At 31.6% G+C, this 72,089-nt stretch overlaps 4 protein-coding genes across 4 annotated transcripts; 1 reads left to right on the forward strand and 3 right to left on the reverse strand.

The window, feature by feature from the left end:
* Positions 1 to 1,665: 1,665 nt before the first annotated feature.
* On the forward strand, positions 1,666 to 24,005 carry LOC144835482 (unconventional myosin-XIX-like). The gene is made up of 20 exons (XM_078690566.1): positions 1,666 to 1,681; positions 1,778 to 1,917; positions 2,399 to 2,512; positions 2,883 to 2,941; positions 3,067 to 3,140; positions 3,378 to 3,447; positions 3,615 to 3,717; positions 11,698 to 11,895; positions 12,291 to 12,381; positions 13,315 to 13,501; positions 13,992 to 14,181; positions 14,509 to 14,619; positions 15,185 to 15,361; positions 16,541 to 16,633; positions 16,930 to 16,986; positions 17,530 to 17,708; positions 21,206 to 21,395; positions 22,128 to 22,254; positions 22,464 to 22,606; positions 22,963 to 24,005. The coding sequence occupies exons 1-20, from the start codon at positions 1,666 to 1,668 to the stop codon at positions 23,635 to 23,637; spliced, it is 2,994 nt and encodes a 997-aa protein (XP_078546692.1). The 3' UTR covers positions 23,638 to 24,005.
* On the reverse strand, positions 5,194 to 8,305 carry LOC144835142 (zinc finger MYM-type protein 1-like). The gene is made up of 2 exons (XM_078690196.1): positions 5,613 to 8,305; positions 5,194 to 5,470 (listed from the first exon to the last, which is right to left on the reverse strand). Exon 1 carries the CDS (start codon positions 7,970 to 7,972, stop codon positions 6,794 to 6,796), a length of 1,179 nt encoding a protein of 392 aa, XP_078546322.1. The 5' UTR covers positions 7,973 to 8,305; the 3' UTR covers positions 5,194 to 5,470; positions 5,613 to 6,793.
* Positions 24,006 to 25,398: 1,393 nt separating the features above from the next.
* LOC144835082 (uncharacterized) lies at positions 25,399 to 34,286 on the reverse strand. The gene is made up of 11 exons (XM_078690113.1): positions 34,154 to 34,286; positions 33,476 to 33,724; positions 32,754 to 32,939; positions 30,903 to 31,058; positions 29,907 to 30,188; positions 29,615 to 29,704; positions 29,215 to 29,434; positions 28,730 to 28,765; positions 27,957 to 28,256; positions 27,045 to 27,362; positions 25,399 to 26,789 (listed from the first exon to the last, which is right to left on the reverse strand). Exons 1-11 carry the CDS (start codon positions 34,211 to 34,213, stop codon positions 26,506 to 26,508), a joined length of 2,181 nt encoding a protein of 726 aa, XP_078546239.1. The 5' UTR covers positions 34,214 to 34,286; the 3' UTR covers positions 25,399 to 26,505.
* A 1,351-nt stretch (positions 34,287 to 35,637) lies between these two features.
* On the reverse strand, positions 35,638 to 58,764 carry LOC144835483 (uncharacterized). The gene is made up of 12 exons (XM_078690567.1): positions 58,759 to 58,764; positions 55,312 to 55,410; positions 42,401 to 42,499; positions 41,370 to 41,486; positions 40,015 to 40,108; positions 39,536 to 39,571; positions 38,884 to 39,111; positions 38,233 to 38,398; positions 37,692 to 37,795; positions 36,901 to 37,020; positions 36,399 to 36,512; positions 35,638 to 35,910 (listed from the first exon to the last, which is right to left on the reverse strand). The coding sequence occupies exons 1-12, from the start codon at positions 58,762 to 58,764 to the stop codon at positions 35,711 to 35,713; spliced, it is 1,383 nt and encodes a 460-aa protein (XP_078546693.1). The 3' UTR covers positions 35,638 to 35,710.
* Positions 58,765 to 72,089: the final 13,325 nt, after the last annotated feature.

Here is a 72,089-nt window from a genome sequence, read left to right on the forward strand (position 1 = left end):
ACATGTGTATTTTAAACATTTGTTTTAAATGTTTGTCTACATTTCTGTCACTGTAATTTCAGGGGTTAATGGTGTGGATACATGATGAAAACGAGGCTTGGGTTCCAGCGTGTGTTAATTCATGTTTTAGTGATGGCAAGATTATAGTCACTAAATCTAATGGCCAGGTAAAAGGTTTGGGGTCCAGCATGTGTTAATTCATGACTGGCAAGATTATAGTCACTAAATCTAATGGCCAGGTAAGAGGTTTGGGTTCCAGCATGTGTTAATTCATGACTGGCAAGATTATAGTCACTAAATATAATGGCCAGGTAAGAGGTTTGGGTTCCAGCATGTGTTAATTCATGACTGGCAAGATTATAGTCACTAAATCTAATGGCCAGGTAAGAGGTATGGATTCCAGCATGTGTTAATTCATGACTGGCAAGATTATAGTCACTAAATCTAATGGCCAGGTAAGAGGTTTGGGTTCCAGCATGTGTTAATTCATGTTTTAGTGATGGCAAGATTATAGTCACTAAATCTAATGGCCAGGTAAGAGGTTTGGGTTCCAGCATGTGTTAATTCATGTTTTAGTGATGGCAAGATTATAGACACTAAATCTAATGGCTAGGTAAGAGGTTTGGGTTCCAGCATGTGTTAATTCATGTTTTAGTGATGGCAAGATTATAGTCACTAAATCTAATGGCTAGGTAAGAGGTTTGGGGTCCAGCATGTGTTAATTCATGACTGGCAAGATTATAGTCACTAAATCTAATGGCCAGGTAAGAGGTTTGGGTTCCAGCGTGTGTTAATTCATGTTTTAGTGATGGCAAGATTATAGTCACTAAATCTAATGGCCAGGTAAGAGGTTTGGGTTCCAGCATGTGTTAATTCATGTTTTAGTGATGGCAAGATTATAGTCACTAAATCTAATGGCTAGGTAAGAGGTTTGGGTTCCAGCGTGTGTTAATTCATGTTTTAGTGATGGCAAGATTATAGACACAAAATATAATTGTGAGGTAAGGAGGGGAAGGAAGCATACCATCTATGTCAACAACCCAACCTTGCTACTAAGTATTCTATATAATATATTTTAAATATTGCTTGTAACTTCATTGTCTAGGAGGTTGTGATACGTGGTCATGCTGGCTATCCAGTGCTGTGTACTCAAACAGATTGGATCAATACAGATGATCTTGTTTTGCTTAATCCTCTCTCAGAACCTGCTGGTAAGTGAATTAATAGTAGACACATGTTTCAATGGTTGTTAATAATATACAGGTCTTCCTCCGATTAAAGACCCCTTTAATTAAAAGCTCAATCTAATTTAAAGCCGGATGATCGCCTATCTTTTACCATTAGCTGCTGCCTTCCTCTAATTAGAGATCAGAGACCACAATTTGGATGAATCCAACTGAACAATTTCCTTCAAATTTCCCTGCAATTAAAGACCACTTTAAAATAAAATGTTATAATTACAGTATTAATACATTTTTAGAGTAGAACAGCGGACAATTTGAAGAAAATTGGACAAAATACTGGCAACACACGTTTGTTACTTAACCTAATGTTTTCTGTTCATAGTGCTGAACTGTTTACGTGAGCGGTAGTTAGCTGGTAGATACTACACTCAGGCTGGTAGATACCACAGTCAGACTGGCAACACACTTGTTACTTAATCTAATGTTTTCTGTTCATAGTGCTGAACTGTTTATGTGAGCGGTACTTAGCTGGTAGATACCACACTCTGACTGGCAACACACTTGTTACTTAACCTAATGTTTTCTGTTCATAGTGCTGAACTGTTTAAGTGAGCGGTACTTAGCTGGTAGATACCACACTCAGACTGGCAACACACTTGTTACTTTGAATCCTTTCAAAGAAACTGGACATTTTGATGTTCATATGATTCATCGTTACCATAGTAATCAAAAGGTAAACAACGATTTGCTAGTATACTATTGATTTTTAGGAAAATTGATCTGTTGGTGACATCACTATTAAAATCTTGACTTCACTTTATCTTCAATATTGGGCAAAAATGTCCTCAGTTGCACTTAGAAGTGAGAACTTAGAGATATATGCTGAGCTCCTCTGAAAAGATAATTGTTTTGCTGAATATGCCATTTTATGTCACATAATACTGTAGTTATTTACTTTGACCAAAAATTGGATTGGAAAAAAAAAACATTTTTATTATTATAATTTTTTAACAGTCAAATTTTCTGTCGGGAAATGGGCTTTTGGTTAAATTTAACCATTAATTTAGTAAAACTAGTGTTATATTTGTTTTTTTTCTTTCTTTGAAACAAATAACTTTATTAAAACTGCAAAATGGCTTGATTTTATTAATCCTCATTTTCATTTTTTTTTTTTTGGAACATATATCTTTATTTTATATTATATATTTTATCAGGCACACCCACCACATGTATTTAGAGTTGCAGAAACAGCTTTGAGTAATCTTACTAGAAGACTAGACAAGATTAATCAGTCAATAATTGTCAGCGGTGAAAGTGGTTCTGGAAAGGTAATTCAACTCAATTTCAGTTTTACGTTTGTTTTCACCAATGTAATCAGAGTCAATTTTCTACCTTTAAAACCATTTCTTGTTTATTTTGAAATAATAGGGAGGCCCAAACTTGAATAAAAATAGAGAGGCTAAAGCATAGACAAGTAATAGAGAGTTCTATAATTTGTTTTTACTGTTTCAAAGTACACTGTTACAAAATCAGCATTTATTGAATGTCACTAAATGCTTGCCAGACGTGCAAAGAGGGAATGTTGGCAACCCATTTTTCACAAAGGCAGTTTAGTCAATATTTTTTTTGAGCATACAAAAACGTTTGTTGTTCTCTGTTATTTGTTGTGATTACAAATTACTTATTGTTTTATTACAGACATGGAATGCAAGATGTTTACTAAAATATCTGACAACAGTGGCAGTATGTAACCCTAGGTATGAAAAATAAACACATTTAATTTAATATCAATAGAAAACATTGACTCATGTGTGTAAAATTACAATTTTTATTTCTTTTTTGTTACTTATTTGTGATAACTTGTTGTCTTTTTTGTTCATAGTGGTTTTACACCATCACCAGCAGATTGCATTGAACGTAGAATATTAGACTCAAATCCTATTCTTGAAGCATTTGGTAATTATTATGTTTATCTTTAATCAAGTACAGTAAGGTACACATGTCATTCTCAAAGTGTAAAAACATCTATGTACTGTTATGGTCCTAAGATCGCTAGAAATTGGACCTTTATTTTTGTTAATATACAAAATCAGCATTTTTATATCATATCAATATATCAAATTTTCTTTAATCATCATCACCACCCAGTATCCTACAACTCTCTGTTAGACAACTATTATTTCATTTTCTTAGGCAATGCTAGCACGTCCAGGAATCACAATAGTAGCCGCTTTGGAAAGTACATTCAGCTACAATTCAGTCGGTAAGTTTAAACTTTCCTTATTTTTATTTGTTAACGTTCAACCAACATACTGTATACAGGCCATGAATTTTGAGTTTCTACATATGCCATTTTGTGTGTCATAGCAGGGAAGAATGAAATTACACACAAGAGGAATTCTTATTTTAACTTTCCAATTTTGTTTTCAGTGGAAATCATGTTGTTGGTGCTTCTATTCAGACATATCTTCTTGAGAAAACTAGAGTTGTTTATCAATTTGATGGTTCCAGGAATTTTCACATCTTTTACCAAGTTAGTATTAGTTATGTTTCATTTTTGTGTACCTTTAAACCGGATAACCAACTGTTTAACTTAACTGCTGGAAACTGTGATACATTTGCATATTTTCTGCAGGTTAGAGAAAACCCTGCAATTTATTTCTGTTACCATGTTTCTAAAGTGAGTAGGCTAATAGCAAACATGTCAGGAATTATACTCTTTGGTTGTAATCAGGTTGTTAAAATTCTACTGATATTCACAGGGGCCTGTTCTATTATACCCTTTGGTTGTAATCAGGTTGTTAAAATTCTACTGATATTCACAGGGGCCTGTTCTATTATACCCTTTGGTTGTAATCAGGTTGTAGTCAGAGTAGTGTACGTGAGTCCTGGGGAGAACAAAGGAAATCTATTGTATGAGAACAATAGAATGTGTGAAAGGGCAGGCCCGTATTCAGCATTTATAATGGGGGGGTGCGAGCGAAGCGAGCAACAATGGCTGGGGGCCAGGGGGCCGCCAAGGGCCCCCGGTCAGGGTCCAGGGGCCGAAGGCGCCGGCAAAATTTGCGTTATTTGACGTTCTCAAGACTGATTTAAAGCTCAGGTACAGGCATGAATTTTAAATATAATATCTGGTTAATTGTACTTAAATCAAATATTTGTAACAGAAATCAAGACGAAAAAACATGAATTTCCCTTAATATGGTCAAATACAAAATTTGGCAATATTCTGCCATAAAAACCAGGAATACTTTTTTTCAGTAGTTAGGTAGTTAACCTAATGTAATAACATGTCTGGTGACTCCCTAGAAGGTGAAAAAAGATGGTGGATATACGGTGGATAATTTTTGCTATAACATGAAAATAAAAATCTGAAGTTGAATAAAAATACCAGAAATGTAAAATTAAAGTTATATTACTTATATTTAGTCATCTGATAAAATTTTTTACCACACCGTTTATTTTTCATAGCTTTTTAAAATGCCGCTCTATTTACAAAATGTGTGTACAAAAGAATAGAGATTTTACTGTGTAATTTGAACTATCCCCCCACTGATAAGAAAGTGCTTTTTTTCAACAAGCTCGTGTAACACAAATAAAATCCCAAAAATTATGAAACATAGGGGAAACTATAGATCGATAATTATTGGAATGTATGATCAATAGAAATTTTTTGCCCGCACCTGGCCTTTAAGACTCTTTGTTGTGGCTTGGGCTAGTTGAACGATGGACACCAGAACTTAACGCTTTCATGATGTTTAAAGGCCAACTCAGACAGCGTCGTACGACGCTGTCTGAGTTGGCCTTAACAAACAGTGAAACACTCTGACCGACTGCAGAAAATTAATTTCAACAAGAAAATGGGCCTTACCGTGATTTTTAGAATAAAAGACAACAAAATGACAAATTCTTAATTAAATTGTGTTTATTTTAAATGATTCATTACTGTTTAAGTAGAATGACGATCATGTAATAGAGTATGAAGCTCTAGCCTCCTTGGATATTTTTTTGCAAATAAATCCACGACCTGATCCAAGTCGACGTCTTTTGAGTAGTGTATATGCATGAGTGCTAGCGATGATAACCTCTCTTGTGTCATGCTTGCTCGTGTGTATGTATGCAGTCTTTTTAAAGCACTCGCACTTCTCTCACACTCACAGCTCGTAGATGGAATTGTGCAACAAATCTTTAACAATGCATATATGTTTGGGAAAATAAGGCGGTCACATTCCCTAATTGCCTGGGCAGCTGATTGGGGTCGTTTGTCTTCAGTCTTCGTGCTATATCTGTAATTTAAATTTAATTTCGTTGGTATCACTACATGATCGGGATGATGATCGAAAATAATACATAACGATGATGATGTCTCATCATCATCATCATCATGACGACGTTGACGACAAATCAGTGTAGTTGTCTGGAACTTACCTGACTTTCCAGCGGAATAACTCCTGGTGTATCGTTTCGGGTGACGGAAGGTCGTCTCGATACACCTCTATGATGTCATCAATGCTTGTTGGAGGGTCATTTTGGCAAATGACGGATGGCACCAAACCAATGAGCCTTGACGATAAGACGGCTAAATCTGTACATAGAAAACATACCACTTCATTAACCTTTGTTCAGTGTGTACCAATATCATAGAAGGAATAGGGACAAGACATTACATGGGTGTTGACGATACTAACCAGAGAATTGTTCATCAAGCTCTGTGATTATGTGGTCAATGAATGGAACAGCCAGATTCCTCCTGTAGTACTCCTCTGGCGATATAGCAGGAGCATTGTTTCGATGGATTTGACGTCCAACCGTTCTTGGCATAGATGGATCCACATTAATCGCTTTAGCCATCCGTACAGCATGCTCGAATATGTGCCCAAACTCTTTATCAATGGTAGATGCAATACATCTGTAGGTGGTTTTGACTTCTGCTATCTTAGTAAGTAAAATAATAAGGTGTTTGCAAAATAAGTACATTACCGGTAAATTAGAGAACGTGTAATTGTGCATTATTGCATAGCAAAAATAATCTTTCAAATAGAATGTATCGAAAAGTAAAAATACCTGATTGTATGCACAGATGATATCAACTGATCTGCCCTGTAGCTTTATAGTGATACCAGCTAAATGTGAAAGGAATTGGTATACAACAACGAATGTTATGATAAAATCAAACGATGTAATGCCTGCTAGTAGTGATGACGCATCGCCTCTCGACTTCGGATCCCACTTGGCATCTCTAAACGTATCTCCACACAACTCACCATTTGCTCCTTGGCTAATATTTTCTAATGCGGTAATGATGAAGAGGTGAGCTTGGTAAAAATGGGTGTAGGCGTCATGGCGTGCTGCCCATCTGGTTCTACAGAGATCAATCAATGGTTTACGTTTTGCCGACTCTGGTAGCTCTTTCAGAATGATAGATTTCAGCAGGCCTGTATGAGTAATAATTATAATTACCAGTGTGTGGTTATAAGAGTGTTTGGTGTGGAAAAAGATACTGTAAAACAATTTTCTTCATTCAGGCTACTGTACTGAAGTTACGAATATATTTTAAAATAGATAGCAACTTGTTTACTTAGGCCTATATTAAATCATTTCTTATAATTCTACTTAATCTCACCTTCACGTTTTGGACTTGCGAGAAAAAAGAGACTACACTTCTTTAATTTGTCCAAGGTATTCCTTATGCTTGGAAGCGCACAACAATGTGCAATAACAAGGTTCAAGCAATGTCCACTGCAGTGGACATAGACAGCTTTCGGAGAACGATCTCGTATTCTTCGCTGAACCCCTACATTCTTACTTGACATATTGGATGCTCCATCGTAACCTTGACCTCTGATATTGGTTATGTCAAGTCCAAAATCTTCAATGGTCGTCACAATCAAATTGGCTATACATTCGCCAGTGATTCTAGGAAGGTGCAAGAAAGCCAAAAACTCTTCTCTAACGTTGTTATGCTGATCCACAAAACGAGCACATAAAGCCAGTTGTTCGTTATTATGGCTTGTTACTTCATCTGCCATTATACTAAAGCAGCCTGCATCCTTGATTTCTTTAACAATGTCGGCAAGAATAATGTCGTGACCAATTATTTGAATGATTTGAGTCTGTATAATCGGTGAGGTGTATTTTGCGTTTCTGTTGTTAAGTCCAATATTATTCATATGTCTATATAGTGTGGTATCGTGCTTGGCAACCATCTGCAGTGCGGCAAAAAAATTGCCAGTGTTCCCATGAGTGGCAATATCTTCCTTGTAAAACTCCTCCACGTCTCCTCGCAGAGCAATACATTGGCGACCACAGAAGAGGATTGCTTCGGAAACAGATTTAATAATATGTCTGTTTCGAGTGATGTTCGCCTTCTTTTCTTCGTTGAAACGGATGTCGATGTTATTTCCATCTGGCTTTTCGATCGAACATTTAAAAGTATCTGCAGCGATCATAGAGTCGCGATGATAATTTGTATGTTGATGAGCCATGGCCTTCTCGTCGATCTTGTAAAAATTAATAAATGGCTTGTTTACAAAAATACCTTTATTTTTGTGTGCATCAGGTGGCATCATTAATACGCATGTAATACAATAGGCGGCGTCGAGTGTTGGCGTGTATACCATCCAATTATATTTTTCTAAATACCTGGCCTGAAATGACCTTTTGCATTGATGTAAAAATCGCGCAGGAAACTTAAAATTACGGGGTGGAATAAAATGATTCGTCAATAGCCGGTACTTTTGTTCGTCGGTTAAAGATTGTGTAGCCGCTATGACATCATCAGTTGTCATGGTGGCATTTATTAACTTGCCGATATCATTCAAAAGTCCTTCTGTTTCTATAATAGAAAATAAGGTACAATTAGTGAAAATAATGTCTGAACATAATGCTTACATTGCAGCCATACATGTGCCTACTTTTACAGTACTTCATTCATGTAATATTCATTCATATTATGTTTAATATGGCCTAGGCCTATATCTATTCGGCTAAAAATCAATTAAATTAATTAAAGATTAATTTTATACCGGTACCACCGTCTGGGGTTCCATCTAAATCTGGCTGTTCTGGAACAGGCTCTGGGGCCTGGCCTAGATCTTCAGCCTCTTGGTCTTGTTCTTTTTTTTCTTTTGATTTTTTTATCCAGCCATCCAACTTTTGGCATGATTTACCAGCAGCTTTCCGTTTTCTAGCTTCCTGCTCCTTCCTTCCCATGTTTGTGCGCCGGTATTCGATAGTGTCTGTATTTCCAGACACGTCCGTTACCACCGCCGCCGGCTGTCTGTATTTTTCCAGCAAACACTTTACCGCGTACCGCGTACACGAAGCGCGCTAAGCTATTGCTTGTCGTCACATGATCGAGTGCGCATGTTTCACATCGAGTTTGTAGTCAGTTTAGATTCCGTAATTTAATTACCTAACCGGTATTTTTTTCATTTTATATTAACATATTTTTGTTTGTATACCATTGATAATGTAAATTTTGTATATATATAATGATATTGTCTTTAGTTAAACAAGACAAGAAAAAATACCAACCGAGGAAATAGTGGACCTTTTGGGACTTGGGGGGGTGCGTCTGCACCCAACGCACCCCCCCTGGATACGGGCCTGAAGGGTAACAATAGAGGGGTGATTGTTAACAAAGATGGGACGCTAAGAGCACAATAGAATGTGTGAAAGGTTAACAATAGAGGGGTGATTGTTAACAAAGAAGGGACGCTAAGAGAACAATAGAATGTGTGAAAGGGTAACAATAGAGGGGTGATTGTTAACAAAGAAGGAACCTGTTCTATTATACCCTTTGGTTGTAATCAGGTTGTCCAAATTCTACTGATATCCACAGGGGCCTGTTCTATTATACCCTTTGGTTGTAATCAGGTTGTCCAAATTCTACTGATATTCACAGGGGCCTGTTCTATTATACCCTTTGGTTGTAATCAGGTTGTTAAAATTCTACTGATATTCACAAGGGGCCTGTTCTATTATACCCTTTGGTTGTAATCAGGTTGTTAAAATTCTACTGATATTCACAGGGGCCTGTTCTATTATACCCTTTGGTTGTAATCAGGTTGTTAAAATTCTACTGATATTCACAGGGGCCTGTTCTATTATACCCTTTGGTTGTAATCAGATTGTTAAAATTCTACTGATATTCACAGGGGCCTGTTCTATTATACCCTTTGGTTGTAATCAGGTTGTTAAAATTCTACTGATATTCACAGAGGCCTGTTCTATTATACCCTTTGGTTGTAATCAGGTTGTTAAAATTCTACTGATATTCACAGGGGCCTGTTCTATTATACCCTTTGGTTGTAATCAGGTTGTTAAAATTCTACTGATATTCACAGGGGCCTGTTCTATTATACCCTTTGGTTGTAATCAGGTTGTTAAAATTCTACTGATATTCACAGGGGCCTGTTCTATTATACCCTTTGGTTGTAATCAGGTTGTTAAAATTCTACTGATATTCACAGAGGCCTGTTCTATTATACCCTTTGGTTGTAATCAGGTTGTTAAAATTCTACTGATATTCACAGAGGCCTGTTCTATTATACCCTTTGGTTGTAATCAGGTTGTTAACATTCTACTGATATTCACAGGGGCCTGTTCTATTATACCCTTTGGTTGTAATCAGGTTGTTAAAATTCTACTGATATTCACAGGGGCCTGTTCTATTATACCCTTTGGTTGTAATCAGGTTGTTAACATTCTACTGATATTCACAGGGGCCTGTTCTATTATACCTTTTGGTTGTAATCAGGTTGTTAACATTCTACTGATATTCACAGGGGCCTGTTCTATTATACCCTTTGGTTGTAATCAGGTTTTCCAAATTCTACTGATATTCACAGGGGCCTGTTCTATTATACCCTTTAGTTGTAATCAGGTTGTCCAAATTCTACTGATATTTACAGGGGCCTGTTCTATTATACCCTTTGGTTGTAATCAGGTTGTTAAAATTCTACTGATATTCACAGGGGCCTGTTCTATTATACCCTTTGGTTGTAATCAGGTTGTTAAAATTCTACTGATATTCACAGGGGCCTGTTCTATTACACCCTTTGGTTGTAATCAGGTTGTTAACATTCTACTGATATTCACAGAGGCCTGTTCTATTATACCCTTTGGTTGTAATCAGGTTGTTAACATTCTACTGATATTCACAGGGGCCTGTTCTATTATACCCTTTGGTTGTAATCAGGTTGTTAACATTCTACTGATATTCACAGGGGCCTGTTCTATTATACCCTTTGGTTGTAATCAGGTTGTTAAAATTCTACTGATATTCACAGGGGCCTGTTCTATTATACCCTTTGGTTGTAATCAGGTTGTTAACATTCTACTGATATTCACAGGGGCCTGTTCTATTATACCATGGAGCTATAAAATTTTATAGCTCCATGATTATACCCTTTGGTTGTAATCAGGTTGTTAAAATTCTACTGATATTCACAGAGGCCTGTTCTATTATACCTTTTGGTTGTAATCAGGTTGTTAACATTCTACTGATATTCACAGGGGCCTGTTCTATTATACCCTTTGGTTGTAATCAGGTTGTTAACATTCTACTGATATTCACATGGGCCTGTTCTATTATACCCTTTGGTTGTAATCAGGTTGTTAAAATTCTACTGATATTCACAGGGGCCTGTTCTATTATACCCTTTGGTTGTAATCAGGTTGTCCAAATTCTACTGATATTCACAGGGGCCTGTTCTATTATACCCTTTGGTTGTAATCAGATTGTTAAAATTCTACTGATATTCACAGGGGCCTGTTCTATTATACCCTTTAGTCCAGTTCCCTATGTATTTTCGTGTGCAAATCATGGGGAAAGTGTAAACATTGCGTTTTATGAATATTTGAAGCATGCTGGTTATAAAAACTCATGTTGTGAAATTTCTAAAATTCATCTTTGACCTCTGACCGCAATTTGAATACTTTGACCCATTGAAAACAAAATGGTCATATCTTTGCAACGCTTAGATTAAATAAAATAATTTTAGTGTCAAATTATTTAGAAGATGCATATTAATATACCCTTTGGTTGTAATCAGGTTGTTAACATTCTACTGATATTCACAGGGGCTTGTTTTTTTGTTTGTTCTGCGCATGTGTGCTTTGTCCTGGTATTTAACTGACTGTACACCTGTTTGAAAGTATCGAAGCGTGACGTTTTTTTTCTCACAAACTTGAGGTTGCGCTAATGATAGCGCCCCTAACTGTACAATGACAATACTTCTCCCTTGATTTCACAAGGTTGGCGTGTGAATATGAAAACATGTAATAAGTCTGGAGATCAATGTAGGCAGATGTGAAAAGGATCTTTCTGGTACTTATATTAAACATCTTGAAACAAAATTGTCACTTTGTAATATTGTGTAATATAGGGCAAGAAAGCACTCACTCTACTAATTTTATCAAAGCATGAAATATATTATTAGTTTATATTATTCTGATTATTAGTCTATTTAATAATATCATTAACATTTCTTCTTTCAAATTATCATAGATGCTGTTTGGCGCAAATGAAAGGGAAATGAGAAACTGGTTACTACCAAATGTATTGAGTTCAGACAACTTAAACTATGTGCCACTAAACCATTCAGAAGGTGCATGTAATCAAAAGGATAAACAAGATTTTTTAGTAACAAAGCAAGCAATGTCTAATGTTGGACTTAGCAGGTCACAGCAACAAGAATTATTTAAAGTAAGAAACTTTTACTTAATTAGAACTGGTTACTTAATAAACATTGTTTTACCAGGGAAGAGTGAAATTCTCTGGTAAAACATGGTTAAACTTAGTGGTGATATTTTAGTAGAACCTGAACCAAAGCAATGTGTTTAGATGCCTTGGTTGAACTAATCCAGCACATGTGGACAGTAAACATCAGTGAACTTTTACCTAGTTTTTACAATCATGATAGTATATTGATTCAAAACAACTTTTACAAATTTATGGTTTGCCTTTAATGAAAACCAAATGGTAGTATATAAATAAGTGTTTTAATAGACTGTGGTGTTTTTTATACATAAATCTAATAGTAATGTTATAATTCTATTTTTTGAATTATTGAATTGAATTTGAAATGTGTTTATTTGTAGGTTCTAAGTGGTATACTTCATCTTGGAAATGTAGAGTTTATTAGTGATGATGATGTTACTGGACCATGTGAAATTGATTGTGAAAAACAAGGTAAATGATATAAAGGTTATGCTGTTTAATTATTTTCTGTATTATACCAATAAAAAGATTGCATAAAGTATTTATAGTTTAGCTTAAAGTAGTTGCGACCTTTAAGTTTGCATACAGTATTTATAGTTTAGCTTAAAGTAGTTGCGACCTTTAAGTTTGCATACAGTATTTATAGTTTAGCTTAAAGTAGTTGCGACCTTTAAGATTGCATACAGTATTTATAGTTTAGCTTAAAGTAGTTGCGACCTTTAAGATTGCATAAAGTATTTATAGTTTAGCTTAAAGTAGTTGCGACCTTTAAGATTGCATACAGTATTTATAGTTTAGCTTAAAGTAGTTGCGACCTTTAAGATTGCATACAGTATTTATAGTTTAGCTTTAAGTAGTTGCAACCTTTAAGTTTGCATACAGTATTTATAGTTTAGCTTAAAGTAGTTGCGACCTTTAAGATTGCATACAGTATTTATAGTTTAGCTTTAAGTAGTTCCAACCTTTAAGTTTGCATACAGTATTTATAGTTTAGCTTAAAGTAGTTCCGACCTTTAAGTTTTAACAGATTATATTTATAATACTGTTTTTTTTTATTTTATTAGAATTTTAAATCTAAAGTAAATTGGCATTTATTTATGATTCAAAATATTCTATCAACAGTTTATATATTTTTTTAGTATTTTTTAATTTGTTTTTATTTCTACCATAATATAATATATGAAAAATAACTAAAAACAGACCTAAGGAATAGCTTAATTACGATAGGTTGCCCAAAAAATATATACAAAAAATATCGTTAATAATTATGTCATTTTAAAATCTTAAATAATCTTATTAATATTCTTCTCCATCTTCAAAAAATGTTGATAAAATATTTCAGCCAAAGAAAGATTTTATAATTTACTAATTATTCAATATATCATATTGATGTTGCTTCATCAGGAGTTGACACCTCTGTTAATGCTGCTGCACAGTTACTTGGTCTTGATGTTGATGCCTTAACTAGATGTCTAGCATTCCGACAAATCACTGCATCTCACAAGCGTAGAAAGAGTGTCTTTATGAAACCTTGCTTAAAAGATGAATGTCACACAAGGAGAGATTGTCTTGCAAAGTTACTCTATGCCAGGTATTTTACAAACATTATAAGTATAATATTTGTTTTGTAGTGAAAGGAACCTACTTACTCTTTTAAAATGATCTTGTTGTACAGTATTTGCCTTTTTACTGACATGTTATACATTCAAAACAAACCCACAGAAGATGTTCATATCCAATAACTTTTATTTGCCTTCCCATATGCATGCTGGGCTGCACCGAGGTGGATTGCCCACAGCAAATCGTACATACACCTTTAAACATTCACAAAAATAAAATGAACATACATACATTACATGCAAACTCTAATACATAGTCAATTTAATTTCATTTTTATTCTGCCTAATCTCTCTTTCTGTCATGGCCTGACTTCTTTCTTTCTGCCTAATTTCTTTCTTTGTCATGTAGTTCGTATGTAACAGGAGAAAATGTTTACATGCAAACGTTTTCAACCCCACTTTGGTTTTACCAAAAAAAAACTAGTTTGAAGACTGTGACTAAATTATGGTTTAACGTTTCAGAGTTTTTGATTGGCTCGTTGGATTCATCAATGGCTGTACCATGGCCAGGAGTTGGCAGTCTTACATTGGTCTACTGGATGTCTACGGATTTGAAAGTTTTTCATTTAACAGTTTGGAGCAATTATGCATAAATTATGCAAATGAGAAACTTCAGCAACATTTTGTGCACAACTTCCTCAAAGCAGAACAGGTATTCCAACAAACTTATTTCTATATATAGAGTATGCTAATATACAGTTGGTGCAACAGTGTTTTATTAGAGTGATAATATCAAGTTCTTTTATTAAAAAAAAAAAAAATGAAGAAAAATAATATGGAACTTCTTTTAGTTTATATCAAACGAATCTCGTAAAAAAATATCAAAATACTAGTATAATTATAATACAATATAAAATAATTAAGATAACAATAATAATTAAAGTTTATGAGAATTATCATTCACTTTTTTTATCTAACAGTGATAATTTATAAACATAATTATACTGCTGATTAAACAGCCATGTTTGTATTATTCTAGGATGACTGTCAATCTGAAGGAATTCCATGGAAATTTGAAGACTTTACTGACAATAAAACATGTCTTGATATTATTGAAGGCAACATCAGTATATTTGCACTTATGAATCAAGTAAGTGTTGCTATTCCACAGCAAAATAAAAAAAATAATTTGTCATAGTTTTTCGCCAATTATGGTTGGAAAAGACCTGTATTCTGTAGTTTGTCTTTTTATTGAAAGATAAGCTGCTGTAAAAAAAGATGTATTGAGAATTCGCCTTTCTCAATCGTAGTACAGTACGTCGTATAATAATAACTCCTTCCTATTTTGAATTTGACATTTTGAGAAACAGTGGTTTTTACCAGACAGGCATAGTTTGTCTTACAAACCATAGTTTGTCTTTCAATAAAAATAAACTGTAGTTTGTAAGAAGATAAACAATGGACTTTTGAGCCTAGTTTACACTAGAAAACCTGGTGCTGATGTACTTTTGCACCTCAAGCTTAACCCCAATTTAAAAATATTCACCTGCTGCACACATTATGCCCAGTGATTTCAAGTTAAGTACAGTAGCACCACAACCAGTTTCAAACTATAAGTTGTTGTGCTTAGTGGAGACTGTCCATCTAAGGATCACAATCATGTTATTATGTCATTTACTTTCTATGAACTAATTGCAAGTTTATCTTGTTTATAGCAATGCAAGTTAAACAGACATTCAGATCCAAGTTCATTTTGTGAGTTTCTTCATGACACTATCAGCAGTTCAAACTTATCTCGTGCACACATGTCAGTGATATCACCAGCTTTTGTTGTGCATCACTATGCAGAGAAAGTTACGTACCAAGTGGATGGTCTAATTGAAAAGAATAAGGTAATATACTTAAAACTGAAAGCCAGTTTTACAGTATATTCACAAAAAAGAGGATAGAAGGTTATAAATAGTTTCTCAAAGCATTACAATTATGGGATAGTGCATCTGCTTCGTTTAAACTCATTTCTCATAATTTTATAACTAAAAATAAAAGCTACAGGAAAATGTATCAATGGCTGTTTGTAGCTACAGGGAAAATCTTTTGCTTTTGCTAAACTATCTTAGCTCATTTTTTCAAAACTTGTAGTGAAATCAAGGAGGAAGTACCAGAGAATTTAACTATCAACTTTAGAATACAACATAGTGTATAGGAACAACTTAAAGGTTAGCCTGTCATTAATCAAAACAATGGTCAGCAGTCAAATAGTTTATATTTGTTTTATACAATGATATTATATATAGCCGAAGGCAGATGTCAAACTACAATTTTATCGCAGTTCAAAAGGTGACTCTCCATGGAGAGGGAACCAACAGGATAGCGGCTGCAATCGACCAATCAGATATGCCCTACGCAGTACGCACTGCTATACGCCTGTGTTGAGCCTATCTGCGTGACAACGATACGCAATGTAGCGTGTTAAGCATATAAACGCAAACGGATTCTATATGATCCTCGTATACAAAAAATGCTAGATTACCAAGAAATTATTCATTCCATTGCGATTAAAAATATATTTAATTTTATAAATCTTCACTGTGCTTTGACTAGAATATGTGTTGTAATTTATGTGGTCTTAATGTATTATATTAGATTATTATTTTTTATACTAAATGTTTTTGACCACATTTACGGCCGCCATCTTGTTGGTTCCCCCTCCTGTTGGAATCACTTTTCAGTCTGGAGTACGTGCTCTAGACTTTGGCTTATTACATCTTTCTGGTTTTATATCAAAATAAGAATTGGTTCACAATTCTATTTGGAAAAGGACAAGAGTGTTTCAACCTATTTAACCACACATCCTCTCCATTATTACAATTAAGTTTAATTTAACAACTTGCCTTCCTGCCCTATTATCAGGGATATTTTTTAATAATAATAATTTTTAATATTTACTTCGAATGGAAACCTTATATTGCTATTACAATACATTATATTTGCTCATTAGATTTGATGTGCAGTGTACACAGGTGAATGTTCATTTACTAATTAATCTATTGTGTATCATTTGATGTTTTTAGGATGGTATTCCAGCAGAACTTGTAGATTTGCTTAGAATTAGCAGCAAGAAGTTTGTGCAACAACTAGTTGATGCTGATGTTACCAGTTTACATGTGATTGATCTTGTTATTAGTTTTTAAACACCATAGTAACACTATACTAACATCAAACTAACACTGTAGTAACACCATACTAACACTGTAGTAACACCATACTAACACTATACTAACACCATTTTCTCTATTGTTCACGTCCATTGCTTTTTAAGTTCTGTCTTCATCAATGTTACATCATGAAACTTTTAAACAAAGAATAAATGTGTGATATTTATAATGCCCTTGCATCTTGTCAGTTATGTTAATAGTTCTGTTTAACCTAAAATAGGTTAATTTTATGATTTTTTTTGCAGAATCCAAGTAAAACAAAAGGCAAAAAGACTACTTTTACAGTGGTATCAAAATTTAAGGTACAGAATCATGAAAATTGAAACTCATACAAAACTTAATTTAGACTCTTGATGAATTTAGTATGGAACATCAATTAAAAAAATACCTTCAAGACCAAGCTCTTGCTTTAGGAGTTAGATAGGTTTTTTGCTTTGTTGTTGTTTTTGCTTTCTTGACCATTTTTTTTCTTGAAAGAGGAGAAACAGGGAAACAAGGACTTTTATGGGTTTTCCTCAGCATCCCTGTTTTTGTATATTGTTGATGTTTTGATATTTTGTTTCCTGTATATTATATTAATTATAATTTATCTGTAAATTGTTTTTATGATGCTGAAATAAATCAAATAAACATCTGCAAGATCACTCAAATTATTGCTTCCCAATTTTTTTTTTACTTCTGTTGAAAATGTAACTTATAATATATGCAAGATATTTTATTTTTTAATTATCAGACATATTTCCTCAATCCATTTTGTATTTACTATACTTATTTTGGTTGATACCATTTAGTTTTTACATGTAATCTTCGGGGTAACAATCTAACAATTGTATCTTATATCTTAGAATTCATTGGACAGTCTTATGGCTACTTTATATGAAACAACACCTCACTACATCCGCTGTATCAAACCAAGTCTTGAGTGTCAACCAGACAGCTTTGATAACGTTCATGTTATAAATCAACTACGTGCTTGCGGTGTTCTTGAAACAATTCAGATTAGTGCAACAGGCTTCCCTACCAGGTCAGCTTACAGCTATTGTTTTGTGTCTTTTTATACTAACAATGCACCCATTTATGACTTGTTGATACCCTTGTTAGTTAAGTTAACTTGAAACAATTGAGATCAGTGCAACAGGCTTCCCTACAAGGTCAGCTTACAGCTATTGTTTTGTGTTCTTTTTATACTAACAATGCACCCATCTGGTTGATACCCTTGTTAGTTAAGTTCACTTGAAACAATTGAGATCAGTGCAACAGGCTTCCCTACAAGGTCAGCTTACAGCTATTGTTTTGTGTTCTTTTTATACTAACAATGCACCCATCTATGACTGGTTGATACCGTTGTTAGTTAAGTTAACTTAAAACAATTCAGATCAGTGCAACAGGCTTCCCTACCAGGTCAGCTTACAGCTATTGTTTTGTGTTCTTTTTATACTAACAATGTACCCATCTATGACTGGTTGATACCCTTGTTAGTTAAGTTCACTTGAAACAATTGAGATTAGTGCAACAGGCTTCCCTACAAGGTCAGCTTACAACTATTGTTTTGTGTTCTTTTTATACTAACAATGCGCCCATCTATGACTGGTTAATACCCTTGTTAGTTAAGTTAACTTGAAACAATTGAGATCAGTGCAACAGGCTTCCCTACCAGGTCAGCTTACAGCTATTGTTTTGTGTCTTTTTATACTAACAATGCACCCATTTATGACTTGTTGATACCCTTGTTAGTTAAGTTAACTTGAAACAATTGAGATCAGTGCAACAGGCTTCCCTACAAGGTCAGCTTACAGCTATTGTTTTGTGTTCTTTTTATACTAACAATGCACCCATCTGGTTGATACCCTTGTTAGTTAAGTTCACTTGAAACAATTGAGATCAGTGCAACAGGCTTCCCTACAAGGTCAGCTTACAGCTATTGTTTTGTGTTCTTTTTATACTAACAATGCACCCATCTATGACTGGTTGATACCGTTGTTAGTTAAGTTAACTTAAAACAATTCAGATCAGTGCAACAGGCTTCCCTACCAGGTCAGCTTACAGCTATTGTTTTGTGTTCTTTTTATACTAACAATGTACCCATCTATGACTGGTTGATACCCTTGTTAGTTAAGTTCACTTGAAACAATTGAGATTAGTGCAACAGGCTTCCCTACAAGGTCAGCTTACAACTATTGTTTTGTGTTCTTTTTATACTAACAATGCGCCCATCTATGACTGGTTAATACCCTTGTTAGTTAAGTTAACTTGAAACAATTGAGATCAGTGCAACAGGCTTCCCTACCAGGTCAGCTTACAGCTATTGTTTTGTGTTCTTTTTATACTAACAATGCACCCATCTATGACTGGTTGATACCCTGGTTAGTTAAGTTCACTTGAAACAATTCAGATCAGTGCAACAGGCTTCCCTACCAGGTCAGCTTACAGCTATTGTTTTGTGTTCTTTTTATACTAACAATTCACCCACCATCTATGACTGGTTGATACCCTTGTTAGTTAAGTTCACTTGAAACAATTCAGATCAGTGCAACAGGCTTCCCTACCAGGTCAGCTTACAGCTATTGTTTTGTGTTCTTTTTATACTAACAATGTACCCATCTATGACTGGTTGATACCCTGGTTAGTTAAGTTCACTTGAAACAATTCAGATCAGTGCAACAGGCTTCCCTACCAGGTCAGCTTACAGCTATTGTTTTGTGTTCTTTTTATACTAACAATGTACCCATCTATGACTGGTTGATACCCTTAGTTAAGTTCACTTGAAACAATTCAGATCAGTGCAACAGGCTTCTTCCCTACCAGGTCAGCTTACAACTATTGTTTTGTGTTCTTTTTATACTAACAATGTACCCATCTATGACTGGTTTATATCCTTGTTAGTTAAGTTCACTTGAAACAATTCAGATCAGTGCAACAGGCTTCTTCCCTACCAGGTCAGCTTACAACTATTGTTTTGTGTTCTTTTTATACTAACAATGTACCCATCTATGACTGGTTTATATCCTTGTTAGTTAAGTTCACTTGAAACAATTCAGATTAGTGCAACAGGCTTCCCTACCAGGTCAGCTTACAGCTATTGTTTTGTGTTCTTTTTATACTAACAATGTACCCATCTATGACTGGTTTATACCCTTGTTAGTTAAGTTCACTTGAAACAATTCAGATTAGTGCAACAGGCTTCCCTACCAGGTCAGCTTAAAGCTATTGTTTTGTGTTCCTTTTATACTAACAATGTACCCATCTATGACTGGTTTATACCCTTGTTAGTTAAGTTCACTTGAAATAATTCAGATCAGTGCAACAGGCTTCTTTCCGTACCAGGTCAGCTTACAGCTATTGTTTTGTGTTCTTTTTATACTAACAATGTACCCATCTATGACTGGTTTATACCCTAGTTAGTTAAGTTCTCTTGAAACAATTCAGATCAGTGCAACAGGCTTCCCTACCAGGTCAGCTTACAGCTATTGTTTTGTGTTCCTTTTATACTAACAATGTACCCATCTATGACTGGTTTATACCCTTGTTAGTTAAGTTCACTTGAAACAATTGAGATCAGTGCAACAGGCTTCCCTACCAGGTCAGCTTATAGCTATTGTTTTGTGTTCCTTTTATACTAACAATGTACCCATCTATGACTGGTTGATACCCTGGTTAGTTAAGTTCACTTGAAGCAATTGAGATCAGTGCAACAGGCTTCCCTACCAGGTCAGCTTACAGCTATTGTTTTGTGTTCGTTTTATACTAGCAATGCACCCATCTATGACTGGTTGATACCCTGGTTAGTTAAGTTAACTTGAAACAATTGAGATTAGTGCAACAGGCTTCCCTACAAGGTCAGCTTACAGCTATTGTTTTGTGTTCTTTTTATACTAACAATGTACCCATCTATGACTGGTTGATACCCTTGTTAGTTAAGTTCACTTGAAACAATTCAGATTAGTGCAACAGGCTTCCCTACCAGGTCAGCTTACAGCTATAATTGTTTTGTGTTCCTTTTATACTAACAATGCACCCATCTATGACTGGTTGATACCCTTGTTAGTTAAGTTCACTTGAAACAACTCAGATTAGTCCAACGGGCTTCTTCCCTACCAGGTTAGCTTACAGCTATTTGTTTTCGATATTGAATAATTAAGAAAAAACTAAAATGGTTGTATTGTATTGTTTTATAGGTTGCACTAAACATGTTACAACCTTCTTATTTGTTGTAATTTGTATTACCCAGTGGTCTAATGGTTAGGATATCTGCATATCAAGCAGAAGGTTCCGGGTTTGAATCTTGGTGGGGGCGACTTTTTCTCATTCTCACAGATTTCCTCATCTTCATCGTTTCAAATTAATTATTTAAGTTTCAGTATATCACCGGGCGATATAGAATTTATTCTGTGCCTGTGATGTTTATAATATATACTGTATATACCTCTGTACATACTGCATATGTTGAACACCTACTAACACACTTGCCAGTGTGTTGTTTGTTATACTTGATTCTGAACGATAATGACAATTTTCTTATAGAATGTTGTACAGTGATTTTCTTAAGAGGTATGAATTATTAATAAGGTCAAACTCAGAAGATGTAAAAGATTTGGATACAAAAAGTAAATGTGCTGTTATTACGAATCTGGTTTTAGCTGAAGCAGACAAAGAAAATAAAATGAAAAGCTTTTTGTTTGGAAAAACAAAGATATTCCTAAGAGAGGGACAGGTACTTAAAGTAGTTTAATAATAATTTAATTATTTTATATTTGCAGTAGAATAAATTAAATTTTAATTAGTTTAAGTGAATATTTTATGGCAAAGGAATCATTAGCAATTATTTGACTTTATACGGTCATTTTTCGCCAAGGTAAGGTGAACTAGGCAGTCTTATTACTTAGGCTTGCCGACCCAGCCAAGTCTACTTACACTTTGCTACATATTTTAATATAACAGATGTAATATTTAGTTCCTCGAGAAAAATATCATTCCCTCGGGGATGTCAATTTTTATATTTCACCTCTAAGCAGGCACTATCTGTATAATATAAACCTTTGCAGTAGAGCTGAATGAGTGTCGTAAAATAAACCTTTATTTTTAAAAGTAGTGCTACAGGAATATTTTTGTAGAATAAGATAGGAAATTCACCAAAATTAACTAGATAATTATTTAAAATTGAGGCATTTTTCTTTTTAAAAAAAGTATATACTGTAAATATAAAAAAGAAAATAACAATCAATTTGACACAATTTAAAAAATACCATTTTATTAAAAATTATTACCAGTTAAATGTGTGTAAGTCATTGAAAATCAGTAAAATTCCTATCTTATAACATTATGAAAAAGTTGTAGCACCAAATTATAATACTTTTAGCTTTTAGTTTTTAGCTTGTCAGTGTAAAAAAGTAAGTAAGAATCTGCATCATTGTATATTTATTATATTCCGTTATTTTTCATTTAGTTGGATAAACTTGAAGTTGCAAGATTGAAGGAATTCAATTTAAGTGCTGGTGTAATACAGATATGGTGGAGGAAGATCCTGGCAACCAAAAGTAAACAAGAGACAGCTGTGGTCATCATTCAAGCAGGTATTGATTGTAATAGTGTTTTGACAAATATCTTGCAGGCATCATGCTGTTACCAAACCAAGCCACTAATTGTCACTAATTAGAATTGATATGTTGTAGGTTTTAGAGGCTGGAAGGTGAGAGAAGATGTAAAGAGACGACATGAGGCAGCACGTGTCATACAGTATGCTATGATGCCGAGTCACTAATTAGTAATTGATATGTTGTAGGTTTTAGAGGCTGGAAGGTGAGAGAAGATGTAAAGAGACGACATGAGGCAGCACGTGTCATACAGTATGCTATGATTGGATATTCAATTCGTTTACACCAATGCAAGTTAGATGAACAATTAAATGAATTGAATTCAGACGAGGTAGGCTTTTAACTTAAAACTCCCAATTTTCAATCTTCGCTGCACCAACAAACTTTACAATGTGAAGTATGTTCCTTCATCACTAACACATCCTCATTTACATGTACTTACTTTAATGATGTTAAATTAACACATCATCATATGTACTGTGCTATAAAACTAATAATGTTGAATAGAGTATATTTCATTTACTGAGAGATTGCCTGTGCTTGGTTCCGCCTCATTAAATGGTCAATCAGTTAATTTTCATGAAATATTCTCCATATTCAAATCATAAACATTCAGTTTATGATTTTTAATTTAATTTTTTTTTTTCTTGATACAATTTAATACAATTTAACATTTATTTTTACCAGTTTGCTGATTCTGATGTGCAAGAATGCATTGATGAACAATCACAACAAAACAATAGCATATTAACAGAAGGTATACTGTCAGCAGTATCACTGGATAATGATCCTCATGACAGTAACCTGTCAGTGATTAGGTCAAGCAAATGTAGCAAAGAAGTTGAAGATCAAGACAAGAGAGATAAGTTTACCAGTAAAGAAGTTGAAAATCAAGACAAGAGAGATAAGTTTACCATTAAAGGAATTGAAGATCAAGACAAGAGAGATAAGTTTACCATTAAAGGAATTGAAGATCAAGACAAGAGAGATAAGTTTACCGATAAGAGCATCAATGAAATTGAAGAACCAGAAAATGTAAATAACAATTATAGAATACAATTTCATGAAAATGGTAACCTGAACTGTAATAGTGGTAGAAGTGAGGGAAATACAATAGTAAACATTGAACAAAAAGATGGGGATGAAATATCTCAAAAGAAGAGCTCAAATGAACAATGTGGTACACATAAACCAATAGCTAGTGAGCACCAGAATGGTAGACGTGTTAAAGAGGAGCCTGTAAATCAAGGAACTACTACCATCATTAACAAGTTTGTGCAAGTTGCAACAACTCCTGCAGTTGATATAGCTTTTGGTATTGTGTTACTTGGTTTGCTGTATCATGGTCCAGTTAGGCTATAATGCAGTTTATGTCCGGATTAAGTATGTTAATCCAGGAACTACCACCAGTATCAAGGTTGTGTCAAATGCCGCAAATTGTCTACTGTATATGTTGAAAGAAAAATGAATATTGACACAATTCAATTTTTTACATGCGTGTGCTGTCGTACCAATTTTATTCAAAATACAGTACAAACAATAATACAATTACAAAACTTAAGATCCATTACACTGTAAGAATTCAGGGTCTTTGTGGAGGTCTTTCAGCTGGTGTTCACGCATGAGTAAATATGAAATTATCCAAATATTAAATTTTATTATAAACAAATCATGTAAAACTAACGATTTAATTTCAGTAAATAAAAATTATCCTCAGGAATATGATTTAATTTGCGGATTTAAACTTTGTGTTACTTTTTTACTCTTAGTTTAAAAAAACTTTCCAACCCCATTGGAAATACAGTAAGTCAAGATTGTATGTTCGTTCTGGCCGTTCTGTATTCGTCATTCCTATTTGCATGAAAACGTTACTATAGTACTAGACATTGTTATTATTAAATGGCCGCATTTTGACCATTTTATTTCTTGACATATTAACCAATAGATATAATAAAGCCAAAAAAGATATTCTATCTTTCTGATTATAATACACTTAAAGGTAAGCTTATATGGAAACAACAAACTCACAAAATTGCTATACTGGTCGTGACATGATTTAAAGTTGCACTTAGTTCCTTTCAGTCCCAAAAGAATAGAACAAAACTGAAAGGAACTGAGCTTATGGCGACATTTTTTGTGTGCCTTTCAGGTCAGTTACTCGGATTCTTGTCATTTCATCAAGAGTGAAATGTTTGAAGACTACACATTGTCATGCCATGTCAACTAAAAATCATTTCTAATGTTCCTTTTCCTTTACAAATTTTCCTAGATTTAATTAGCCAAGTACTATGACAGCAGTATAGTGTAATTTTATTGTATGCCAATCAAGACAATATTAGTCCTATAGGGCTTGTTTACAAAAACATCAAATACAATTTAATGTTTCTGATGAGTTTTAATAAATAAAAGCGTTAAGTACATCTCAAGCTTTGGAAAACAGTTATTATAGCAATATAGTATTTCAAGGCTTTATCTATGCCAATCAAGAGAATGAAGTACATAATTTGCATAATCAAGTGGTGTATCAAAGTATGAACTATGTTCTTTTGGTAAATAGGTCAGATTTATATATAAATTATTTAAAAAAAAAATTATTTCCACAAACAAAATAAAAGTAATTTCGCCATAAGTTCTCAAATACAAAATATTTAATGTTTATAGATATAGTGATACTTAGAAAAAAAGGTCCCATACCTGGGCAACCATTATTGAAAAATGACACACCGGGGGTAAAAAATAATTGCTGTTATACAGTAAATTATCCCATCTCCGCACCTTTTGTTCTGTTTAGCAAGTCTGTCAACTATCAAAAAAAGATGATATGGCCATCAATCAACATTTGTAAGTCTAATTACTACAAATTTGTAAGGCTTCTGTCGAAAAAAGTTAAGTGCATAAAAATCAATAGCCCAATCATTTACTAAATTCAGAAATAATGTAATAATAATCATTTATGTTTGCAAGATTGAAACCAATTTACCTTAGCATTATATGAATTTACTTGTGACTCGCATTGAGATTTAAAAGAAAATAGACAAACAAATATACAATACAAAACAAAATATATATTGTATATCATTTATTAAAATAGAATATGAAATATATATTTATGCAGTAACCAACTCAACTAATTTGGCTTTAGTAAATGTATATATTCGATGTATTTAATTGTGATTAACGCATAAACCACAAAATTGTACATTAGTTACCAGATAAGTTTAAAATTTTTGTCAAGTCAATAAAAAAGATTGAAAAAAGCTATGCCATGAAACATTTAAATCTTTGACTTTTAATGGTTTTAAATTTATGTAGCGCAATTATGAATGTTAACAGTCAAGTATATTGCTAATTAATATACAGTGTGTTATTATTTACACATATGTCCCATGTAAAACTTTGGGTACACCACAAGCGCTAACACTAACCATAGCCACCATAGCCGCACACATTGCTAAGACTCATCTTGGACAATGTATCTCTATCATTGACATGACTGACTGTATATATATAAAAAAAAAAAAGCTACATGCTAATATTGAATGTGATTGATTGGAGGCATCTGTATGGCTAGTAAAAATATCTTATTTTGGTGATGAATGGGGAGAAAGGACTATTCTGTTTTAGGTTTTCAGAAGCGTGTTGATCAGTCACACACACTAGTATAGACAGCAGCTGATAATTGTTTTGTTATAATACAGTATGTGGTATGGATTTTTGAGTACACATCTTAAATCACATGCACATTGTGGGTGATATGACAAATAAATATACTACAATATGGCACTGTATGTGGCATCAGACAATTGAATACTGCAATTCGGTTTTGCGCATTTATTTTTGTTACAGAGATTGAGTAACCACACACTTGAGAAGAGTCTAGGCTGTTGACTGATCATGTTCAAGCAACCAGTAGTGTTACACTGTCTATTAGTTCTACTTCACGTCCAAAATTGGAGCACTGCCTTTTTGAAAGGCATTATTTTTTATTTAAGATTTAAGCAGATACAAAAATACCTATAAATATAAAAATTTGTCATTCACGTAATCTCATGTCAGGTACGTGACCTATATTAGAGTACTTGAATTCCTTTGGTCTATTAAGACATAGTTAAAGACTTCTAAAAACATTGTTTCAATAGATCTTCTTTATTGTCCTTTATTAACTATGTATCTCCTATTGTTCATATAAATTGTTGAACTGAGTTACCATATAACTACAGTTCATATGGTCTACTGTAGGTTTTCAATAGACACTACTGTTTCTAGTAATTCTACAATGTCCATTCTCTCAACTGCTCTTAAGGCTTTTATTACTTCCTTTCGTTGGTTCACATCTCTTCCTTGCTTACATCGCCATTGTACCAGTGATTCCATCGTTGCTTCTACAGTCAGTGCTGAAAACCTTCTCTCATTTTGTGATAGCTCAACATCAGCAATACCAAGACCCCTGCAAAAACTCTTCCATTCTGTCATCTTCTCAGAAATTATCAGGAAGTCCAAGTCTGTTAAGCATCCTGTAAAAATACATTTAATTAAAACAATTTTGATCGTGTATGTTATATACAATTATTAATAATGAAAACAACAATTTTAATACTTGAATTAAAAAAATCCTCCAATATGCCTATAGGCTTTAACATTTGAAAAACAAAATGTAATATTTAATCATGTTTGTCCATCTCTCAACAATCTTATAAAAAGTAAATTAAATAAAAATAATCAGGTATATAGTTACAATAACATATTAAGAATAATAAGCGTTTACCCACCTTGTCCTGATTGGTCTGTAAACATTGGAACTTCTGAACTGACATCATCTTTGTATTCATGTCTTGTACACAGGCTATCAGCCAAATCAACACGTCCTTGTTGTTTTAAAGCCTTGATCATTGTAGGTAGTTGATGTGCTGCTCTTTGTCTACCTCTCCACTTAACCAGGACTACCATTATGTCATCTTCATCATGTCTGTTTTTACCTGTGATATTACTGATAACATCCCATTTAATTCCAAGGCGCACTGCTAATCTTCTCCAATGTTGACCTAAATTGTCACAGATGAACAGTAGATCTTGATCATCAAAACGAGCTGTGAAATAATTCAATTAAAATTCAACTCACAATTCCATTCATTCTTTTATTTCGGAATCATTTGTCCATAGAAAATAAACATAATTTTGTATCAATTAACAAATTTAAATAAAAATATTAATACAAACAATATCAGAATAAATTAAATAAAACAACACACCTTTATAACACACCTAAGAAGATTCTTAATCTATTTGGAGAATTGTGAGTTATTTATTAAAATGTGCTATTGCTCTTTTAATGATGTCATTGAGAGTGCAATGTTGATATATGTGCACAAGAATGCAATTTAGTTTTGCACGTTTGTTTTTGTTACACGGTGAGTGAGCAACCACAAGTTACAAGAGGCTAGGTTGTAGTTGAATGACCACATTGGATCAACCATTTGAATGATTTAGGCCTTTCCTTTCATTAAAAGTAGGTGTGTTAAAAAGCAATGTTTTATATTTGTAAAATAGTAAAAATATTTTCTTAGGTGAAAGATGAAAATTTTATATATTTTCACCTCATAAATTATTTGTACATTGTACTTTTATTCATTCATTATTTTTATACTATTTAATGGCAGGAATCACAATATAATGCTATATACCTGAAGGTTTGATAACCTTGGGTATTTCATCGTCAATGTATTTCTGAAACAGCAGATCAGCAAGATCATTACGATCATGCTGCCTTAGTGCGGTGCATAATACTTGTTGCTGATTAAGGTCACTACCAATGCTGCTTCTCCAACGTTTCAGCATCTTTGCTGTAGCTTTATCTGTCTGCTTTTCATTATCAAAAATAGCATTCACTTTAGACCATGTAAGCCCCAAACGAACACAAAATCGTCTGCAGGAAAGATCCATCTCTGTAGACACATTTTCAATAGTTAGGTCATCCACACAGTCTATGATTAAAAAAAACATTTTTACATTTTCTTTTTATTATTTTTACATGGATCTCTCTCAAAAGTTCAAACAAACAATGTTTTTAAAACATAATAAGCAATAAGGCTACATATAATAATACAAAAATAAGTCAATCAAGGCTTCCAGAATGTACTAATTGCTGTACTAATGTGTAAACAATACTATATTGTCATATGTAGAAAGAAGTGTAATATTTTGAAACAATTATGCCATTTACATTGAGTGGTATCATATTCCTCATCAACTATAGGTACTAACAGTGTATGCTTATGAAAGTAATATTAATTCTATTTCAATAACAGATGTAAAAGTATAAAAATCCTATAAGATTTGCAAATAGATTTTTGATATTGTATCCAATGCCTATGTAGTAGTTGCTTACTAGTAGAAGTGTATTTAATATATATATTATGATACGAAATACGTCTGTATCTGTGAAAGTCATATTTACCAATGTTATTCACATATTTGTCTTCAATGGACTCCTCTGTAAAAAAAGGTTAAATAATAACAGAATATTTAGGCTTTCACTATGAATTGAAAATCATAAAAAATGCGTACTGTAAATCTTTTAATTTTATCTAGCTTCTAATGTGTACAGACACAAATGGATACATACATTTTCAACAAGGGTCTCAAGGCATAGTAACAAATAGAGAAATGAACTTTGCCCAAAAATACATCTATCAGTTGAAACCAGCTATTATTTAGGGCATAATACTATAAGTTATTTGATATAAAGGAACAAATATTGGTAAGTATGTGTTCATTTTTTGTGTTAAATTTCTACAAATCCGTTAAAGTGATTTTGTAGTTTTCCCCTAGAGAAAAATAACATTGCATTATTGCAAGATTGTATATATTATTCATTTTTCGTCAACATCCTACCTAGGCTTCATGCGATCTTAAACAATAAAAACACAAATAATAATTTACCATTTGATAGGACATTGTCTCCAAACAGATTACAGTAACGTTTCACTTCCATTCCTCTGCTTCCACATGGCAACACATCTTTGTCAAATTTGCGTACAACATGCATATGAGTAGGTTCACCTTTTGAAGCACACACACAAGGGATGTACATCTTTACTTTAACACCATGTGCATTCTTCTCACTCAAAAAGTGTAATTCTTTTTGAAGGAAACTAAGCACCTGAAAAATAAATAAAGTTGTAACAGTAATGCAATAACAATTAAAAAGGAACAAATTAACAGGCATATATCAGTATTTCTAATGGCTAATTGTGTAAATAGAATTATGCTTGTGAAAGATGTAAAAGCAACAATAAGTTGGAGGTGTAAATAAAGTGTAGAATGTTTGATACTGGCTTACCTTCTTACAGATGCTAGATTGTGGATCATCATCTTCAGGAGAGCTGCTTCCTGATTCTGTGTTCATGATTGTCGTTCTGACAATTGTTGTCTGCAATTACAAAAAAACAAATCAATCCTTTAAACATTTTTACTCAAATCTAAAAGTCCATATTATTAACTTGAGATTTTCATCTTCATTGGATTCTGCCGTCATCCATTATTTGTCATTATTGTTTTTTACCTCATTGTCTTTTGGTCGAAATAATAGACTTTTGAGTAGAATTGAATAAAACTATTTATTATTATTTTACCTGGAATAAACGACGGTTGTTAATAGTAGCAACATTTAGAAGCACAAGATGATGGCCATCAACATTCAGTTCTACATGCTCATAAGACAATGCAGGCTCAACATCTTCCATTTGAAATTCCTCAATAAATTTAGTTGCAACACGTTGGAAGAGATCATCTGGAAGGTAGCCATCAAAGTCATGAAAGAGAGAAATAGCACGCTTCTCTTCATATTCAGCAGCCTTTGTATCATCACGTTGGGGCTTCAGGCGTGAAAGAACATAGAACATTCGTCCAACATTCTATAGAAACAAAAATGGAACATGAGTCCTAGATAGAATATATGAACAAATAATTAAAGACACCTTCCCTACAATTTGTGACGTTTTGTAAAAATAATACATATATATTACTTTAAAAACATTAAACCATGTCATTCCTTGTCTTAAATGTACGTTTTATGGTAAATTATGATAAAAAGTGAGAAACAATGCACTACCTAAGTAGCTCGCGGCGACCGCCCTCTCGTGGGCGGTCTTAGGCCTAGCCTAGCTAGGCTTAGTTTTGTAGGCCTAGCTGGTAAACATCGGTAACGTACGAACATTGTACGCTAGCTATATACCTAGCCTGAAGTTGTATAGTTGCTGCATTAATTGTCTTTCTATTTTTGCCAGACTCTGTTGATACAAATTGGGGAAAACCTGGTATTTTCGCTGAAAATTTAGATGTCTTCCATTTGTTTTGGCCTCACGATCGATCGAAAAGTGGGCGAATTACATGTGAAAAACAAAAATATCAATCCGTGCGCAATGCATTTTGGGATTTATAGCGGGTCGCTTTAATTATTAGAATCGAACTATTTTTCACATTTTGAACCGTTTAAAGACGAAAAAAGTTATCACAATAGGACCATATAGTATTATTTTTACATTAAATATAGTTTTTGATCTTAAATTAGATCTAAAAAACTTAGGGAAGGGGGCTTTAAACTAAAATGTTAAATAAAATAAAAATACCTCTTTACTCCTTTTTTCACACATTAACCCAAAGGTTTGCATGAGAGACACAAAGAAGATAATCATCTCATCTGACTCATCCTTCCAAATATGCTGCAACAGTCTTTCATCTAGTTTGCCCCCATTTAAATTTCTCCAAAGCTGTTTCAGAGATGGCTAAAAAACATAAAAGCACAAAAGTGTAATTTGTTAATGCAACAAAGTAATTATTATTCTTCTGGTCAGTAGAACCTCTCCTTTTGGAAAAACTTATTGAAGCTTACTTGTAAAATGAATGAGAGGCAGATTAACACCATGGCTAACCTCTATTAAGGGGACACTTTGTTGGGTCTTCCCTTAAACCTTATTGAAACTTACTTGTGAAATGAATGAGAGGCAGATTAACACCATAGCTAACCTCTATTAAGGGGACACTTTGTTGAGTCTTCTCTTAAACCTTATTAAAACTTACTTGTGAAATGAATGAGAGGCAGATTAACACCACGGCTAACCTCTATTAAGGAGACACTTTGTTGGGTCTTCCCTTAAACCTTATTAAAACTTACTTGTGAAATGAATGAGAGGCAGATTAACACCACAGCTAACCTCTATTAAGGAGACACTTTGTTGGGTCTTCCCTTAAACCTTATTGAAACTTACTTGTGAAATGAATGAGAGGCAGATTAACACCACGGCTAACCTCTATTAAGGAGACACTTTGTTGGGTCTTCCCTTAAACCTTATTAAAACTTACTTGTGAAATGAATGAGAGGCAGATTAACACCACGGCTAACCTCTATTAAGGAGACACTTTGTTGGGTCTTCCCTTAAACCTTATTAAAACTTACTTGTGAAATGAATGAGAGGCAGATTAACACCACGGCTAACCTCTATTAAGGAGACACTTTGTTGGGTCTTCCCTTAAACCTTATTAAAACTTACTTGTGAAATGAATGAGAGGCAGATTAACACCACGGCTAACCTCTATTAAGGAGACACTTTGTTGGGTCTTCCCTTAAACCTTATTAAAACTTACTTGTGAAATGAATGAGAGGCAGATTAACACCACGGCTAACCTCTATTAAGGAGACACTTTGTTGGGTCTTCCCTTAAACCTTATTAAAACTTACTTGTGAAATGAATGAGAGGCAGATTAACACTATGGCTAACCTCTATTAAGGGGACACTTTGTTGAGTCTTCCCTTAAACCTTATTGAAACTTACTTGTGAAATGAATGAGAGGCAGATTAACACCACAGCTAACCTCTATTAAGGGGACACTTTGTTGGGTCTTCCCTTAAACCTTATTAAAACTTACTTGTGAAATGAATGAGAGGCAGATTAACACCATGGCTAACCTCTATTAAGGGGACACTTTGTTGGGTCTTCTCTTAAACCTTATTAAAACTTACTTGTGAAATGAATGAGAGGCAGATTAACACCACAGCTAACCTCTTTTAAGGAGACACTTTGTTGGGTCTTCCCTTAAACCTTATTAAAACTTACTTGTGAAATGAATGAGAGGCAGATTAACACCATGGCTAACCTCTATTAAGGGGACACTTTGTTGGGTCTTCCCTTAAACCTTATTGAAACTTACTTGTGAAATGAATGAGAGGCAGATTAACACCATAGCTAACCTCTATTAAGGAGAGACTTTGTTGGGTCTTCTCTTAATGAGAGTGCTACAGTAATATGTTTACAAATACATATTTTAATATTAGAATATAATAGAATTAATAAGGTATAATTTCGTTCTCTGTGTGGCAGATTTTAGAGCTAAATCCATCACACTAAAAAAAAATTACCACAATGTTTACGTCTGATATTCACCAATGATTGACACCACTCAAAGAAGTGAAGTTTGCTAACCTGAATGCTGGGATCTATAACTGTGATGATTGTTTTAAACTTGTCAACTACTCCCATCAAATCTATAACAATTTTTTCTTTGAGGATCTTGTCATCTGGGTAGAACAGAATTTCGCCGATGTCGTGCAAGTACTCAAGAAACAGTTCTCTGTCAGTTATCTTACAACGAGCAAGTAAATCATTAATCTAAAACGTAAATAAATATCAAAATGAAAAATGTAATGAAAAAAAAAATGCTGATTAATTACAAACTGGTTTTCTGTTGATGTTATCATTTATTTCGTTGTTGAAAGGTTGTTTATATAGGACATAATACTTTATCATGCAAGGGTAGATTTGAATTCTGAAATTTTCCCAACCAACAGTAAACTCAAGGTTCACCACTTACTTCAATAATTATTAGAGGACAAAAAATGTTCCTTTTGTTTTGGTACTTGGTACTCTACTAAAATTGCACCGTTCCTGTTTGATAAACATTTGTTGAAGATTCACCATAAACAGTCAATTAACACAGACAGAAAAGCAGGGATTACTGTTACTATCAATAACAAACTTGTATCCCACACAATTTCAAATGTAATGAAACAAGCTTTTTTTTCACTTTAATTAACACCATTCAATGCAACACTCAGAAAAACAGGGTTTAATGCTTCAAATGTAATGGATGTTAAACATTAAAATACACATTCATCAATCGATTTGTTAAAGAAATTTATTCTAACCTCAGAAGTTGGTAGATATAGTTTGTCTTTTCGTAACTGTTGTATTTCCAGCAGTACTTGCAGCCATTTAATTGGAAAAGTAAGAATCATCATCTGGACTAATTTTTGTATTTGGAGAATGATTTTAGAAGCACCGCTCTTTTCAAATGGGACACTGTTTTCAATGGTAAAGAGCTCTCCTTGATACACCATGTCCTCGAATGGTTTTCCTTCCAGGGCTTTCCAAAGTATATTCTCTATTTCTTTTACCTAAAATGAATAACATCATATTGGAATTATACTTATGTCAGGGGAAGATTTAGAGTGTGCCTAGCCAACCCCAACCCCTTTTGTAAAGTGCAAAAAGTGTTTCATTTAAGTTATGTTATGCATTTACTTACCCATTGTACATTATATAATTATGCCAATATAAGAAAACAAATTCAAAATGTGTGCTAAATCATAGATATTTGTATACCCTTTTATTTGTTTTATTATATCCAAATGAAAAATAAAATTAAGTTAAGTTAATCAGTTAATCATAAGCCAGAACAGTACAGTAGTATGCGCATGACATGACGTATAAAACAATCATACATGATTGCCAATGTTAGAGATGAAACTATATATTGTTTCCAATGAATTAATGACAATATACAATTTTGTACTGTTTAAAAGGAAATGTGATGACATATGTACCCTTTGTTGTCTTTCTTGTTCAGTTTTACCAAGGCTCTCATAATGTGTACCAATCAGCATTATCTTGTTATTTTGTCCTTTTCTTACGTTTACAAAAACTGAACGAATCCAAAACAGAATGAAGTCAAGATTTGTCATTCGATGTTCATACATTTTTCCCTAAATAAAAAAAAATGAACAAAATTTACATTTTAAATTCTTATAGTTCTACTTTGAAACATTGTGGAAAATTATCTATTATTATTAGCTGCAGCACAAATTTATATAGAAAAACAACACTATCATGGAAGTGGAAATAACAACAATCATATATCAGACATCTGCTATTAACAACACTATCATGGAAGTGGAAATAACAACAATCATATATCAGGCATCTGCTATTAACAACACTATCATGGAAGTGGAAATAACAACAATCATATATCAGGCATCTGCTATTAACAACACTATCATGGAAGTGGAAATAACAACAATCATATATCAGGCATCTGCTATTAACAACACTATCATGGAAGTGGAAATAACAACAATCATATATCAGGCATCTGCTATTAACAACACTATCATGAAAGTGGAAATAACAACAATCATATATCAGGCATCTGCTATTAACAACACTATCATGGAAGTGGAAATAACAACAATCATATATCAGGCATCTGCTATTAACAACACTATCATGGAAGTGGAAATAACAACAATCATATATCAGGCATCTGCTATTTGCACAGTTTGTGTTAAGGTAAAGGATGACATGAAGGAAACATTTTATTTATGTACAATTACATAAACATTTGAAATTTGTAAAATCTACTTACAGTTGTTAGATCACGAACTTTAGCTGGGGCATTAAGACCTTCATTCATGTTGAATACCACACATACAACAGCATAAGATACCATGAATATCTAGTAAACATAATCATAATAGTCAATATTACAAACTGTTTATACACATGTGTCAGATACTGGCACAACTGATTATTTGATACTTTTATTTTTTGTTACAATCTTAATCATTGGTTTAATAAATAATGAATGTTTAATATCACATTCTTTCTTTTCATTATAATTATTACATCAATTAATACTATTTTACTTAAAGTCTCCCAAAACTGGACACCCTTTGGCTGGCAAAATATGTCTGGGTTTACAGAAATTCTGATATTCCAAATGTATTTTTAAAGGTAAAACAGAATTTGGAACTTTTGACCTCAATTCTGGTTTTGGTTTAAGGTAATCAGAGACTAGAGACTAAGTTGATTGTATTCAAATTAAATGAAGAATAAAATAATTTATAATATTGTAACAATATAAATAATTGTATTTTATATCTGATACTGACATATTGTAGTTGTACTACTGTATATTAGATCCACATTTTTGTAATACCTTGGAGGAAGATTATAGGTTCTTAACTTCAAATCAAGTGAGCAAGCTTTTTGATTTCAGTGCTGATATTGTAACAAGGCCAAAAGACAAAGTATACATTGAAACTAACAGAAGCTCAGAAGAAGGCATGTATATTGAATATTGACGGCAAAACTAATCTCTATTAATAAAAATTAAATACACCAATAAAATTTACCCGTTGTATCACATGGTAAATTGGTTGACCACCAAAGTCCCAGATATTCATAACAAACTTGTTGCTATCCACTTTAGAGTCACCACCTTCTCTTGCAGAGCGAAGTTTGCTTACAAATTTGTTCAAGAACCCTTTAGGAATTTCTGGTTTTTCTTCATACACTGGTTCTGTTGTGATAAAATATATAACACATACAACAACTTGCATTAGGTCTAAATTGTGATTACCAACTATAACTTTTTTATTTAAAGAAAAAGTATTTCCAATGCAATATTTTTCTTTCTTTCTTTCTTTCTTTCTTTTATTCAATTTTTCACACTTCAAAAATAATACAAGTTATGTGAAACATTAAGGTAATCAAACTAATTTAAACAAAATATCCTTTCCAATCAATAGTTTAGTGATGAGTTTATTTATAACCACATTGTACTGCAAGTTGAATAGATTACACAGAAGTGTCATATAATATACAAATATTAGTATTAACTGTCAAAGTAACTTGCAAGATAATATATGTTTATTAGCAGACACTGATGATTATGATTAAATTTCCGCTCCTTTAATCATTTCAATATTTAGCACTTTAGTCTTTATTTCTGATATCATTAATATGTATGAACAGCACAATCAAACACATTTCAAAATAAATATTTACCCTCTTTTTGTGGACTTGGCATTGGATTTGAACTTGTTGATGTTTCAGCAAATTTTGCTTCCTGTTTTGATGTTGATGCTCCTGTGGGGTTTTTCTCTTCCTCGTGTCTACTTTCTGAAAAATGTGAAAAGATTATGCTATCTTGTTATAAATAGCATAATGTATTAACATTTATCATTATGCTTTATAATCAAATTAACTTGGCAAGAACAAAGGTTAGTGTAATGAATCATTTGTTGCTGATTCCAACCTGATCCAATTTGCCATCATCATCATTATAATATGTGCATCTTTTGCATTCTCTATTTAAATTCAAATGTGACAGAAGTAATCACAGCAAAATGCTGTATAAACCTCTCTTTCCACTTCTATATTAAATTTATTTTAAAAATCTCCTTTGTACCAATTTTTATATTGACTGGTATTTTGTGCCTTTTATATTTATACTTTTAAATTTATTTTACAGCAGATTACTGAATTGAATTTAATTACAATCTTTTACCAGATTTTGTTTCCTGCTTTGATGCTCCTGCTCTTAGTGTGTATCCTTTTGTATGGCGTGGACTTTTCAACATTTGTTTAACTGTGACATCAGTGACAGCATCCTGATACATGTCTAAAGCTTTTAAATTAAAAAATGTTAATAAAATCATGTATATATTATTTTATTTCTTACACAGTTACATTGGTTTTTAAAAGCATAGAAACTTTGAAACCATTTTTATGATGTTGTTGCAATAATTTAAAAACTAATTTATCCTCAAATTGAATTTAAATAACTTGTATGTTTATATGGTAGTGGTTTTCTCCATGCATTTATGAAATATCAAAGTCATTTGTGTGCAAGAACTAGTCGCAAATTGTCACCCAAATATTAAACCTAGAGTGTCTATTAAATTGATTTACAATGACATGAGAACAACAATTATTTGGTAAAAAAATAAAAAACAAGTTGTGACATGACAGTGCATGAGTCAGGGTGAATTTTAAATTTGGAGTAGAGTTGTGGCTTGGTGGTTATGATGCTTGGCTACCAATTCAAGGGTCCTGGGTTCAAGTCCTGTCATAAGTCAAGATTTGTTCTACTGACTCCACTCCCAAAGACTTGTAATAAGACTTTGTTTATGTAGAGCATTTTGTGTATGTTTGTCTTGTGAACATTGCTACCTTTAAGAAGGATAGTGAATTAATTCGCTTATGGTTCTCCTTGGCAATTTGCCTAAATAATCAAAAAAAAATAAATAAATCATCTATTTTGGTTGCAGCATGTATCTGAATAAAGTGAATACTTACAAATATCCTGCGTTGTTTCTTTAAGCATTTCTTTGTTACTGGGATCTGGTGTACACACCGTTGTTTTAACCATTGCATCTGTTATTACATGCAATGGATTAAATCTATGACAAAATGATATTATATAATTCAGAAAAGAATGTTTGCATTGATAATCTAGAGAAACAAACAAATTTAATGGTATATTCCAATCACATTGTTTTTACATTACATATAATCTTATTTTAAACCCTCAACATACACAGAACACTAATCTAAAAAAAGGGCTAATTTAGATTATTTATGTTTAGATCATAAGGATCCCAATGAAAATAAGATATTTAAGCTATTTTGGCTAGCTATGTGTATGGGTGACTGGAATACAAGCTTTGCTGGTCACTCTCATCAATATTTGCTATGTATTTTGATATTTTTTTATGTTAAAATAAATTTAAATTATTCAGGAAAAATGTTTCAAATGTCTGATCCCTGATCCTACAGTAACAACTGTATGTAACAGTTTAAGTGGTTAAATGTAATAATTGATATAAAGTATGCTTACTCTTTTCTTAAAAGAGAATTGATAGTAGAAGTTTTTCCAACATTCTCAAGTCCTACAAAAATAGTTCTTCCTTGATTAAACTCTGTTTGTCCTTCTTCAAGTGCATTTTGAAATGCTTTCACCGCATCAGGTCCTCGTGCCAATATCTCCTCTGGAACATGCACATCTTAAAAACAAAATATAAGGTACAATAATTATTGTATAACTTCCTGATTGTTTGTATACTACTGGATAGCAATTAATACTCTTTATAAAATTGAACAGTTTAATATGCACTAAGAATGTCTTATGAATACCTCAATCATTACTTGAAATTAATTAAGGTCATAATAGCAGAGTACAAAGATTAAGGTATAATCTCTATAGAATAAAATACTTCAGCAATTCGTCACAAAAAACAGATGACTGATTTTCATCAAATGCAACAATTGGTTTGATAAATATGTGGTACTAATAAGGTATATGCCAACACTTAAGCTTATAAGCCGATGCTCACAAATGCGACCAAAATTTAGATTTAGACATTTCTGCATATTCAAAAGTTTTTTCATTTATTATTATAAACACACAGAATATTGTTACAAAGCCTTTAAGAACCTTATAAATGATTTCAGTAATTCTGAAGGCTATCTTACGGTTTTATTTACTTACTTTCAATTTTATCAGCCACATCTATTTCCTCAGCTTTCCTGAGAGCTGCAACAAGTTCTGAACGCATGGACTTCTTAGTAACCTTAGCCTGCCATGCATCCAACATGTCATAAGTATTTTGGGCTAGGTTATCTCCTTTAAATAAATCTATTTCTTCTTGTGTCATTCCAAGATTAGCTGCTATTAGTTCCCATTTATTGTAGGCGTTAGTGGCAATGTATAATAATTCTTTAGTTGTAATATCTAAATAAAATAAGATATATATATTATACTGTTTATAAAATATTCTAATAAATCCTAAAATATTAGTATTTTGTTTGTTTGATTCCACCTACCCTTCTCAATTTCTAGATCTAAATTACCCAAATGTAATTTTGTGAAATGTTGACTTTGTCTATAGTTGTTTTATAATTTGTAAATAAAATAATAGTTCAATCATGCTAAACTCCTTTTTATTTCTTAAATGTAAAATAATATTTAAATCATTTTTACAAGCAGTTTATTTTATAGATATTGTGAATACCAAACTTCTCCATAGCAAATAGAACAAAAAGATACCTAATGTTATAGACCAAGATTAATCTTTTTAATCCTTTTTTTATTGGAAACAATAGCCCTATTGTGGGGCATTGAAATTGAAGAATATTCATACCTGACGATGTCATTTCGATGTAAGGTAAAGGTCCACCTAAACAAGTAAAATAAATGTGTATATCAAGCTTTTCAGTGCAGTTTAGAATTACAGATTGGAAATTATATAAAGGACAAACATATTTTTCAATTACCTTTGGGACCAACATATAGATATTTATAACAGAATTAGTAACACACGAAATGGAAAACAGGATAAAATGCACAACTGAAACCATATTACACATTGGCATGCCATGAAGTACCGTACGCCTTGTGTTAGATAACAAACCTAACGCTGCGAGTCTGAACATACCCTGTACCAACTGTGTTGAGATGAGCCGCTATTTGAATCAATCTACTTTTTTTTTTATAAATCATATTTTTTAATTTGTTTGACTATATGACTGACTACAAATACTACAGGATAAAAAGTGATCATTAATTCTATTTTTAGAAGTTCATGCTTTTATTTGCAGCACAATGTGTTTTTTAACTTACCATTCAAAATTGCAAGTATTTCTGTTTTCTTCTGTTCACCATTGTATTTATCGCACACATTTTCATTATAGATATCAGATGCACACTCTCCATTCTGACAATCAAAGTGTTTGTGATTTAAAATAACAATATTAGCAATTCTAGTTATAAGCATAAGTTCTGATAAATCCCTCAGCTACTCTTTTAAAAAAAAAATTAAAATTCAGCTTAATTTCATAATTTGCAAGAACATACTAAACCAAAAGATAAGCCAAACTAAATAATACTAATATGTGAAATAACCCTGGCCATTAAAAAAAATCAAATTATGACAGACTAAATAAATATATTTCATAATAGGCAAATTCTAGATATTTCAAAGGTCAATAACTTTACTTTTGTCAATATCTTAAAAAAATATGCCACTGGACTAAATCTACTTCCACTCAGTGTGATTTTATGCATTAAAATCACTAAACCCATTTGCCACGATATTTTTCCCAGGGTGTCGGACACGTTAATTCAAAGCATGATGTGAAATCAGCTGAAATAAAATATTTATGGGGTTTTTTGGCCAAAATCATTATTTTCATAAGCCATATAATAACCACACATGCCATTAGATCTAAACTAATTAAATAAATGCTCTGAAAGAATTTGAACAAAATAAATCATTTTTGGACTAAATCATGTAGCTTACTAATAGTCCAAAAGTAACCTGCAACTGAAATAAATGTTAATGATGAGCAACTGAGAAGATAAATTTAATATCAAATGATATGTCAACAACTATAATTTAAAGAAATATAGAACAAATACTTATGTAGTTTCATTATTTATATTATATGTATTTAATTATATAACATATACTTCAGTATACAGTTAAATATGAGACTAAAAGTAAAAATAATGGAAGCATGCTGTTTAAACAATTCAATTTAGATTTACAATTTAACAATACAATGTGAATACTGTAATGGAAAAATAAAAAAGAAATGTTAATCACTATAAATATATACTATATTCATTTTAATATTTCTGTAATTAATCATTCCATCAAAAAAATATACAGGAACATGTGAGAAGGTGGATGGGCAATAGACTGCTCGAGGGTCAGACAAGAAGAAAATAGCCTGTAATATTTTCAATGATAGTTCTCCTGAGGACGATCAAAGCATATTGATCGAAACGTCGAGAAACTCAACAGTTTTTTTCAGAACTAATATACATGGTGTACCGCAAACTTGATATCAACAGATACTAATAAACCTTTTTGTTTCTATTTGTTATATTTTATATAACTTTAAAAAAAAAAAGAATAGAACTAAACTTTATTATTAAAATAATTGCATTACAGTACTTAATAACAAACTAACCTTATCTTTCTTGCAAATGTCCATACGTCCTTCCTTTATGAAGAACACAAAGGCATTTTTGTGCTCTTCATAAGTAAGGTTTTTTTGTGCAATTATATGCAGAGCGTTGTCTCCATTCTTGAAAAAAGTGATAAAAAAAACAATGTGCACAAGCTGTACTAATACTGTGAATATAATATTTTGATTGTACATACAACCCTTTAGTAAAAACTCTCCAATTTCATTTACGAAACATGGATGATTTATAAATAATATAATCAAAACCTACTGAATGTTTACCATTATACTTATCTATCATTTAATTGATTATATTGATTGATTATATTTACTGAATACAAAAAGAGCATATTTATTTAGCAAGATATCTGGAGAGAAAAAACCTTTTCATTTAAAGGACATAGTTCTTTAGTGAAATTTCAATATACTTTGCAAATTGCAGACGATAAAAATGGTATACTTGGATATCAGTTATAATACTTTATGATTGATTCAGCTTAGAATTTTATTCATTATAATGCTATACAAAAGCTTCTTGTCAGCTTTTTAAACTATTTTACATCAAATCTTTTTGAATCAAAATATAAAATATTTGGTTTTATCTCAATATCTCTATGGTTTTATATACTTTTTGCTTTAAGATTCTAGAAATAGGTTGGTGAATTTACAGTGGAATCAATAATACCTACAATAATAGTCTGGTACCAGCCAGGTACAGATATAAGAAGTTTGCATAGAGTGTGGTACACAAATAGAATGAACTAATTTGAGGATAACAAATATAGGCCTAAAGAACATTTAACATTCAGGCTTGAATGGTGGTAGCTGATCAACTTGGATTATAATATGGTAAAAAAAAATCTAGATTATTCTGTCCTAGTGATGGAGCGAAAGGGTGAGGGGGTAGGTGCAGCAAATAGTATAATCCTCACAGTATTGTGTAATACCTGCATACACTGTGATATTTACAATACGATGCAATAATACATGCATAATTATATGAAATTACTAGATAGACTGTGTATACAACTTACTGTGTTTTGCTGGTTCACATTAGAACCAGCATCAACTAATGTCATACAGCATGCAGTTTGACCATTGGCTGCAGCTAGCAAGAGTGGTGAATATCCGTCCTAAAAAAATAGATTATAATATGTCATACAACAAACCTCTTTAGCAATGCACAGTAGAAGCATGACCATTAATAATTGTGGTGCAATTTAAAGTATTTTAATATATATATTGTTAGATTATTTAATTTAATCATGATCATAATAAAAAGTTTACCCAGTGAAGATATGCATTATTGAATATTTTGAATGTTAAATGTTCTTTAGGCCTATATTTATAATTTTTTAAAAAATAAACATATTTTAATGTTTATTGTGCAAACATGATGTTTTTCACCGCTATTATATTGTAACTTTCTATATATTTTGGTATTAATATGTTATATGTAATATAAATAATCAAAACACATATGACCATTGTAAAACTTTTGATGAAGTTTTATAAATTGCACTAAATGAATCAATGGTTAAAAATGTCTAAAATGGCATTTCAACTAAGTATTAAATAGGCTGTGTACATCATAAGTTAACAGTTTTTAGTCTCATTGAGCTTTATACTGTAGCCCCATGATTTGGTAGACTGCAATTGTATTTTAAGAACAACACAAAAATATAAATACAATTGAAATTTTAATTAAGATAATTTACATTGGCAAATCTCACTCTGAATACATTTAACCATTTCACATTAAACATCACTGTGGTTAAAGACCTACTTGACAAACAATACATTATATGGACACATTTAATATTAAAAACTCATTATAATCCAGCATTTGAGCAGAGAAATATTATTGAGAAAGGTTTTCATTTAATTTTCTCCCTGTCACTTTATTCAAGCTGTGACAATTGTATTTATCATGGCTCTGCACAACCATTAACAAACATCAGAATGGTTGTCAATATTATAATTATTAATAAAGGACAATATGAAAACGATCTGATCCCATCATAATGCACTTTTATATGATGATCTAGCGAACTCAAGTAGAATAATATAGGTGGTTTCTTGTGTCTTGTGTTGGAAGGCATTGGATAATAAGACACAAAAAGGTGTACAAGGGTGTCTTTAGCTATGATTGACACGCTGCACTATCATAGACGGGTAGATGTTATTGTGTATTAAATAGTTTAAAAAAGAGATGATAGCATTCGGTTTATTCTATTAAAAAAAGTGGTAGGTTATATAGGTTATACGATAATGTTACTATTGTAGTTTTAATGGAATGAAACTATGTTATGGAATGAATCTACAAAGGCATGTATTATGCGCTGTTTAAACACTGTCATGTTGGATAAGGTATTCAGATTAAGGTGTATGTATATTCAGATGGGTAGTGTAAATCCCATATTATTTTTTTTTAAAGTGGAGCTCCACCCAGAAAATTGCTATTTTTCATATATTTCAACTATTCTTTAAAAATATCATCCCTCATACTTCATATTTTTTTGAAATTTTTTTCAATGAGTATGATTTTCTTGAAAGTCACGCCTTTTTGCGTTTTGGGGGGATACCTTGTAATTTCCTATTCTTTTACATGCAAAAGGGGGGTATATTTGAATATTCCTAAAAAATTAATGTCTTCACTAAAAAAAAAATGTAAAATGTTTTTATATGTAATTTTTCCAGATCTTTTTATTTCTGGTATTGTTATTGCGTATACATTGCGCAATTTCGCGTAAATAGACACTTTCCCCCGTTGGGTCCAATTGGGTTTTTTACTTTTCTAGGGAGTATGATCACGTGACATTTCTCACGACATTTTTCACACTGCAGCTGGCGATCTGTTATTGTCGCGATGTTATTTTTGACGGGCGAAAAGTATAGTAAAACATTCTGGATGTGACCCTATCATGTTTCACAGTGTAATAAGTGATTATGAGATTATTACTAAAATGTCAAATTTAACAACATTTGAGAAAGACGTGGCTATATATTCAATAAAGCTAGGCCTAGGCCTACTACTAGAGTCTAGGTATGTAACGATGCTGCTTGGCCTCTAGCTGGCTGCCTGATAGCCTTACAGCAGTGAAGTTTGTTCTGGCACCCAATCTCGGCCTAGGCCTACCCATGGGCCATGATAGGGTGCCTGAATAGTTGCTTTTCAGTCAGACATAAGCTTCCACATCTGTTACTATTCTTTACTATTCTGAGCAATACCAGTCTTGTTTTGTAGAGAATTTTGTGTTTCACAATTCTTAATGTGCGAGAAAACCCAGGAACGATAAATGGGACGAAACGACCAAGCATTTTCGAACCCATGACTACAGTCCTACCTAGACATGAATTCAAGCCTGAGCAGACGATTTAGCTAGGCCTAGCTTAAAATTAATAAGCAATTTGATTAAGATTATTATGCTGTTGTTGTACAGTGCAAATCATGATGTTACATATAAATTATGCTGACATTTTTATCGGAAATATTACTTGGGCCTAAACAAATCGTATTAATTGTGTGTATACTATAAACAGGGAGTTGTAAAAATTATTTTACAACTCCCATGGTATAAAATTGATTCGCCATTTTCCAACACATAATTTGAGACATTTCATCAACGCGTTCACCGGCGACTAAAACGCGTCAGTCGCTAAGTGTAACGCGTTTTGCAACGTATTGTAAACTAATAACCCCTAAGTTACTGAAAAAGTGTAATGTAGTAAATAACACTATTTTCTGACCGATTTTTTAGAAATTAGTTTTTGGAAAATATTTCCATATCTTCCCTGTTTTTTGTATGTAATCACTTTCAATTAAACATACTTAAACATAATATAAGCTGAGAAAGTCTGAGTGTAGCTCCACTTTAAGCAATTTAATAAATTATAGAAACTACTAATTCATTTTGTTTCAGTTTTATTTAGAAACATATGTTTGATGTTCTTCTGAATTCAGTTTTGTGAGCATAAAATAATATCATGACTTGTTTTTGTATGCAATGTGTGACAATGCTCTATTAACACACGTACCCAATTAATGAAAAGGGCGTTGCAAACTACAGAAAGCCACTAATCTCTTCTCTGTATTGACATCATGCTCTTATACGCTTTCATGGTTTTATACTTTATGCACTTTGTCATTCTCTTATACACGATGTTAAATGCACTAGGGTTAGCACTGTCTTTTTTTCTCTTTTCTGGCTTGAACCAGCACTTTTGTTCATTCATTCAATGACATGATTAAGTTAATCCTCCTTTTTTTGTCATTGTTGTATATCGTTATCCATATAATATTAAAATAAAGACCAAAAATCATTAATTCACAACAAGACACAATTCAAAACGCAATATTTGTTATTGTTCTAAATATTGCATCTTTATAATCTGTTTAAATTGTTATTATCCAATGTAATTCTCCCCTTTTCTTTCTTTTTATCCATGTATAATAATGTGTATATAAAACATTAAAAACAGCTGTAATTATTTAAAAAAAGCATTATATAATATAAACATTAAAAAGGTGTTAGCATTATAGGAATGCTAAATTTTTGAAGTCATTGATAATCAACTTAAATAGTATCCAGAAGTTTTTGCACACTGGCTGAATATTTAATTCAGATGGTATCATATATCATGTATAGTATAGAGTCGGGGCCTGTCATCACAATCACCATGGATATGTGACTTAGTAACACATATTATTTTCCTTTTTAATATATATATTATTTTAACTTTGAAAGAATCAAATGGAGCTCAGGAGGCCATGCTTTATTTATAATACAAAAAAAAAAGGATTTTATCTCTGTCCACAGCTTTACAGACTGACACGTCTCAAACTTTTGGGATTCATTAAAAAATAAAAGATAGAACCTTGATAATATAAGTTATAATATAATAATAATAATAAAATCATTTTTGTAATAGAGCTTGTTCATAAACATAATGTGTGCATAAAACATATGCAAAATAAAATCTAAAAATGACCACAAAAGATACAACAGGAAAAATTGATTAATAGATTAATACAATTTAAAGAAGTTAATAATAACACATACATGTAAATATTTTTTTTCATACTCTATAAAGAGTTGTAAAATAATTCTGCAATATCGTTGATATGAATAAATTATTTGATTTGTTTTCTTAATAGTTAATAGTAATTTATAAATTCATTTCATTTCAAGTAACATTTATTATTCTTTAAAATAAAACGTTAACATTTGACAAAAATAATTGATTGAAATAAATAATAAATATACTTCTGCTTAAAAAAAAAAAACTTTTATCAAATTTTTAAAAAATGCTAAAAAGAAGAGGCTAAAGCTCTAGAAGTTATACATCAAATGGATTACTCAAAATTGACACTTGTGGTAGGCAAGCCAAGTACAATAAATGTAAAAAATTGTGTGTAATGAAAACAAAAAGAACAAAAAGACAGAACAAAACACACACAAACAAAAAAACAAACAAACAGGAAGCATAAAGACAATAAATGGTAATTATTGTAATTTAGTATAGCCATGGGGCAGAGGAGATGAAAAACGGCCAACAATAATCATTTAAAATATACAGTAACTAGAAATTGCGAGACGCCGTTAGCGCCTGTTGAAAAATACAATAACAAAGCTATAAAACCTACACTAATTAAGAGCCATTGTCTGTAAGAATCAAAGAAATATCAAAAATAGTGGCAGACTAAAAAAAATGGATTTCTTTCAAATTTTGCACATGGTTATATATGTGTTGAGAGAAATCAAATATGAAGTATTTTTTATTTCACACATGTATTTCCATGGCAACGGCCAAATTTGAGTTTATGCAGTTTGTTAGTTTGTTTTTTTTATGAAAGATGCAGAATATTATATTTTTACAAATTTATATCTATTTTTTATAATGGAAAAAAGGGATTTTATATATTTAAACACATTACAGCCTCTAATAGTATACCTATATTCATGATGGATTATTTATACTCTATAGTGCATTATATCGGACGCTTAATGATCTCCTAGTTTTTTTTCACAGCATTACTTGCGTGGATATCATAATACATTGCATATTTTGAACTATCATTCGCGATTATAATCTTAATTAGAGTAAGAACCAATCATTTAATGATAATCCATTTCGCGTATACGAAAGATGATACCTGTAGTACTTTCACTTTCCAAAAATTAAGAGCGTATCAAAAGGGCTGGTTTGGGATTCATCTGAATCTTTTTTTTTTTTTTTGGTCTTTTGTGTTCGTCCCACTTTTATTATCATACTCTGTTATAAATATTATATTTTTTAAGCATATTTTTTCCTTTCGTTTAAATCTAACAATGTTAAAAGTAATAAAAACATTGCATTCGTTATTTTACATAAAAATTGATTAAAAACGTACTTTTGACAGTTGTCATTATTCTATAAAGCTCGTGTTCGGGTAGAGAGGCTATAAACTCAGGGGAGGAATATAAAATACCCTCCCTTTTCATCAAGACAAAAATGAATGAGATGAGTAAGAAGAATGCAAAAGTTTGAAAAATAAGGTATTTAGAATGGATAGCATGGAATGATCTATTTAATGAAAACCGTAAGGTTTGAGTCCATACACTGTGCAAGTCCAAAATAGTATTTTGGCTCTGTGTGTATGTGAGACGCTTCATACCCGGATGTAAAACTTCGAAACCGGAACAGTTTGCTTGATATGTAGATTTTTCTTAACCTTTAGACCACTGGGGTTTTTATGGTATTTTTCAACTTCGATTGGATAGCGAATCTTTTTCATCCTCGTCGTATTACAGAGGAGCATAGATATATGTTTATAACTATCAAAACGTACTAAAAAAGTCTAACAGTTTTTCTGTTACGTTAGCTCATTTTTGTTCAGCTTTGATAAAGTTACATGCGTTTTCATATTTGATTAAATTGGAAAGTTCCGTTTTGTATACGTTCCATATTGTTTGTGAAACATTTTCTTCCTTTAATAAATTATTATAGGTAAAACATGACTTATTAATACAAAAATAGAAAATAGTTCATTTATGAGTTTGCAGTTAGTATTCCCTGTAACAATGTTTTATATCCAACTGGAAAATTGATGGCATGTTTCGTTTGCAGGGAAACACGTTACAATCATCAAACTTTCTCCAGACTGGTTGGATTGTTTTACAAAGAAATATCATATGTTTTCATTTTCTATTTTAGTTTTACCTTTTTTGCATAGGTCAGTTTCCACTATCTTCCATAATTTCAGCTTCCACTATCTTCCATAATTTCAGCTTTACACTACATGCTAGAATTCTGTGCAACAGCTTGAAATTAAATCATCATTTAATTCATCTGAATCTTATCAACATTTTTCATTTTTCCCTTTCATCCGCCGCCACCCACCGCTTCCCCCACTGCCAATGGGGAGGAGGAGCCGGTTTGATCCTCTCTGAATCCATCTGGCCTCCACATCGTACCGATGTGTGAAGTTTATGAGCGTCATCCATGAAGATTCTTTAAATTCGAAGTCATCTCCCAAAATTTTGGGTATTCTAAAGTTAAAGTATTTTCCCGTTTTTCCATTTACATTTCACTAAATAAAAGTGTGATGTAAGATTCGCGACAGCATGACATATTACCCAATTCTCCTTTTTATAAGACGTGACATATTAAATACATTCTAATATAAAGTTTTTTGGTGGAGAGTAGTCCTACAATGTTAATTATCATTGGACATTTTATACACAAAAGCATCTCATAAATGATCGGTTCACCTCCACGGCCTGAAAGTTCTCATTTGGGACGAGAAAGTAAAGCCCAGAACAAAAGTTTTATATGCATTTTCAAATATATTTCGTTATTCGAGTACGACTGTTTATATTGGTCAGAAGAAAAGATTGATGCATTTAAACAATATTTAACAAGGCCATATACATGGCTGCAGTTGCGTGCTAAAATTTGAGTTAGTGTTTACCAACCGACCGACTGACCATCTGACCGACCGACATAGTTAGCTGTAGAGTCGCGTTGTACACGTCTACTAAAAAGGTTTGGGAGAATTAACACATTAGTTTAATTCAACCTAAACCCCATTGACTGGCAGTCAATTTGACTATTTTTTGCTTTAAATTAATTTAAAATGACTTATTCAACAAAGAACTGTTTAAGAATTATTTATTCAGGAAGACAATATATCTTTCAGAGAAAATCAGTTTTGTGTTCCGATAGTCATCATCGGTCGGTGGGTTACAATAGCTGTGTAAAATAATAACACAGTGTTCTCTCGAAAATTAGAATACTATATCCGTCAGACGTCTTCTAACTTTATATAAAAAAATCTTCGGGGAGGATTACATTTTCTAAAACACGAAATTGTCTCACACATTATACGATATGGATGTCAATAGACAATTCAAAGAACATTTAACAAAAATGAGAAAATATTTCAGACGACTTTATTCATTTCATCTTTATATATCGTATACGCGAAATGGATTGTCATTTAAATGATTCTTACTCTAATTAACATTTATTATAATCGCGAATGAAAGTTCAAAATATGCAATGCATTGTGATATTCACGCAAGTAATGCAGTAAAAAAAAAAAGAGAATGTCCCGAATAAAACCAGATAACTAGGAGATCATTACGTGTTAGCAGATATTCAATATGCAGATAATCCATCATGATGGTATACTGGAGGTTGTAATGTGTTTAAATATATAAAATCCTTATTTTCCATGATAAAAATTAGAAATAAATTAGAAAAGTATTCTGCCACTTGCATTTAAAAAAAAGAGGCAATAAACTAACAAAACTCATCAGGTTTCGTATTATAATCTTATATTTAATTCAGTGAGGTACAGTTCAAATTGTTCGATAAAAATATGACAGGTGAGGGCGCACTTTATTATATGGAATATTGTATTTGAACATTTTTAAACATATATCTATAAGTATTTTAGTTTATACTTTGGTTTTCTTTATATGTTATGTATTTTATTATATAATTTATTGTAAACTATACTTAAATTATTGTATAAACTGTTAATGTCATAGGTTTTATAGCTTTGTTATTGTATTATTTAACTGGCGGTAACGGCATCTCATAATTCATATGAATTTTCATTCATATTCATATTCATATTCGTACGCATTTGCTGTACACAATAATACGACATGAGGCGGTTATAAATTGGGTATAAAAGTCTAATTTTCTCAAGACGCAACATCAAGAAATGTTATTACCAATATACATAGGACCTACGGATGAAATTTTGTTAGGGTAAGTTCTTATACCATGGTGAGGGTGATTTTTGACCAGACTAATATCACAAATAAAAATTTGAAGTTGCATAAAAACACAAGAAACGTTTTATTACATATATGTAGATTTAGTCATAATAAATATAATATAGAAAATAGAATATCGCAAATGAATAATCAACAATTGTAATTAATCATTCAATATATCTGAAGAAAGAACAATGATTAATTTTAAAATGTCGAGCGGCGTTTTTTGTAAGAAATATTTCTTGTTTAATGTAATTTAAAATATGAAATCAAAAGAGCAATAGATTAGAATGTTACAAACTGTGTAGATCTACTCTCCTTGAATTGTACAATAGAAATGAGTTCTGTATTTTAGCAGTAAGTAGCTGAATGAACTTAATGATCCACACGGTGAATACAGGCATACTGCAATTATACTGATTTTACATGTGTGACAATCATGATTACAATGTTGTTGTGATGACTAACCTATCTAGAAGAACCTTTTGAGAAGAGTTAACGAGCTAGATAAGATAGATAAGGGTTAAGATACTTCAGTTCAGTAGAATAAATAATACACCTATAAGGTTGTATCAATGATTATAGGTCTATGCCCCTGAAAATTAAAAATCAAGAACATTTAACTGATACATTTAATCAACTGCAGGTGGTGCCAACTTTACCACCATTCACCTGATATTAAGCACCAAAATGGCAAAATGTATGTAAGCTAAAAAGGAAGAAGAGCAACATTTTAGGTTCAAGTAGTAATTAGTGGTTCAGTCTATAATACTACACTATATTATTTAGTAGCAACTTCAATAGCAATATGCCTCTATTAAAACAAAAACCATCTCCGACGACCCAAATAGTTCGATGTAGCCTGCCATACAGTATTGCCTTAAATTTAGTAATCGCTTTTTTAAATTGCCAGTTTGACTGTTCGATGCAATCAGTCTGTAGGCTCAAACAGTCACAGGTTGTCTAATTAATAAGTAGTTTATTGCACTTGTTTATCAAAAAAGAGAAACAGAAATATTGCTTATTAAATTAAATAAATTCAAGAATCAATATGAAACAATGTTAAATGATTAAGGCACAATTTATAAATTATTCAAAACGACAGAAACACATCCAAACGTGTTATATGGCAATCCGCTGAAATGCATTTGAGAAAGGCTGGTTGGAAGCTGGCCGTTTGAGACTGTATATTCCGTTTGGTAGTTGACTGTATGGCTGACTGCAGTACATACATTATGATCGCGATATAAATAAAATTAATTTTATTTATTTATTTAAAAATTGGTATCAAATATACAAATATTTTGTTCACGTAATCCTGGGGATTCTCCACCACAACAACATCCCCGGATTACATGAACAATGCTTTGTATTTTGATATCAATTTTTACAGTTTGTGATTAATTAAATTTATTTTATTCAAATCGCAAAATCAAATTCCATGTGTTCAATACTGGCCATTACTCAAGCTTCCAAGAGACGGTACTGTGTCGAGCACATATTTTCTCGCTCAACTTCAGCCATTTTTTTAAATGGTGGGAAATCCAAGAATTACGTGAACAAAATGTTTGTATATTTTGATATCGAATTTTAAATAAATTCAAATCGCGAACATGATGTGCATACTGTAAAAAAGAAAGCCAAATGAAGGTAAGTTATTATGATACAAGATGCTATAGGACAAGCCAATTGTCTGCAGATAACAACAAGCAAAAGCAAAGCTGTGATATTATTGTGTTAGTTAGTGATTATGGGTACCTATTTGGCTGTATAATTGTGCCATTTCTTATAAAGTATCATGCATCATGTTAATAAGTTACAATACAAATCCGAGTGAATATTCCACTTGTTATGTACATGGATGATGCTTTATTGTCTGAAAGAATTACTAAAAAGAAAGTCCAAATGTTTACCAATTCTATTTGCGAATAAGGACCATGGGTTACTCCTTAGGCCAGCTACTTCAAAAACATGATTCATACGTCAATGTTTATTAAGCAAAGGGAAACTGTCTGAATACTTCCACTATCGTAATAAGGTTAACCGTATAGGCTAAATCTCTTTGCAATTTCTACCCCAGAAATGTTGATCAGCTTTTCCAAAGTGACAAGTGTTCCATGGTGACGTCGTACCAAACACCTATCAACCTTGATGGTGTTCACTCATCGTTTACAAATATCGGCAATAACTTCTGCAAAGGTGACAAGCAGGAATTGAATGTATGAGTGTATAAACCTGTGTCTGTGTTTGAAGATCTCAATCCTGTGTGTCACTATGGTCATGAAAGCCATGTTACAGATTCATTCATTATTTCACCTACTGTAAAGTAGAACCAAAATAAAACCGAAAACAATTCGGATGCACCAAAGGTGTATTAACAATTAATGCTCTTAAGTTTCATTATTGAAAAAAATGGTTTGAAGACACTGCTAATAATATGGAGAGCCGTGTCATGCTGCTTGATTATAAAAAGATTTTCAACCTAATTGATCACAACGTCTTAGTCGAAAAACTTCGCACATTTATAGATGTAGATGAAATATTTAGTCAAAATTGACCATCATCTATTGTCCTTGGCATCACTTAATGGAGGGGTTATCGTCTATTTTAAATTAATGATTTACCAGTGTATATTCCACTTGTTATGTACATGCATGATGCTTTATTGACCAAATGTTTACCGATTCTATTTGCGAATGCGAACAATAAAATGATCTTTAACAAAAAGAAAATAGTCAAGATATACTGGTCAGTTGTAAGCATAAAAAAAATGATTAGATACACAAATCGGACTATCGCAAAGGTTCAAAATTTGATGTTAACAAAGATGGCAGCCATTTTTTTAAAATACTAGTAACCGCTTGTCGTAGACAGCTGTATTTGGTGTCAAATTATTCAAAATGTTTTTGTTTGTTAAGTATCAGCTGCTGCTTTTACGGATTTTTTTGAGTTCTTTTTCAACTTTCATAAGTCCTTGATTGTGTGTCGATAATGTTGAAATTTTCTTTGCTGCATTGATCTAGGCAATTCCTATTGTTGATAATATGTTTGTATTTATGTGAATTTTTATCCCTACCCATATGTTCTTGAATCCTTGTCTTTAGATAGACGATCAAAAGGAATGAACAAATTAGATAATATTGGTGCTAGTGGCGAACCCATACTTACACCATAGATTTGTTGATAATAATATGCATTATCATTGTAAACGAAATGAGTGGTTGAATTAATTTGCTTAAATGCTTTGTTATTATAGTTATATGTTCCTATTCAAGAGATGATTGGTCTTGTTTTTGGTGATCCATCACTGTCAAAGTCCATGTGAGTTTTGGTATTAAAACCATAATAATCTTGCGGGTGCGAACATTTTGGGTAGATATTTTTTAGGTCGCTTCATCTAACTCGCCTGTTTTGTACTAGTTTCGCAAGAATTGTTGTAAAGATCCCTCTCTTTTGATTCTAGAGTCTAATACATGGAGTTTTGTAAATTTTGTTGGGTCGTCAATAATTCTGTACATTGCTCGATAATCATAATGTTAACTTTGGCGCCTTTATTCGTTCTAATTATAATAATATCTTTGTTTTTCTTTAAACCAATTGAGGTCTTAATCGTGTCCATGTCCTTTCTTGATGGTTTGTAGGTATTATTAAACATGTGTGTGCAATCTTCTGCTTTGTTGTTATCAATAATTTCTTGTAGCATTTTATAACCGATCAATTTAAAGCAAGCAAATTACTGTTTTGTTTTAAGATAGAAGGCCTATTGTACATTGTATTGTATATTGTATGGACAAAAAAATGCATTTTGAAAAACAATTGTTTTTTTTCCTGCCAAATTGCAGGCCATATTGGATTCTGTCATGACGATGTCATTGTATTGACTTGATTCATCAACTACTATGAGATGTAAAAAGTAAACCTCTGCTAATTTTAATCATCATAACACAACTCCAAGTAACAAACCGTGAATTGGTTTTCCATATCTCCTATATATAGGAGTGAGTGAGTGGACATTTGTATATTGTAAACAATGTACTACTACAGTAATGGATTTAATATTTCATATGAAAGAAACAAAAAACATGCAGTGTAACCTACTACTACAAGAAATACTTTGCCTTATCAACGACCAAATAACCTACAATTCAAATACTAAATAGAAATGTTATAGTTGATATCATGTAAAAAGTCAAGAAAAATATGCATTATGCCTGCAGAAATGCAGTGCAACCTACTACATAAGACCAAAAAATGTGTACAATTCAAATACTAAAATGGTGCTATCCTGTACATAAATGCACAAGTCAGATTTAATAATTTAACAAATTTATAAAAAAAGAGACAGCAGGTACCAATCCTCTGGTCATGTTGATATCTTTACCCCAACCCCATCATTCATAGACACAGTATCATGAATGCTGATAATACTATTGATTGACAGTAAGTAAATTTATGTGAACCAAAAGATTATTTCTTAATAGGTGTTACTGCCGAAAATAAGAAAAAATATGAAGGTATTAACAAGTAGCCTCTATACCGTAATAAAATAATTACATAGGAATGCATTTTGTGCAATTCTGTTTGAGGAACAAGCATTTCAATCTAAAATTAATAAGTACAAAATTTAGGATTCTGATCATGAATGCGATTACAAAAATTAATTTATGACTTACATTATTTTGTTGGTCCACTGCTGCTGCCATGTCTACCAATGTTTGGCAGACATCGACGTGACCATTTGCTGCACCCTCATGCAATGCTGTATTGCCAATCTATTTAACATTTAAAAAATATATATGTTAGAAAAATGCACATATTTTTGTTAATAAGAAAAAAACAAAACAACAAGAATCTTTTTACAATAATATATCACAGTTGAATAAAAGTATATCTCAAATTAGTAAGTGTACTTGCCCAAGGGCAAGTTTCAATTATAGTTTAAAACACAGTACAATTGCAATCAAGTAAAGTTTGATACCTCATTAATACCCCATGCTCTCCCTAATTGTGGCCATTTTTATTCACCATATGTATGGATGCATGCAATAACAAAAAACAGACAAACATACAAAAAGTGGTGAATTTCCATCCCCATTGACCACAATATTGGATCAAAGATGTTGGATAATGTTGAAGCTACATATAACATTCCTAGTACAATTGGGTTATATTTGATACCCTGTATGTATAGATGCATGCAATGGGAAAAATGTATAATTATAAACAAACTCTCTATTAGGCCTATAATAAAGATGTTATGGTTATATGGTATTAAAGTCCCTTTGAACATGATGCATTTGAGGAATGTGAACAATTCAGATAAAATTAAAAAGGAGTACTAGAAGAGCAAATGTTAAAATTAGTTGTATCAAGTTAGAAAATGAAATTGAAAAAGTTGCCAAACAATTATATAGAGGGTACAAACCATCAGATAGAAGGCCTGACATTTAGAAAAAAATCTGGGTATCAGTATCTTTTTCATTTGCAATGCAATTATTGTTTTAAGAAATCTTTAGTATTAATTCAAATATTTAAATGTTAACATAATGAAGAATCAAGTTCAATAACTTTGTCACCTTGACTAAAAGCAGGTCACATATACTACCATACTTTTAATTTCCAGCCCTATGTGAGTATGATCATACTGATGCAGCCATACTACTGTACCCACTGCACCACAAAATATAAACAGTGTGTATATTTGAATGATTTCCAGCCCTATAAGTGATTATGACCATACTGCTGTAGTATAGGAACCCCTACCACTGTACCTACTACACCACATAAAATATAAACAGTGATTATGATCATACTGCTGTAGTATAGGACTACCACTGTACCTACTACACCACATAAAATATAAATAGTGATTATGACCTACTGCTGTAGCTATAGGCCTACCCCTGTACGTACTACACCACACAAAATATAAACAGTGTGTATGATCATACTGCTGTTACGCATACTCTAATAATCTTAAGATAATGAAGCCTAGTGTATAGCTACAAATGAATATCAATATATTATCTACAATTGTAACTCAAAGTATTGATATGGATTGGCATAGTAAGGTCCTGGTCAAATTAATTTACACAATTATTATTTAAAGATTATTTTAAGGCACTGTAATCAATAACTATTTAAAAGAGTACCCATGGGACTACAGAGGTGATTACTGAGTAATAATTGCATGTAATAAGTTTGTTTGTCCCAATATTTAGTCTGTCCATTTGTCTGTAGTCTATCCAATTTTTTTGTAAATTAAATCAAGCAAATTGACCAATCACAATGTGATGGATTATCTGAACTGTTGCTTGTTATTGGTCAACTCACTTGCATAGCGCCTACATTGTGTTGACAACCAAAGCTTTAGTAAACCAAGTTTTATTTCTGGTTGACTTACTACTGTATGTTTGATAGGCTTTATAACAGTTTCATGTATCATCATCTACTTCAAAGCAAAGAACTGATAACACAAGAATCTCCTGTTCTTCAATTTGCATTTAAAACACAGTATGGGTGGCTCACAATGGCGCCACCAATTAGCTTCTATCCCACAATGCCTTTCGAAATTGTTACGCGCTTCGGACGAACAGGAGATTCTTGTGTTATAAGTTCTTTGATCAAATGTACAATAGTATAGAAATATACCAATTTATTTGTATTTTAGTTATTATGGTTTTTTTTAGGCTTCATCATTCAAATGTATTTATTCTGAATTAATTTGAATGTTAATGTAAGAGGCTGAATGTAATGACAAAGAGAGTATTATTGTTTTACAGTAGAATACTATAAGTATAAAATTGTTAGTCATAAATGAATATATATGATGGAAAGAAAGACATTTTAAAAATCCTAAATTTTTGGTAAAGGGTGGATGAGTAGAATGTATGACTGACCGATTCTAAGAGGTCTCTGTTGACTATTAATTTACAATAGAAATGAAAATACTGACAATGATTAGTACTACTATTTAGTATTAGCTGTTGCTGTTAATTTACAATAAAACCTACTAGTGACTTTATGACAGGACGGTAGACAAAGGGGGACGGTAGATGAAAGGATACGGTAGTCTACACAAAATATTAATCTGCGCATGCTTATGCACAGTATACTGAGCATACTCTGTTCTGTTCATTATCGGGAATTATATTTGGTTGATTTAACATTCAATCCAATGGACGGAGTAAAGTTCATTGCGTCATTTTGAAACCTTGCAACAATAAAAAATGGCTGATCAGTACGCAAAGGGAATACACATTGTAGTTTTTCATTTTTAGTTAAACTTAATTAAAACATCATATTTTGTCATTAATGTATATTATAATATGTGGTGGCTGTGAATTCAATTTTTCATTTTCATTTCATTTATTTATTCGACACAAGCGGTCCAGGGGTTGCGACAGCAACAGAGCGCCATAACACATTTGTGTCCGCAACCCCTGTAACATACAACTTAATACAATTTAAATTCAATTCAATAACATTTATTCAATAATGGTAAGACAAGAAAAACAAGCATCCTCGTAAGCTAAATAAATAAAGTTTGAATTTAAAAGAATGTATAAACAAATATTAAGCTTTACAAAATCATTAAAGTTGATCTTTTTATATTGTGATTTTCAAATAGTATACTGTTGACATTATTGCTTATACTTGAATGAATGCTATAAAGTAAGCATTGATAATCTGTCATTGTTCTAAAGTATGAAAAACATTAAATAACTATACTAACACCAACATTACAGTGGGTAGATTTATATTTAAACGATTTTGCTTTGTTATTGTCTTATAATGATGAAGAAGATGAATAAATATAACAATGATAGAAGATGGAATCATTTTAATTATACTACAGACTGTGCAGACTGGTGCTCACTGCTGTTACCTATTTAATAAAGCATTCCATAATAATAACAATGCTTACATTTTGTAATCATTCCTGATGATGATCAAATAAAGATCGAAACGTTGAATCATGGCTTGCCTCTCGTTATTTGGAGTCAGTTTTATACTATGTTGTATTTATTATTATTTAAATAGATGATTAACAAGGCTATATACATGGCTGCAGTCAAATGCGCAAATTTGAGTTAGTGTTTACCGACCGATCTACTGACCGACATAGTGAGCTATAGAGTCTCATTTGCACGCGACCAAAAATGCCAAATTAGACTAAGACAACAAATATTACCGTATAGCTCAGTGATTAAGTTCACTTAGGTTGACCCTGGTCTCCCCAATTTCAGGTTTTTTTTATGCATATACTGAAATAGACCGAATAATGAAATGAAATCATCATCTAGTTTAATGCTGGTAATTGTTTTTCTTTTATTTTAAATGCTATTTCAATTAAAAGGTGTTTCGTAAAAAAGGTCTAAAAAATTAAATTAAATTAAATTTTTTACAGATTTTTTGGTTTTTATTAAACAGTACACTGGTACTGAAAGTGCCAACAATATAAACAGAATTTAAGTAAAATAAATGATGAGTGAGGGCACTGTGTAATACAAAATGTATAGGCCCTTGTAATGTATTATGGAAAAAATAATTACAAACTAAAAATGGGTCTAATATGGGTCTATGTTACATCCTTTAATGTCATTGCTCTTCACTTAATGAGGAGGTGGTGGTGGACGGAGTTGGTAGTGTTTTTTGAAAATAAAAGAGAGTATGGCAAAATGCATTACTAAAAATGATGAATAAGACATATCATACTAAAATATTCAGTACAACTAGCATCTTTGATCATTATAATACACAGGGATCATAGGGCATTTAAGTGACTTGTCTGAAAAACAATTTGTGAAAATTGCACTTTTAAAATACAAAATCATATGTAAGAACAATTGAAGGTTTGTGAAATTTTAAGTGTTTTTGTTAAAAATGCAATGTCCCCCTGAAAAAAAATTATTCTTAACAACATTTTTGTTGAATGTGCCATTTTAATGTAACATAATAGTTATCCATTTTGACAAAAAATTTGATCTAAAAAATGTATTTACCTGAAAAAAAATTTAAAATTAAATGTTTTAATGAAAATATGTTCAAATTGGCTGCCAGCCAATGGGTTTTTGGTTGAATTAACCATTTATTTGTCATTTTATAAGTGAAAACACTATTTTTTTTTTCTACGGAAGTGATTATAGTAACTTTATTAAAACCCTACAAAATAACATATTCAAAATCTGATTTAATTAATCTTCATTTTTCATGATTTTGGGACAATACACCTTTTGATTAAATACTGTTTAAAAAAATAATATTAATTTAATAAAATGATCAAGGCACTATTGTTATTGTAAATGTTTTATAAGGTATTTCAAATGGAAATTTATGACCATAGCATGAAAAAACATAATGTATAGCATTATGTATTGATAATAATACACATTAAAGATTATAAAGATAGGTCATTAGGTCTGTTGTGTTTTTTATTGCTGATCATTTGTTGTTGTTGTTGTTAGTTCCAAGTTGATCACGAATGTAAATATTATGTATGTATTGTTTTGCTTGTGTTTTTCTGCCAAGAAAACAATTATCATTGTACTATGTATGAATGACTTAATAAATCGAATCTGAATCTGAATATTTTAAATTAGAGCATATAACTGTACACTGTTGCCACAAAAAACTGATATTGTTTTGCACACAGTAACAACTAATATTTAAGCCTAATTATCAAAAAGCATAAAGTGGAACACCAACAATATTGAAACATAGCAATGCTATAAAACGATAAAGTATACAACGATTAGTGAACAATAGAAAAAAATGTGTTTTAAAATATTCCATTTGTTTGTTATACAAAATGAATAGCAAACTTGTTTTTATTGTGCACACAATTTAGATAAACTTGAATGTCGCCTGGAATTTAATTATTACTACAAATATTTTTTATCAATTATTTTGGAACATTCGGTACAATTAAATTGGTACACAAAAAGAGTTGGAAAATCATTTTGTGGTTTATATATTATTGTAACCACTAAACACTAATGCAAAAGGAAACTTGATTACTTGTAAAACAGCTTTAAAGGTGTATCATTGTCACTACCAGATTTTATATTGAGAGTCTAAATCACTGATAATCAGTTGCACTTGTGTTGAAAATTGGTATAGTCAAGTTTTGAACCAAATTTTGTTTACCCTGTAAACTAACAGCCTATTTTCATTTCATTTGACACTGACAGTGCTAATTTTATCAATTAATTGGCATCTTTAAAATTTGTATTAAGATCAGGTATTTAGTTAGACTCAGAGTGGTTTCAGTAAAAAATATATCATCCAAGGAAATTCTCAAAAACTTTAACTGGTTAAAGCTGTCTGAATCAACAATCTGGTAGATAGGAAAGTACTTATGTACTGTATATTACATTAGTAAAATGCTTAAATTGTTTAAATGGAGGTGAAAAGAGAAGCCTTTGCCTCACTTGAACAGCCATGTTAGTTTTATCACTGTGTGAGTAGTACAACATGATGCCAAAAATATTATATTTTATTAAAATAATCAACTTTAAACTTATATTCTAGAGTATCAGATTAATTATTATTATAATATTGCTTATGTATAAAAAAAAATAAAGCAGTCTCCATTTTATATTTCTTTAGTAATTTTGTATTTAATACTTTGAAAACTATAATTAGGATAGAACAATTTGAATTGAATATTATTACAGAAGGCCTATTTAGTTATAAACCGAAACAAATTACCGGCCTTCTAGTATTCATTTATTCATGGTCAAATACAGAAAAATATGTACATTATTTTTGTTTGTTCAAAGTTAAAAATTCACATAAAGATATAAAAATGAGTTAAAAAAGGTTAAAATTTGGTAAAATACAGATAAAATAAATCGTTTAAAATACAAAATACAAGCAAGATTGGTGTGTGTAAGGGTATAGCTTAAAATGATCAATGTATGTAAGTTTCATTGAATTGACTCATTGCAGTAGTGAGAAACGAGTTTCTCATCCTATTGGTTTTCCATCTTGGGTACATTAAACGCCCTGACTTACTAAAGACAAGGTAATGGTGAGGAAGGGTGATACTCATCAGACATAATTACTTTTTACTTATGGCACTGTTAACAATATCTTTAGCGTTCTCTTTAGTTCCTATTATTCTTTAAGCTATTTTTCTGATTTCATTAAAATACTTGATTGTATAGTATTAAAAGAGGATGAAAAATCTAGAAATAAAACCCTAGCATAAGTATTTATCACAATCAAGATGAGCAAGCAAGTTATGTATTAATGTAGTAATAGATGTTCATAAACACCAAGCTAATTAAATTCAGCTATCAAAACTAATTTTTTATTATGTAATTGAATAATAAATACTTATTTCAATAATAAATATTCAACTCATTTTATCTTAATTTTTTTTAACTTTAAAGCTAGAATACCACGATACAGATAGCAGCACAAGACAGAAAAACTAACAAAGTGATATATCACTCTGTGTGTGTCATCCATGTGAACCAACATATTTTATGTTTTTAAATTATCCGCTTTCTACGAAAGCCCATTAATGCCATTTTAAGTATATGTTTTTCGAACGTAATCCGTAATTAGTAATTCATTTGAACGGATTAATAATCTGTTCAAACGAATTAGTAATCCGTTCAAACGAATTGCAACATATACAACAAGTGCTATTTAAAGTATATGTTGTAATTCGTTTGAACGGATTACTAATCCGTTCAAAGGAATTACTAATTCGTTTAAACGGATTACTAATTCGTTTAAACGGATTATTAATCCGTTCAAACGAATTACTAATTCGTTCAAACGAATTAGTAATCCGTTTAAACGAATTAATAATTTGTTTAAACAAATTATAACGGATTACTAATCTGTTTGAACGAATTAGTAATTCGTTTGAACGAATTAGTAATCCGTTTAAACAAATTATTAATTTCTTTAAACAAATTAGTAATTTGTTTAAACGGATTACTAATTCGTTCAATTATTAATTCGTTTAAACAAATTAGTAATCCGTTTGAACGAATTAGTAATTCGTTTGAACAAATTAGTAATCTGTTTAAACAAATTAGTAATCCGTTTAAACAAATTACTAATCCGTTTGGACGGATTCCTAATTCGTTTGAACAGATTATTAATCTGTTTGAACAAATTAGTAATTCGTTTGAACGGATTAGTAATCTGTTCAAACGAATTAGTAATCCGTTCAAACCATTTGCAACATATACAACAAGTGCCATTTAAAGTATATGTTGTAATTCGTTTGAACGGATTTATGGATCCGTTCAAACGGATTAGTAATTTGTTTAAACGGATTAGTAATTCGTTCAAACAGATTAATAATCCGTTTTAATTATTAATTAATTATTATTAATTTAATTATTAATTTGTTTAAACAAAACGAATTACAACATATACTTTAAATGGCACTTGTTGTATATGTTGCAATTCATTTGAACGGATTACTAATTCGTTTGAACAGATTATTAATCCGTTCAAACGAATTGCTTGTGAAACTGGGTGAGTGGGGAACACAGGCTTTAAGTCATAGTGGTTAGGTTCGCTGTTGTGTCCCATGCCAGCTCACTCAGTTGGTTCTATTGTTTTTTTTTTGTATGTCGTGTTTTTCATGTATTTTATATTTGGCAATAAAAAGAATAAGAATAAGAATTACTAATTCGTTAGAACGGATTACGTTCGAAAAACATATACTTAAAATGGCATTAATGGGCTTTCGTAACTTTCAAATAATCAATAATCAGTATTTTGTTTCACATGCTTAGAATTATTTACAGGGGCGATAGCAGGACTATCTTAAGGGGATTGCCCAAATGTCCAGGACCTTAGCCAGGATCTGAAAAGGGAGCGGGATTTAAAGCAAATTTTGTTAAATGACACCTCTAGATGGCCGGAAATGCTCTCGCACATGAAATTCATAATAAATGGCACCTCTAGTTTTTTTAACTTCTAATTTTATAGGCCGATTGTGTTTCGTTTAAATTATTATTCAGTAGAAACAATTTAACTACAACTAGAATAGAAGTAGGTAACTTCGAAACTGGCTTATACGTTTGTTGATATCAAAGGTTTCTTAATTAAATGATTGATTGCTGCTACTGTATGTCAATTCAGATGGAAAATCCACAGACATACAATACTGGCAATAAAACTATTCCATTGGATGACACACTTTTTCAACAGCCATGTTGGAAAAGGGTGGATTTAGGGGGTAATTTGCTAATAATGTAGTGAATATCCTCAAAAAACGAATTGCATGTTGGAAAAGGGTTAAGACTGAGGGCTGGATTTAGGTGTAAATTGCTAATAATGTAGCATATATTTAAAAAACTTTTAAGTGAAGAAGAATTTTCATTGATATTTCTGTTTATATAATAAGGTTTACAATATAAATTATTAATAGAGAGATCATATATATCTGCTCAGTCAGTCAGGGAAGAGGACAAAAGGCTTCCTACTTTCTAGGAGTTTTATGTGGAGGAGTTATCAGCTGGAGTCTTTGATTAATCACCTTTATTTTTAAACATAGTACTGTTCAGTGTCCTAGGGTATGTTCAGACTCACGGTGGCGTTATGTAAGCAGTGTACATATTTTTGTATATGAACTAAGCTGCAGGTTAGCGTTAGGAAGCTGTTACGCCTCGCCAGTGGCGTTAATAACCCTAGCAAGAGAGGATTACCTTGTGTTGGATAACAAACCTGACGCTGTGAGTCTAACCTTAGGTATTACTATTAATACCAACCTTTAGTCATCCCAATGAGCCATTAATGTAAGATAGGCCCTGTTTCTGCTACAATATGTACGGCATAAACATACCGTAATAATATATTAGAATTATAATTCGGTGACTCGTTTCTTTTGAAAACTACTTTGTGGGATTGTCTGGATTGAGGAATAGATAGCTATGGTTCGATCCCTCAAAATCCCCTATGGGACCGGAAAACCCTGTGTCTACCCAACTTGCAGTCATTGTCCATGGTCAGTTTGCTGTTTTGTACTGCTTACTGTTCACTTGTTTTGACGATAACCAAACTCCACATCTCCTGTTATTACCCTGAAACCTCGGTTCTATGACATTTAAAAAGAGCAAATATCTTAACATTTTCAGTCCACTGTGACATTTTAGTAATTGTTCTAAGTAGGGTATGCTCAACAAACCTTGTGTTATGAGTGAACAATATAGATGGTATATTCATAAGGCAGCAGAAAGGTGCAAGAAATATATGATAAAATATCAGAGTTAACGATATCGATAATGATCAAGATAAATATGCGGTATATTTATACCATGGAGCTATAAAAACTAATTTTATAGCTCCATGTTTATACAGTATATTTTTTATGAGACCCATTTCTTCTGCCACAAAAAATACCATATCAATTATACCATATACAGTGTGTATATTCTTGGCAGCAGAAACAGGGCCATAGTATATAATATTTGAAAACTTCCATGTGATAGTTTAATGCAATGCTGATTATGCCATAAGTCTGTAAATAAATTCTCTAGAATTAGTGGTTTTACATTTTGGTTTTTGAGCAACAAATATGAAAATTGGTGAGTACCGCCCATGTGCTATGATTTTAAAGTTATTTGTGATTTATTTATCCATTATTATTATTATTTTTCCATTCTTTATGAGGGACATATTGGGACCACAATTAATTGGATTGACCATTGTTTCTAGCAGTGTGATTGTATTAAAATTTCTTGATTTGATGTAATGCAGCTGACATTATTACCCCTGTCTAACTAAATAATTTGCTTGAATTCAAATTATATAGTAGTATAATAATTGCAATGATATTAATGTAGGATATAGTTGCAATGAATTACCTGAAAATACTGGTAAGTTAAAGATGTATTGTCCCTTTGATTAATTGTAAAAAAAAAATTTTTTTTATATTTAAAAAAAAAGTGGGTCATTTTGAAGTATCATAATAGTTATTAACTTTCACCAAAAATTAGTCGAAAAAAAAAAAATTTAACTGAAATACAGACGTTTTTTTGTTCAAAAAATAACTTTGACTTCCAGTCAAAGTTTTCGATCAAAACATATCTCATAATGCAACACGCTTGTTTGGCTACTCTGTATGCATAATCATAAAACTTCCTTGCGATCTGTATGAAAACACCTTCTCAACCGCGACGAGTTGTAAACAATCCTAATTAGCATCATGCATAATGCATACTCGTGGTTTAAAATCTTTGTTTACTTTCGCTCGTGACGATTTTCCAGACGAAATGTAATCAAATTAATTTACCTATTAATTACGTAAACTTGTTGTTTTTGGCTCTAATTTTCGACTTAAAGTGAATAACTTTAATATTACTTTGATATGGGCAATTTAAATTTAGAATATTTTTTTTTTCATTTTTTGTGTTTCAAGGGACAATACATCTTTAAAGAAAGCTATTGCATGTATTGTGCTCCTTCTCTTATAGAATTGTTTATTGGAAATTATTTTCAACTGAAGTATGATCATAACTGTAATAATGACCATATACACTTAAAAATACAATTTAAAATCAATTATGAATGATTTAGCCTAAGATTATATTGGTTTTTTTTAAAAGAGAATAGCAAATCTCAATTTAACTTAACAATTTGGCACATTATCTATATTATTAAATTACAGTATTTTAAATAAGTGTGAGGAGTATTATTGATTAATCAATAACTATATTATTCCATGTAATTTTGAAAAACTAATAGTATTTGAAATATTATAATTAATATATCAAGTGTAAACAAACTTAGTTATGATTTTACTGGCATTTGTAAATAAGAAAGTTTGTAAATAATAATTACAGTATGTAGGTGGAAAGGTTAACTATATTATAATTATTATTTTTGACAATTATGTTTAGCTTTGATCATTTGACATTGCTGCAAAAGGGCATTTTTTAATTAAAAAAAGAAGAAAAAACACTGACAGATACATAAGCTGTAGTATATATAAATCATAGAGTAATAACATATGAAAGATAAAATAAATAAAAACAAAATGTAATAATTAGTTTCACATTTCCTTTATAATCAAATTTTGGAGATGGATGGCTTTTTAATCTATTAGCTACATTGTGTACTTTAATGGTAATAAAAAAAATAAAAATGAAGTATTTATTACGCACTCTAAGGTATGTAAACACAACTGAACTGTAAGACCATCTTTCACATATTTCTCAAATAAAAAATTCAAAATTCAAATCCTGGACATGAAACGTAACAAAACAAATTTGGCCTATTCAGTTTTCTTTAAAACCTTAACCATGGTGATATAAACAAGGGTTTGCAATGACATTACATTTGTTTTACTGTCAAATCAGAAAGATGAAGAAAGCTAAGTTTTAGATTTAGCAGACATGTTTTATTTAGCACTCAAATTTAAAATGGATCATGACAAATTGTTATAGTAGGACATGTTTTATAGTCTAGAAAATTTGAGGAACATTATTTTTTTTAAAAACTTGCTGACAGTAATACACCGTTATCCTCTCGCGACAAACAAATCATCATGTCAACCTTGTCTTTAGTTTTAATAAAGTTACTAAGTATGAGACTGATTCAAGAGGTCTCAAATTTAATGATTTTCACATAATTAATAGCTAAAATTAAAATATTATTTACTTATTTCTCAATATTGGATCATTTTATTGTCAAAGTTGGGTAAATTTTGAAAAACCTGACTTTAAAATAAATTAAAAGGCCTGCAGCCAGTTACCATTTGCGGCTATTGAAGAAATGCATAATTGTTTTCATTAATTCATTTTAAATACTGCATTAAATATTTCTTATTGTATTTTTTTTTTTTAAACAGTGATCATGACTGAATTTTCTGAAAAATTTACATACAATTATATTCAATCAACTTTCTTTCTTTTTAAATATCTAGCTGCTGTTGAAAATTGAAGAATATAATAACATTGCATAAAATAAGATAAGAAAATATTTTCAAATAATGGCATGCTTAGAATGTTTCACAATTACATATAAATGAAAGATAATATATAAATGAAGTCAAAGAATAAAACAAATAAAATATGTATGCCAGCACAACAGATGAGAAGTGAGAGAGGATTCTTGTAAAGTACTTTACCCTAGGATATTAAAAAGGTACAATAAAGAAGATTACCTTAGGTAGTTATTAATTATGTTCAATATAATTATTATGCTTGCAAATTATTCTCTGCATTTCTTTAAATTTAAAAACAATCTAGCTATCCATTTTTTCATTTGAAACAGTGTAAATATAATATGAATTAGTATACATGGATGCCTTTATATTTAACACAGACCGGGTAGTGGGATATTATACTACAAGCGATGGGGTACAGTAGGATGATAGAGCAAGACCAAAGCTTTCAAGGCACATTCCGTAGAACAATAATAATTTAAACAGGTTTTATCTACAGTAATTATATGCGGCAATTTGTTGAAATGTGCCACAATTATATTTGGCAAAACTGTCATTAAAAAATATAAACTAATGTATTGTATTTGTTGTATATGTATTAATGTAAATCATTAAAATAGTGAATAAGGTTTAAGATGAGTACAGATTTTGTATCTATAATTACAACATTAAATCAGACAATCTTTACTACTCCAATTTGTAGATTTTATGAAAATTTAATCTAAAATTTTTAAATTGGAAAAAAAAGTTAAATATTTTGTTAAAATTATACAATTACTTGAGACACTTAAATACAAGTGTGCATGACTTACCTCGTCTGCAACATTTACATCTAATCCTGCATTGATCAGGCACATACATGTGCTGCTATGACCAGCCCGGGCAGCATAAAACAAAGGTGTTCTTTTTTTCTGAAAATATTAAGCACATAGAGGTTATTATATTTCACATAATATAGATAATTATCATATCAGAAATCAAGTTTTTAATCCCAAAGTATTTTTAGTAAACTTTGTTATACTGTAATTTAAAAAAACAAACTCAAAGGTAATATTTATTTATTATTAGCAGGACTATCTTAAGGGGATTGCCCAAATGTCCAGGACCTTAGCCAGGATCTGAAAAGGGAGCGGGATTTAAAGCAAATTTTGTTAAATGACACCTCTAGATGGCCGGAAATGCTCTCGCACATGAAATTCATAATAAATGGCACCTCTAGTTTTTTTAACTTCTAATTTTATAGGCCGATTGTGTTTCGTTTAAATTATTATTCAGTAGAAACAATTTAACTACAACTAGAATAGAAGTAGGTAACTTCGAAACTGGCTTATACGTTTGTTGATATCAAAGGTTTCTTAATTAAATGATTGATTGCTGCTACTGTATGTCAATTCAGATGGAAAATCCACAGACATACAATACTGGCAATAAAACTATTCCATTGGATGACACACTTTTTCAACAGCCATGTTGGAAAAGGGTGGATTTAGGGGGTAATTTGCTAATAATGTAGTGAATATCCTCAAAAAACGAATTGCATGTTGGAAAAGGGTTAAGACTGAGGGCTGGATTTAGGTGTAAATTGCTAATAATGTAGCATATCTTTAAAAAACTTTTAAGTGAAGAAGAATTTTCATTGATATTTCTGTTTACATAATAAGGTTTAAAATATAAATTATTAATAGAGAGATCATATATATCTGCTCAGTCAGTCAGGGAAGAGGACAAAAGGCTTCCTACTTTCTAGGAGTTTTATGTGGAGGAGTTATCAGCTGGAGTCTTTGATTAATCACCTTTATTTTTAAACATAGTACTGTTCAGTGTCCTAGGGTATGTTCAGACTCACGGTGGCGTTATGTAAGCAGTGTACATATTTTTGTATATGAACTAAGCTGCAGGTTAGCGTTAGGAAGCTGTTACGCCTCGCCAGTGGCGTTAATAACCCTAGCAAGAGAGGATTACCTTGTGTTGGATAACAAACCTGACGCTGTGAGTCTAACCTTAGGTATTACTATTAATACCAACCTTTAGTCATCCCAATGAGCCATTAATGTAAGATAGGCCCTGTTTCTGCTACAATATGTACGGCATAAACATACCGTAATAATATATTAGAATTATAATTCGGTGACTCGTTTCTTTTGAAAACTACTTTGTGGGATTGTATGGATTGAGGAATAGATAGCTATGGTTCGATCCCTCAAAATCCCCTATGGGACCGGAAAACCCTGTGTCTACCCAACTTGCAGTCATTGTCCATGGTCAGTTTGCTGTTTTGTACTGCTTACTGTTCACTTGTTTTGACGATAACCAAACTCCACATCTCCTGTTATTACCCTGAAACCTCGGTTCTATGACATTTAAAAAGAGCAAATATCTTAACATTTTCAGTCCACTGTGACATTTTAGTAATTGTTCTAAGTAGGGTATGCTCAACAAACCTTGTGTTATGAGTGAACAATATAGATGGTATATTCATAAGGCAGCAGAAAGGTGCAAGAAATATATGATAAAATATCAGAGATAACGATATCGATAATGATCAAGATAAATATGCGGTATATTTATACCATGGAGCTATAAAAACTAATTTTATAGCTCCATGTTTATACAGTATATTTTTTATGAGACCCATTTCTGCTGCCACTAAAAATACCATATCAATTATACCATATACAGTGTGTATATTCTTGGCAGCAGAAACAGGGCCATAGTATATAATATTTGAAAACTTCCATGTGATAGTTTAATGCAATGCTGATTTTGCCATAAGTCTGTAAATAAATTCTCTAGAATTAGTGGTTTTACATTTTGGTTTTTGAGCAACAAATATGAAAATTGGTGAGTACCGCCCATGTGCTATGATTTTAAAGTTATTTGTGATTTATTTATCCATTATTATTATTATTTTTCCATTCTTTATGAGGGACATATTGGGACCACAATTAATTGGATTGACCATTGTTTCTAGCAGTGTGATTGTATTAAAATTTCTTGATTTGATGTAATGCAGCTGACATTATTACCCCTGTCTAACTAAATAATTTGCTTGAATTCAAATTATATAGTAGTATAATAATTGCAATGATATTAATGTAGGATATAGTTGCAATGAATTACCTGAAAATACTGGTAAGTTAAAGATGTATTGTCCCTTTGATTAATTAAAAAAAAAAAATTTTTTTTATATTTAAAAAAAAAGTGGGTCATTTTGAAGTATCATAATAGTTATTAACTTTCACCAAAAATTAGTCGAAAAAAAAAAAATTTAACCGAAATACAGACGTTTTTTTGTTCAAAAAATAACTTTGACTTCCAGTCAAAGTTTTCGATCAAAACATATCTCATAATGCAACACGCTTGTTTGGCTACTCTGTATGCATAATCATAAAACTTCCTCGCGATCTGTATGAAAACACCTTCTCAACCGCGACGAGTTGTAAACAATCCTAATTAGCATCATGCATAATGCATACTCGTGGTTTAAAATCTTTGTTTACTTTCGCTCGTGACGATTTTCCAGACGAAATGTAATCAAATTAATTTACCTATTAATTACGTAAACTTGTTGTTTTTGGCTCTAATTTTCGACTTAAAGTGAATAACTTTAATATTACTTTGATATGGCCAATTTAAATTTAGAATATTTTTTTTTTCATTTTTTGTGTTTCAAGGGACAATACATCTTTAAAGAAAGCTATTGCATGTATTGTGCTCCTTCTCTTTTTAGAATTGTTTATTGGAAATTATTTTCAACTGAAGTATGATCATAACTGTAATAATGACCATATACACTTAAAAATACAATTTAAAATCAATTATGAATGATTTAGCCTAAGATTATATTGGTTTTTTTTAAAAGAGAATAGCAAATCTCAATTTAACTTAACAATTTGGCACATTATCTATATTATTAAATTACAGTATTTTAAATAAGTGTGAGGAGTATTATTGATTAATCAATAACTATATTATTCCATGTAATTTTGAAAAACTAATAGTATTTGAAATATTATAATTAATATATCAAGTGTAAACAAACTTAGTTATGATTTTACCGGCATTTGTAAATAAGAAAGTTTGTAAATAATAATTACAGTATGTAGGTGGAAAGGTTAACTATATTATAATTATTATTTTTGACAATTATGTTTAGCTTTGATCATTTGACATTGCTGCAAAAGGGCATTTTTTAATTTAAAAAAGAAGAAAGAACACTGACAGATACATAAGCTGTAGTATATATAAATCATAGAGTAATAACATATGAAAGATAAAATAAATAAAAACAAAATGTAATAATTAGTTTCACATTTCCTTTATAATCAAATTTTGGAGATGGATGGCTTTTTAATCTATTAGCTACATTGTGTACTTTAATGGTAATAAAAAAAATAAAAATGAAGTATTTATTACGCACTCTAAGGTATGTAAACACAACTGAACTGTAAGACCATCTTTCACATATTTCTCAAATAAAAAATTCAAAATTCAAATCCTGGACATGAAACGTAACAAAACAAATTT

The sequence above is a fragment of the Antedon bifida genome, chromosome 2 (assembly GCF_963402885.1).
Source record: "Antedon bifida chromosome 2, ecAntBifi1.1, whole genome shotgun sequence".
NCBI lineage: Eukaryota > Metazoa > Echinodermata > Crinoidea > Comatulida > Antedonidae > Antedon > Antedon bifida.

Bases quoted from the DNA above. Each gene is read 5' to 3' on its own strand.
- LOC144835482 (XM_078690566.1), top strand. The intron at 16,634-16,929 runs GTGATTGATCTT...TTTTTTTTGCAG, and splicing joins CTGATGTTACCAGTTTACAT to AATCCAAGTAAAACAAAAGG. The intron at 16,987-17,529 runs GTACAGAATCAT...CTTATATCTTAG, and splicing joins CAGTGGTATCAAAATTTAAG to AATTCATTGGACAGTCTTAT.
- LOC144835082 (XM_078690113.1), bottom strand. From the start codon at position 34,213: ATGCTGATTGGTACACATTATGAGAGCCTTGGTAAAACTGAACAAGAA. The intron at 28,257-28,729 runs GTAAATATGACT...TTTTAATCATAG, and splicing joins CAAATATGTGAATAACATTG to ACTGTGTGGATGACCTAACT. The intron at 26,790-27,044 runs GTGGGTAAACGC...GTATTTTTACAG, and splicing joins TACAGACCAATCAGGACAAG to GATGCTTAACAGACTTGGAC.
- LOC144835142 (XM_078690196.1), bottom strand. From the start codon at position 7,972: ATGACAACTGATGATGTCATAGCGGCTACACAATCTTTAACCGACGAA.
- LOC144835483 (XM_078690567.1), bottom strand. The intron at 42,500-55,311 runs GTAAGTCATAAA...CTATTTTTTTAG, and splicing joins CAGTGGACCAACAAAATAAT to GACGGATATTCACCACTCTT. The intron at 37,796-38,232 runs GTAAGCATACTT...ATTTTGTCATAG, and splicing joins AATTCTCTTTTAAGAAAAGA to ATTTAATCCATTGCATGTAA.